Source organism: Giraffa tippelskirchi, chromosome 8 (genome assembly GCF_054371585.1).
Source record: "Giraffa tippelskirchi isolate mGirTip1 chromosome 8, T2T-mGirTip1v1.2.pri, whole genome shotgun sequence".
Lineage (NCBI taxonomy): Eukaryota > Metazoa > Chordata > Mammalia > Artiodactyla > Giraffidae > Giraffa > Giraffa tippelskirchi.
The window spans coordinates 43,322,829-43,394,917 of NC_137282.1; the positions used below are offsets into that span (position 1 = coordinate 43,322,829).

Consider the following 72,089-nt stretch of genomic DNA (forward strand, 5'->3'; position numbering starts at 1 on the left):
GTAGAAACATAAGTGCAACATTAGGGTAGTAGTTAAATATATTAAAGCATAATATTTATATAATGAATTATGTCACTTAGTTATTTATCATCAATTTATTTGCTCAGAAACTACCTATTGGTGTTTAGTGTAAGTAAAACCTGGTGATAGACATTAGAGATACATCATTGACCAAGAGAATCTCTGCTCACAGCCAACTGAGGGAGGCATTAGTAAACAAATACAAATGAATAAAATAATCAGATATTGATAAATGATAAGAATTAAAGCACTTAATCACTGCTAAAGAATTAGGAAGAATATAAATACACATATTCTACAAGAACAAGAGGAAGGTGGCCTCTTGGACCTGAGATTATTACAGGGAAATAATCTCAGTGGCTTTTAAACCTGCTAGAACATTTCTGTGACCATTTCTGTGACCTTGTTCACATATGAAATGAGAACTCCTCAAGAGATTTGGCAAATATCCAGAAGGTGAACTATTACTCTCTACATAGTCATTAAAATGATGATAAATCTTATGAAAGATTAATATATTTAAAATTTAGTTCAAACCATAACGTAATGTACAGCTCTGTTCTAGAATAGAAGCTTCTATTTAGCTTGCATGACATTTTCTAAAGTGAGGTACATAACTTCTAGGAAGGCTTGTGAAATATGTGACCCAAACTGTGTTTTTTTTTTTTAATCATTACCTAACAATCCAGCTTCAGTTTATGGTTGAGTTTGGAGGTGGCTTAAAGGGTAAAGAATCTGCCCACAATGCCAGAGACCTGGGTTCAATCCCAGGGTTGGGATGATCTCCTGGAAAAGGGCATGGCTACCCACTCCAGTATTCCTGCCTGGAGAATTCCATGGACAGAGGAGTCTGGCTGGCTACAGCCCATGGGTCACAAAAAGTCAGACACAACTGAGCGACTAACACTTTTTTCACTTTGGAGAGATCAACAAAAAATTGAGAAATTATAGGTTTCTCTCAGTGGGAATGTTAAGGAAAAAGATCTACAATTAAATTACAAAATGTATTTTTTTCCTGGAAATGAGGGGCATAGTGGACAGTGCCTCATTCACAAGGAGGGAATTCAAAGGTGTCACTAGTAGCATTGAGATCACACCATCAGAGAGGTGGTGGAACTGAAGGTGATGAGACTCATGGGAATTTTTGCATGAGAAATTGGGTAGAGACTCCCAGTGATCAAATGTGGCCCACAATCAGCAGAGAAATCTGGCTTTCAGTTGTTTCAGTTGCTATTCAAGAAACCCATCTGGATGGGAAAAATGAGGCAAATAGAAAAAAAACTGGGAGGTACATCAGATGATAAAGTTGGAAAAATAAGGTGTGCATACACTTAAGAAGAAATCGTGTCCACCTCTTTGCAACCCCATGGACTATACTATACAGTCCATGGAATTCTCCAGGCAGGAATACTGGAGTGGGTAGCAGTAGTCTTTCTTTCCAGGGAATCTCCCAACCCAGGGATCGAACCCAGGTCTCCAGCATTGCGGGTGGATTCTTTACCGGTTGAGCCACAGGGGAATCCCAAGAATAGCTGGGTGCATAGCCTATTCCTTCTCCAGCAGATCTTCTATCCAGGAATCAAACCAGGATCTCTTGCATTGCCGTTGGATTCTTTACCAACTGAGCTATCAGGGAACCCTAAGAAAAAATCATCCATCTCTAAAGAATTTCACTGAGATCTCCAACAAAGTGGGCGGCGTGCATGCTCAGTCCCTCATTCATGTCCGACTCTTTGGGACCCCATGGAGCCTGCCAGGCTCCTCTGTCCATGGGATTTTTCAGGCAAGAAGACGAGGGTGGGTTGCCGTTTCCTTCTCCAGGGGATCTTCTGGACTCAGGGATCCATCTGAAGTTCCTGGTGGATCCTACACTGGCAGGCAGATTCTTTACCACTGAGCCACCTGGGAAACCTCAAAGGGGCAGACTCTGGCAGGAAAAAAAAAGAAAGAAAGAAAATGCCTCATAAGTATGCCGGCCTCCTCCATCACAATGCTGCTCCAAAACTCCTGTGGGTCCATGTTGAGGGAGTAACTCTATTAGTTCTCAGAAATCCTTCTTTGAGGTAGAGGATATATACTCTCCTCTTAGGAAGAGAGAGGATCCAGTAATCCTTTCTGCGCTTGTGATCCTGTGTAAGTAAAGCTTTAGTACCTGTGTTTTTCTAGTCAACAAAATACTCATTTTTCTTTTCATGATCCCTAGGACAAGCAGTCACACACTCTCTCTCTCTCTCTCTCACACACACACACACACACACACACACACACACACATATAAAATATCATCTCAACTCTCCTGCTAGGTATTTAGTAATTATTATCTCAGCTAATTAATATGTTGGGCTTCCCAGGTGGCTCAGTGCATAAAGAATCTGCCTGCCATGCAGCAGACTCAGGAGACTCGGTTTGATCCACAGCTCAGGAAGATCCCCTGGAGGAGAGTGTGGAGAATCCTATGGACAAAGGAGCCTGGAAGGTGACAGTCCATGGGGTTTCAAAGAGTCAGACACAACTGAAGTGACTAAGCACACAGGTAAGCATATGTTAATTTTGAACAGGAAAGCTAATTCCATGTGTTGCCCCCTCCCTCTTTCATTAAAAATATAAAATATAAGCTGTAAAAGACAGGGAATTTTGGTCTGTTTTCCTTTATCACAACTGCCCAGCACATGGTATAACCAATCAATGTTTGTTGGATGAAATTAACCAAGGTTTGTCTTAAAATATCTTTAATTAAATTAAAGATAATATGAGACTACCTACATCTTTTATCACCATTATTACTAATATTGCTTTGAAATGACCGGAAATATAATTAAACAAGAGAAAGGCACAACACATCCCCATTCCCATGTTTCTATTTTCATTTTATAGGACAATAAGGAAACAAATATTAAATTTTGCCAATGGTAACCTTATATACTTAGAAAATTCAAGGAAGTCAACTAAAAGATGATGAGACTCAGTAAGAAAATGTACCAAGGCAATGAATAAAAATCACATAAGCTACTTTTTAAAATATGTTAGAAACTGTATTGACAGAAGAAAATAAACTAGTTAGCCTACCTACTAATAAATAATGCAAGTATAAAGGAACCACAGAAATAACACTAGGAATTTCCTAGAATCCTCTGATTCTCATCCACTTCACCTCATGCCAGTCTCATAATTTGCCTTAGGTTTCTGAAATTAATAAATTAATCCCCGGGATCTTTGTAGCTGTATTTCTTCCTGCTGCAAATGTGTTTTATTTTTCTTTCACCCTTTCTTCCACATTCCATCCAATTTGTGCATGCTCAGCTTTCACAATTCAAGAAGATCTTTTCTGATTCTCTTAGGCTAAATCTCCTTAAAATGTTAGATGTTTGGTTCTCAACACAGGGGTTCCTTTCATGGTAGAGGGGTCTTTATATTCACTGTAAGGTACAATTTTGCATTTGTGTGATTCTTTGACTAATGTTTATCTCCACTCCTGGAGGTATACCACAAGGAGGGGAACTATCTGTAAGCAAACAAATGAGATTCTAGGGTTTAGAATAGCACTTACTGCACCATAGGAATTTAATAAACATTTAGAGAAAGAATGAACAAATGAATCAATACAAATAAATGAATGAGTGAGTGAATTTCTGAAAGAATGAATGACAAACTGCAATAGGTAGAAGACCAGACTTCATGTCCATCCAGATCATTAGGAATATTCACTAGTGCACGTAGGGTATGTTGGTGTGCACACTGTAGGCTCATAAGTTTAAAATGCTCAAGAATACATGTGGTTTGGTCTCCAAGGGTCTGTGACTTTTAAAATGTGAAATATTTAAGCCAGTTTCCATGTGAAATCTTTTCGCTAATATAAAATGAAAATTATACAAGACTTACAGTGAAAAGGAAAACAAGTAAAATAGTTGAATATTTTTATTTCTGTACTGTAAAAGAACAGAGTATCTTTAGCTTCCCTAATTAGTTTGTAGTTCAATTATTCCATTGCATACTATTTTGCGGTTGGACTATTTGGGATGCAATTAAAAAACTCATGCTGTATGTCCAAATTACATGTCATTTGGAAGGTACTATATAATGCCATTTAATGATAACTAAATGTAACTTTCATGAGGTTTATAAGAATGATATAGTTTAGCAACTGCTGAAAGAAATACTATTTTAAAGTGATTTTTTGTAAGATCCATTTTTAAAAAAATCTTTCACAATTTTTTTCTAAGCAGTTTCAAAGTTGTTATATTTACTCTACAGGAAGCCTGCATTTGTCAGAGGGAAAGTTGACCAGTATTAATCATTAGGGATCATTCAATCACTTTAATAATTCTCATTGTGACTTACTAGAAATTTCTCGACTTAAAAATAATTTATTTTTCAGAAAGTTCCTGGTGTGCTGGCATTTCTTCCATTTTAATTCATTGGGGTGCATCACTTGTATTGATTGTCTTTTCATATGGATTACAGGTGAAACAGAAAATGGAATTATATATTACTCAATTTCAAATGAGCATTGTTTTGTGATTAGAAAATTGCTATTATTTTGTTAGAATTAACAGGAAAAATATCAGCTTGTCCTTTTTCATCTTCTTATAGAAAGTCGACTCAGATAAATTGACTCAAAGTACAAAAGAATGAATAATGGGCAGCTGGAAAAATCCTATATAAGATGAATGAAAGCTGACAACTTCAATTACAATTTGAACTGTCTCTTTGTGTATGAATGTGATTTAATGGAAATCTGATATTCAATAAACCTGACTTTCTTTATGATTTATAATAGCTAGCCTTAGGTTACCCAGATGTATTTTATAGTGTAAAATGGCACAATGCCCTCTTCCAGTGATACGCAAAATTTTCCATCAACCAAGAATCAAAGAATACATTTTCTGATCAAAAAGAAGCATATGTGTGATGCTAGTGAATGGGAATTTTACTGCACACTCTGATCCCCACTCCAAAACCCCTTCTTTAATTACTTGAAGCAACACAAAGAATCTGCTGATGATGTTATGTCTAATTACCATTTCACATTCATTTACTTTCTCCCACCTCAGTTATGCATAAGACAGAGTGGAAAAAAAAGTTTTTCCTGGAGACATTTTCCTGAGGACTGGTATCTGTATATATGACCCAACTTGAAGTCACAAATATTTTCTTCTTTTCAATCTTACTTTAGGAAGCTTATTACAGATCAAGTCCTCTTCAAAAACATAATTAAAATGTAATCCAGGTTAATGATTTATTTGAACTATAGCTCTAAATGTATTCATATGCATATTTTCCTTTGAAAAAAGCCTATTAGAAAGTATCACAACATGTTATGACTTTACCTAGCTCCACAATACCTACCATATTCTAATTCTATATAAATATGCATCCTCAAATTATTTTAGATAATAGAATAGCAGATAAGAGATGAGTGTTCCAGGAAGGATATTTAGTAATTAACGTGACTTGTCTCATTGACTTATAACAGCAATGACAATGAGATTTATTATCACCATTTTACAAATAAGGAGTTTTGAGATTTACAAAAGTAGCTTCCCTGTTCACACAATGTCCTGATAGAACCAAGACTCAAACTAACAGCTCCAAATTATAAGATGGTATATACACATTATGATTTGTGAACACTTATGTTCGTTAAGATTCTGATTAATTCAACCTGATTACTGTGTATCTGTTATTTGAGTATCCCAGATGTCTATCTACCTGGGATTATTGGCAGTTAGGTCCCTGGAAGCTGTCTCTGAGACTTAGACTAGCACAAGGAATATTTATTAGGTTGGGCTTTTAGGATCAAAAGACATGGAAAGAAAAGGAAGGAAAGAAGACTGGTCAGAAGGAGAAGTTTAGAGAGGAGTCAGTCTCAGTGAAGACCCAGCTGTGCCCGCAGAGGACACCGAGGCTTTAGTGGCCTTTATATGTTCCAGGTGGGGCCAAGAGAATTGGACATTTATTGTCCTTCAAAACTGATCATCAGACACAGCCTTCCCAGAGAACATATGTAACCTTTCTTTAACCAAGGAAACACAAGATCATGACAGCAAGGGCTCTCTGTTAGCAATACTCCCATCAGCTACTGAAATAGACCTTCCGCCTGAAGAAGGATCTGAGTTGTCCATCATAACGTTCACAACCATGTGCATAGAGATAATTCTACACATTTATGCACATATAGAGCAAAACGGACAAAACAGAATTTAAATTTTAGATGTACACGCATCAACAACCAGCTTGGATCACATATTATTATTAAACAAATAAGCTCAAAGCTTAGCTTCTTAATCAGACCTTTCAATATAGACAAACACACTTTGTTGAGAAAATGATAGTTCAGGAATATAAAACACAAATGCATCTTCTATCCTAAAAGGCAATGAAGTGTGACTTTATTAATACCTTTAAAGCAGTGTTGAGGAATTCAGACCCATCAATAAATCTGTCCACTAAATCCCAACCATTTCATTGAAACAGACCAGAACAGGAGGTTTAGTTTCAGAAGCTAAGTGGAGAAGTCCATTTGAGTTGGTAAAATGATGTGTTTAAATTTCACAAACACCCATAGATATGATTTTCTTACAAGTCTTTCACAAGTGAGGGAAATTTAGAAATAGGAGGTACAACGGGGTTATTCTCAAATTCCCAGAAAGTGGTAGTTCAAATGAACAGCTTATTTCAAAGATTAGAAAACTTATCTCAGCAAAAGGACCTAAGGAGTTAGCCTGCAAGGTGTAAGATGGTACCCTGATGTCTATGGAGTTAGCGAGTTGAGTCCCAGGTATGAATAAAGAGAAAAGAACTCAACAGTGGTGGTTGAGATACAGGAACTATGCCTGTGTCTAGTAACCATTAGTTTGAACTTGGTGGTGATGAGAAACCTATTTTCATATCACTCTTCAGACTGAACACACCTGATGGAAGAAATAGGACACATTTCTCAAAGTAAGAAATAGAAGAGAAATGGTTCTGATACTATAGAAGGAAGAAAAAAAAAGCTACACAAACAACTTATGCTGTAACTGCACTGAATAGGCAAGAATACTCAGAAACTAAAATGGCTTATAAATACAAACAAGCTGTTTAAGATGCACTTCTCGGTGGATAGCACTGCCTCCATGCTTGCTCTCACCCATCCAAAAGAAAAAAAAAAGCCATATAGAAAGAAATCCTGGGTAAGTCTAACCTTTCTTGCCCGTTATCCTCATTTGCCTTTATTCAAGTCATCACCATCACTTCTAGTTCAGTGGTGTAATTTTTTCTTCCATTAACTTTAATAGGCTTATACCAATGCTAAGCAATGGGATCATTTTACACTGACTGGGTTGATGAGAAATACCTCCACTCAATTAGTTTCTCAATACTGGAATATTTGGAAATGAAGAAAAAATAGGCAAGCTGAAAATGAGGTAAAAGTTTCTTTATTCTTTTATTCCATGGCATTTGAAAAACCTTATAGTATTTCTGTGGTAACAAGAAGAAAAATGTATTCAGTGAACCCCCAGAGAATAGTAGAGCATGTATGATCTTTCACAAATGGAATATTTGTAAAAATATACAAGCAATTTTTTAAATGTTTCACTTAGCCTGGGGTAAAGTTTCATATACTGGGGATTTTTGTATCTTGCCATAATGGTTTTCCTTATAATTTCAGGATAAATATTTTATCTAATATAAAATGAAGATCAGTTCAGTTCAGTTCAGTCACTCAGTCCTGTCCGACTCTTTGCGACCCCATGAATCGCAGCACGCCAGGCCTCCCTGTCCATCACCAGCTCCTGGAGTTTACCCAAGCTCATGTCCATTGAGTTGGTGATGCCATCCAGCCATCTCATCCTCTGTTGTCCCCTTCTCCTCCTGTCCCCAATCCTTCCCAGCATCACCCTCCTTATTTAACTTATATGCAGAGTACATCATGAGAAATGCTGGGCTGGAAGAAGCACAAGCTGGAATCAAGATTGCCGGGAGAAATATCAATAACCTCAGATATGCAGATGACATCACCCTTATGGCAGAAAGTGAAGAGGAACTAAAAAGCCTCTTGATGAAAGTGAAAGAGGAGAGTGAAAAAGTTGGCTTAAAGCTCAACATTCAGAAAACTAAGATCATGGCATCTGGTCCCATCACTTCATGGGAAATAGATAGGGAAACAGTGTCAGACTTATTTTTGGGGGCTCCAAAATCACTGCAGATGGTGATTGCAGCCATGAAATTAAAAGACGCTTATCCCTTGGAAGGAAGGTTATGACCAAACTAGACAGCATATTACAAAGCAGAGACATTATTTGCCAACAAAGGTCCATCTAGTCGAGGCTATTGTTTTTCCAGTCATCATGTATGATGTGAGAGTTGGACGGTGAAGAAAGCTGAGCGCTGAAGAATTGATGCTTTTGAACTGTGGTGTTGGAGAAGACTCTTGAGAGTCCCTTGGACTGCAAGGAGAGCCAGCCAGTCCATCCTAAAGGAGATCAGTCCTGGGTGTTCATTGGAAGGACTGATGTTGAAGCTAAAACTCCAATACTTTGGCCACCTCATGCAAAGAGTTTGACTCATTGGAAAAGAACCTGATGCTGGGAAATGAAGGTCAGGGTACTGTTTAGACGGATTGGTTTATAGGTATTGTGCTCATTCTTGTTAAAATTTATCTGAACCTCAAGTATTTCTTGCTGGTAATATGCTAAAATATTGTTTGTTTGAACATCAGATTGCACTTGAATATTTATGAGTATTGATTACACTGGAAAGAGTAGAATGGGAAAAAAAACCTATTCTCTAACTATATTAGAAAGCTATATATTAACACTCCAATTCTCAAGTAGGTTAGAAGGTTGTAAACTTGCAAGAAATAAGAATACATAATAAATTTTAACAAAGAGACAAAAGCACTCATTTTATGTAAAGCATATTAATTTCCATCTCATCAATTAAAAAGATAAATTTATGTTATCTCTATCTATGTACACTGCAGAGGAATATGAATGATGTTCACAAACACACATACACTCAGAAATCCAATTATAATTTTGGATGTAGTCAATAAATTTGCCCAAGCTTGAGTGAATAACTCTAACTGAATATCTGTATGCACCTCTGATAGAGCATTGAGCTACTGATTCAAGAAAATCAAAATGCCAAAGAATTTTTCTTGATTGCTTGGGGATAGGAAAGATTATTCCCTTTTATATTCACTTGCCTGTGAAGAGGGTTAAAGTATAGTCACCTACATTGATATTCTGTAGTTTACAAAAAGATTTTTTTTAATTTATATTTTCCAGACTTCTGTGTACAATAGGTAAATGGTAGAGAAACATGGTGGAAAATGTTAATATTTTATAGTTGTTCATAAATTACAAAATTTTTTTTTTTAATTTTTGTACATTACTTCACACAGTTCAAGAGAAATGATATTAAATGTGTAGGGTAATGGATATAACAGTTCAAGAAAAATTTCATACCAACTAAGTAAAAAAAAAAAAGAAATCCTGAAAATTTTAAAAAGAAAGGAATTAAGCAAAGTCATTTCAGAAGGGAAAGATGAGTTTCCAAATAGGGAAACAGCTAGATGCTATTGTCTTGAACTACAGATAGATCATATAAGCTCACAGCTCCTTGCTTTCTCATTCACCATAGAAGCTCTCCATGGTCATTTTAGGATCTGGTATCATAAGTCAGTCAAATCATTTGAATGTTTTGCATGTTTTCTGTATTTTTCTGCACTAGGTAAAGGGCACTTGTTGAATAAAAATTGCAACTCTTCCCTACCAGATAGTTACGGAAGTCAGAGAGATTTGACATATTTAATCCCCCCTAGATATTCCAGCCCTTTTCTGAGTATACAGAAAGCCGGGGACAGACCAGTCTGTGCTGAACATTTGTCATCATAAGATAGACCCACTGGGCCCTGAACCCTAAGTCCACAATGTCTGTAGGTACTGTAAAATTTTACAGATTACAGCTTACTTCTGAAGATACTTTCCCGAGGCTGCAACACATATACATATTTTTCAAATACATAGTAGATTCATGTACACTGACAGGAAATAAAGTAAGAAGCAGTAATAGATTGGAGACAGTATAGGACTCTTTATATACCATATCTGCTTTAAAGACCACGGGAGTAATTTCTCCCCAAGTGTACTGACTTCTCAACCGGTGCTTTGCTTAGTCGATCAGTTGTGTTCGACTCTTGGCGACCCCATGGACCGTAGCCTGCTAGGCTCCTCTGTCCATGGGGATTCTCCAGGCAAGATTACTGGAGTGGGTTGCCATGCCCTCTTCCAGGGGATCTTCCCAACCCAGGTATCAAACCCAGGTCTCCCTCACTGCAGGCAGATTCTTTATCGTTTAAGCCACCAGGGAAGCCCGTCTCTTCACCTAGAAGGATTTAAAACAAAATTAGAAATTTCTCTGAAATGGTAGAATCTCTTTAATAAATAAGTCCATGCTAAAAGGAAGGAAACTTCTGATGGGAAGAACTGATATCCACCCTGTACCAAAATGATAACCCAGGTACAAATTTTTCACAGTGCATCTGGCCAGGGCCATTGTCTAGAAATGAACAGCAGTTATTACTGGAAGGGCCTCCTTGGGGGTGCAGTGATAAAGAATTTGCCTGTCAATGCAGGAAACTCAGGAGACACCGGTTCAGTCCCTGGGTGGGAAGATCCCCAGAGGAGGAAATGACAACCCACTCCAGTGTTCTTGCCTGTATAATCCCATGGACAGAGGAGCCTGGCAGGCTACAGCCAGTAAGGTTGCAGAGTCAGACTTGACTGAACAACTGAGCATGCTCAATAAATATTTTAATGTATACTATGATTACCAAACTTATGACTCTCGTTTTATAGCCTGTTAGTAATAAAATCTGGCTGTTAGAATTAGGTATGTTATTAAAAACAAATGAGACAGAAGAGGCAAAAACTAGAGAAGGCATTGTTTAAACAGTACAAATATAATATCAATATGAAAAATGGTAGGAAAAAGTTTTTAAAATTATATTCCAACAGTACAAAAATATGCTATTTTGAGTTTTTTCAATTACATATTTAGTATCATCAAATGCTTTTTAATGACCATTAAATCACAAACAAATATAAAATTTCAGGATTATGTGTTTTCAGGTAATAATCACCTTTTGTTTGGTGGGGAGGGGAGAAGTTCCAGATTAAAATAATTTAATGCTGCAGAGAAGGAGGGGAGCTCTAATTCACTGCTAAAATGAATGCAATTTAGTGTAAACTTTCTGTGAAGCTAGTTGGAAAATACAATGTGGAAGTTCTAGAAAAAGTCTAAATCTAAAGATTCCAATTCTAAGATTTACTCTAAGGATAAGAAAGAAGCAACTCAATGTCATTTTATAAGCACTCTTTAACTTAGCATTTTCAGAAAAGTTGAGTTCATAAATGCTAAAACCCAAAAACATAAGAGCTAAAATGACAAAAGCCTCAAATATCTTATAAGATATAATCAAATCATTGCACCCACTCAATATTTGAATAATATTTAACATTATGAAAGAGTATTCGCAAAGTGGTAAGCTAAATGAAAATCATCAGAAAAGATATCCTAAGTTAAAATGATATTCACACATGTATGTATAAACACGTCATGAATAGATTTGTATGTACATGCAGGCCTATAAATCCATTCATAACATAATTGAAAGTGAATTAATATTAAACGTACAGATTAAAATGAAGCTACACGTCACTTGATCTCTAGCTCCTTCCCCTTACCAAGCTGCAGCAAGGATTCTTTGGTACATTCAGTCTACATCCTTGTGACTGTTTCTAGAGGAAAGAACATCAAATGTGTGGGATACTCATTGCCGCGCCCGCAACCCTCCCCAGGAGATATGCGCTATCATGAAACTCACATTCAACCTCCAACAGTTCATCGTATTTTTTAGCTTAATTTTCCCGCAGACTTTTGCAGTATTGACAGCTTCTGCCCAAGGTAAGCAAGTGCTTGTTTGTCCTTTAACCTCTGTTCTCTTATGGGTCCTTGAAATATCATTAATTTTTCTGCCTGAGCGATATTTTTCTTGTAAGAATTGTAGTTTTTTTTCCCCTTTATTCTTTAGATGTCGAAGATGAGTCCATAGTGGTTAATGGATTGTGGAGTAAGTAACCCATACAATTGTAAGTGGCTTGATCTTATTCTAGAGAAAGACATCTTTCATGTAATCAGATTAGTTTGAGAAAATTGAACATACTACTTTCCAAAGCTAAAAATGATAATGAACTATTCTTAAATAATAATTACTTACATCATTTAAATACGTGCACAGCTTCTAGTTAACTGACTTTATTTTATCTCTCTTATCCCTTTGACCCCACAGAATAATTAAAATAAGTTAATTAAGCACATTCAAAGGAAAATGTAATCTAAGGCCAAAATACATTGTTCCAAACAGGAGTGCTCTTTTTGAAATAAAAATTAGTAACAGGATCAACTGGAAATAGAGGTTATTTATTTTTCTCAAAGTGAATGACTTGGTGTTTTAGATAATTCTTTTCATAATTTATTGGTTAAATCTGACAAAAAAGTATAAAATTGGAAATGAAAATAATAATGTTGATAACGTAAAGATAATGATAATGATAATAATATAATGATAGTGATGATGATGACTTAGATTCCAGTTCTTTGAGAAGAAAGAATCCATGAGATTTACTTGCTATGGGTTATTTCACTTCATAAATTTGTCAGATAAAAATCATCATTACAGAGATTTATACCATTTTAATAGAGAATTTATATGCATTCACTTATTCAACACTTTCCAAACTCTACAAAATATTTATAATTATTACCAATTTGGGGTTATTGAACAAGAATTTGTAGATATTAGTTCCTTTCTCTCAAGTTATACTTCTGAGAAACAGGTGAAACTATGGCCTGAAAATTCCAAAATTTTATTATTTCACCGTTTGCCTCCCCAAAATGTTGCCACAATAGAAATAATAGTTTATACTTAATATGTGCCAGACATTATTTAAAGCCTTTAAGACATTTAGCCCACATAAAATAAATTTGTATTAGGTATTAACATAATCACCTCTATTATATAAATGATGAAACAAAAGAACAGAATACTTAGGAAACTGATCAAAGATGGTATATCTGGGAGAACTTGAATACATGGTATCTGGCTTTAGAGGATATGCTGCCTTAGTTGCCAATATCTGATGGGGGTTAAATCTAGATTTAGATCTAGACATATACCTAGATATCTATCTATGTATATATGTATTAATATGTATATATATATGTATCTATCTATCTAGATGCTTCCTGGTAACTCAGTGGTAAAGAACCTGCCTGCCAATGCAGGTGACACAACTTTGATCCCTGATCCTGGAAAATCCCCTGCAGAAGGAAATGGCAACCCACTTCAGTTTTTGGACACAACTGAGCAACTAAACAACAACAATTCTATTACCGATTTATCTATCATCCATTGAGAAGCCACAAATGCTCATGAGGGATGAGATGGAGTAAATATCTATTTCAGTATTCCAAAACCAAAACAGTTAATAATTTTATGTCATTTTCTTTTTTATCATATATCATATATATTGCTAACATTATACTCTGAGTTGTCTTATAATATATTTTATGTATATTATCTTTTAACTTATAAGGGTATAGATTGTGCTATCCAATTTTACTGCTTAGTTTTGTTTTGTTTCTAAAATAAAAAGGCTCATGAATAATTAAAAAGCAGTCGTAACAAAGGCTAGCATAAGTCCTTGCAACCTATAAGGTGTGGCTGAAACTAAATGGACATAGAGATACTGCTTCAAGGGAGGACTTGGAAGAATTGTGGTTAGCTGAAAGTTAAATCCTTCAGATCTGCCTCTTCTTTTGAGCCAAGATCATGCTCTTTGTGGGACGGTCCCACACAATGACCAAGTGTCCAAGAACCTAGTCACTTTTCCCCCATGGGACTCCTCTTATGAGAAAATTTTGCTCTGTAACTCCCTGTTGGCTAATAGAACCTTTGCAAACTTTTCCTCATGTTTTGACTGGTTCTGTGTTTAATATAGCTTTCTCCATTTTCATTTTCCAGGTTTTAATCCTCTCTATATTTTTCACTTATACCTTCTAACTTCAGTTCAGAGACTATTTCACAAAGCAGCAGATTGACATAATAGTAACAAGAGTGATGCGTGAATGAGCAGGTGGTAAGAAGTTTTGGAACCACTTCACTCACTGGCCAGCAGACTCTGAAAATGCCATTTCAGGGCATAAATAGTTCTCCGTTGTAAGGCGGGTGCTCGATAGCCAGTGTTTTCACTGATGTTGACGGGGGAAAATTTTCTGGAGGGGGAACACTGTAGCCAGTGTGATAATTCAGACATTTGAAAGGCACAAGAAACAAAGCATACAAGGAAATGGTATTGGTAGATTTTTGTAAAGCAGCAGTGCTACCATTTTGAGGGATAACTAAAACCTAGGAAACTAAGTGTGAAAGCCAGAGGGACTCTCTGGTATCTTATGTCCTATAGAGGGAAAGGAGAAAATTCAAAGGTGAATCTTCAACTGAGGAAAGCTTATTATTTCAAAGTGTGAACACTATTTGTGAAAACCTGGGATCTTGGCACATTGTGTGGGGACATTTTGTTACCATGAATCTTGATTATAGTTGTGTGTGGTCAGTGGGGCCAGAACATAAGACTGATGAAGGGTGAGTTTATCAACTTGAGAGCCATGGTGAAGAATTTCCTTTACCCAAAGAGAGATAGGATCCTAATTCTTGGCCACTGTTAGATCATCACTAAATCCCTGGATTCTCCTGTATCATGGTAGAGTGTCTTTGTTTTCCTGAGTCCTCTGGCATTAAAACAATCTAATGGTATAATTTGTGATGAGAATCTTTGAACAATGCCATATCATTGTAGACCTCCATAAGAAGTGTTGACTCATTTCTGGAGGAGGCAAAAGAGGAAGGTGGGGCTGGAGGCTAAAATTCAGCCACAGAGACAGTACATCATTGAGTCCCTAAAATGTCTCCATTTGATTCACCAGTCTGACCCCTGCAGGAACCAGATGAATTTTGTAGACTATACAAGACCTCAAGTAGTGGCTCCAATAGCATCCACTGCATCAGACATGGATTCATGCTTGTGCAGAATATCACACTGATCCAATATACTGATGTGATCATAATGAATGGACAGCAAGAACAAAAGGTGGCTAGCATCATGGAGACCTTTATAAATAAATAGGAATTCCAGATTGTGGGATCAATCCTGTAGATATCAAGAATCTGCCATTTCTTTAAAATCTTCAGGAGTTCAAAGGGTCAGGATATCCTCTCCCTCAAAAACTAAAAGATAAATTGTCACAGCTTGCATGTCCTACCACAAGGAAGCATGCTGTGCTGTGCTTAGTTGCTTAGTTGTGTCTGACTTTTTGCAACTCCCTGGAAGCCAGGCTCCTCTGCCCGTGGGGATTCTCCAGGCAATACTGGAGAGGGTTGCCATGCCTTCCTCCAGGGGATCTTCCCCACCCAGGGATTGAACCCAGGTTTCCCACATTGCAGGCAGATTCTTTGCTGTCTGAGCCACCAGGGGAGCCCAAGAATACTGGAGTGGGTAGCCTATCTCTTCTCCAGGGGATCTTCCTGACCCAGGAATTGAACTGGTGTCTCTTGCATTGTAGATGGATTCTTTACCAGCTGATCTCCCAGGGAAGCCCCAAGAAAGCATACATAACACCAGCAGGCATCTTGAGTTTCTGGAGCAACACATTCCACCGTTAAGAACACTTCCCTGGATCATATGCCAGGGGATACAGAAGGCTGCTTGCCCTGAGTGAGGCCTAGAAGGGCCCTGCAGCAGGTCAGTCAGCAACACACCTGCACTTCCAGAGTAGCTCAGGTGTTGGAAGGAGCAAGAGTAGTAAAGATGCACTTTTGAGTTTATGGAAAATTCTATTACAGAATCACAGCTTTAGCTCATGGGATTCTAAATCAAGGCCAGGCCCTTTGAAACAGACAGTTACATGTCTTTTACGAAACAGTTGTTGGCATGCATTTGTTCCTTGATGGATGAGAATGCTTTGTGATGAGATACAAATGAACTTGCATCTGGGACAACACATCAGGAGGTGAGTCCACTTAGATCTTCTAATTAAGGAAGTTCCAATAGCAAATGTATTAAAAGATACAATAATAAATGAAGACAGGACCAGAGGACCCAAGCAAATAAGAGGACATGAGCAAGTCACCAGGACTCTCATCATGTCGCATAGAACATTTTTATCCGCACTCTTCCTTCATATCACACCTAGGAAGTCCCTTAAGACAACCTAAAGCTGGATAAAAAAGCATCAGCTTGGTTTTACCTGTGGGTTAGCTAAACATTATGGTTCAAGTAGAAACTAGAGGATGGGTGTAGACTCTTTCACAGGTAGTCTTGACAGAGGAAAAACCTTTCCCACGAGTGAAACTATTTGGATGTTGAGCCCGGTTATCGATATTGTTTGAAGGAGAAGTGGCTGAAGTTAAGAGGAGTGTGACTAATAAGCTGGAAATCTGTTCAGGAGACCAGAGGAAAGAGGTTGGAAAGTCAGAGACAGGAAGTCAGTGGTAGAGGCTTGCTGATGGATGGAGGGGAATCTGAAACAAGTATAAACCTCTTTGTATAATATAATACAGTGCAACTGAAAATGTCAACCACAGAAGAAACACTAAACAACCAAATAGATGTTATTAATAACTCAACCAGTTGATGTTAAATAGATTTTATCAGCAGCCACCCAGTGCTGACAAAATGAGCATACAAATTATGTGTGCCCTGTAGCAGAGATGAAGGAAATGCATGCACTCCTTTTTATGGAGGTTGATCTAGCTACTGCTACCTCTAAATGTACACCAGAACATTGTAGAGTACTGATTGCCTGGTATGACAATATGCCTCAAGGCTATCAATTGGCTCTGACTGTCCAAGTATACCTATTGATTTGTTCTCATGAGAATATATATTTATTGCAGGTGTGGATTTGTTTTACCAACTTGCTGAGCCTCAGATAACATTGTGACTCAGGAGCTTATAAGGTATGTGCCCATAGGCATGAAATTCCATACAAATCAGCATCAGAATAGGGGACATCATTCGTGTGGAAGGAAATGCAGGAGTGGACCACACCATTCCGAAACAGGTCCACTGATAGAAAGTCGGGTGGGCCTGCTAATAGGGTATCTGACATGTCAGGTTGGAGGCTGTAACTTAAGGATAAAGAGTCCACCCTCACTGAATCAGAACTGTCTATATGATACTGCATCCCAACAGTAAATTGTATGTGTTCAGGAATCATAGGGAAAGGGATCACTTTCAATGTTCTATTTGATTAACTAATGTTTCTCATTTCCAGAACTCTGGGCTCTGCTGGAGTAAAGGCCATGATCCTTGAAGAATATGCCTTTTTTCAAGGGGATCAATAGGCAAAATGAGATGTCATCATTTGCAGGGGCAACTGACTGATAAGCAGGAAGAGAAAGGACTGTTTTCATAGCATTAGAGAAGTGAGGAACACATACAAGAGGCAGTCTATGCACTTGGCTGTCAATAGTTCTTCCTGTGCCAACTGTGAGTGTGAGTGGACAAGGGTAGCAACACTTGCTTGAGAAGGACATTATTATTTAGGGATCTAACCTCTAAAATTGGAGAAGACAATGGCACCCCACTCTAGTACTCTTGCCTCGAAAATCCTATGGACGGAGGGGCTTGGTAGGCCGCAGTCCATGGGGTTGCTAAGAGTCGAACACGACTAAGCGACTTCACTTTCACTTTTCACTTTCATGCATTGGAGAAGGAAATGGCAACCCTCTCCAGTGTTCTTGCCTGGAGAATCCCAGGGATGGGGGAGCCTGGTGGGCTGCCATCTATGGAGTCACACAGACTCGGACACGACTGAAGCGACTTAGTAGCAACAGCAGCAGCAGCAGTCTCTAAAATGAAGGTTTGTGGTATAGCTCTAGGTTAGTCAAAAGACCAGCAGAGGTGATAGGTGAGTATAAATGGAATTTGGAATATATAATAGAAGAGGATTAAAACTCAGCATTCAAAATACTAAGATCATGGTATCCAGCCCCATCACTCCATGGCAAATTGATGAGGAAAAGTGGAAACAGTGGCAGATTTTATTTTCTTGGGCTCTCAAATCTCAGTGGATAGTAACTGGAGCCACAAAATTAAGACACTTGCTCTTTGGAAGAAAAGCTATGACAAACCTAGACAACCTATTAAAAAGCAGAGATATCACTTTGCAGACAAAGCTATGCATAGCCAAAGCTATGGTTTTTCCCTGGTGGCTCAGATGGTAAAGAATCCACCTACATTGCAGGAGACCTGGGCTCAATCCCTGGGTCAGGAAGATCCCCTGGAGAAGGGAATGGCTACCCATTCCAGTATTGTTGCCTGAAGAACTCCATGGACAGAGGAGCCTGGTGGGCTACAGTTCACGGAGTTGCAAAGAGGCAGACAGGACTGAGAGACTAATGCCTCTTCACTTCACACCATGGTTCTTCCAGTAGTCATGTATGGATGTGAGATTTGTACCACAAAGAAGGCTGAGGGCCAAAGAATTGATGCTTTCAAACTGTGGTATTGGAGAAGACTCCTAAGAGTCCCATGGACAGCAAGGAGATCAAACCAGTCCATCCTAAAGAAAATCAACTCTGAATATTCACTGGAAGGACTGAAGCTGAAATTGAAGCTCTAATACTTTGGTCACCTGATGCGAAAAGTTGACTCACTGGAAAAGACCCAAATGCTAGGAAAGATTGAGGGCAGGGGGATAAGGGGGTGACAGAGGATGAGATGTTTGGATGGCATCATCGACTCAGTGGACATGAGTTTGAGCAAGCTCTGGGAGATAGTGAAGGGCAGAGGAGCCTGGCGTGCTGCAGTCCATGAGGTCACAAAGAGTCAGACATGACTTAGTGACTGAGAAGCAACAATGATGAGCTGTCGTCTCCAAACCAACTGCAGGAATGAGAGCTGTCTCATTAACCTTCCTCCTTTAAACTCATATGTAGGAAGAGACAACCACTGGAAGGCTGGAGGAGCTGCAGCCTGAACATGAGTAGAGAAGTGGAACTGTGTGGAGCAAACAGTGGACTCCATGGCACCACATCCTCCTTCAAGAGGGAGCACACTGCAGGTGTGGTTAGCTGACTGCCCATGGCTTTAACTCCTCAGCATTTGAGCTGAGGCCATAGTTCTCAAGATGGCTCCAAATAATAGCTAGGTGAAATAATGCTAAAAAGAGTCTTACTATTTCTACCCAGCTAGGGACTCCTCTAGTGGGTAGTCTTTTTAAATATTTATTTATTTATTTGGCTGCATCAGATCTTAGTTGTGGCACACAGGCTTCTCTAATTGCTTCTCTCTAGTGGATCCTGGAGGAGAAGGCAATGGCAACCCACTCCATTATTCTTGCCTGAAGAATCCCAGGGACAGGGGAGCCTGGTGGGCTGCCATCTATAGGGTTGCACAGAGCTGGACACGACTGAAGCAACTTGGCAGTAGCAACAGCGGTGGGTCCTGGCCTCAGTAGGTGGGTTGTGTGGTACATGGGATCTTAGTTTCCTAATCAGGTATCAAACCTGTGTCCCCTATATTGCAAGGTGAACTTTTAATTACTGGACCACCAGGGAAGTCCCTAGTGGACAGTCTTGCTCTAGAAGTCTTGGGTTTAGCTGGCAGAGACCTTTTTCAGATCTGCATATGTCTGTGGCCTCCCCCTGAACATGCTAAATAACTCCCTCTTCCTCTCGCAGGTGCTGGTCTCCAGTAAATATGTGCTCCTAACTTAGTTTCTGGGTCTGTTTTCTGGAAGACCTAACAGATGCCTGTATATTAATGTTCTCTATGATGGTAGCTCAAACGGGGCATAGTGTATGTGACTAGGGGTTTCTTTCATGGGATGGAAGATTTTTCAACTCTTAAGCAAAGGACTGGAGCTATCAGACAGTCTCCAACTGCCAACATGTTGGAATCCTCCAGTGTTCGTACTGAAGCCACACCATACTGAGGCTGTACCTTGCCATTGCCTGAGCAAGACAGCTGTCCTAGAGCCCTACCTTGTCCTGCCCAAGCACCGCTTCCTCTAATGGCTCTTCTAACAGACTCCTGTGGGGCTCTCCCTTTTGTATGCATGCTCTATCGCTCAGTGATGGCGATTCTCTGTGATTCCATGCACTGTAGCCCGCCAGGCTCCTCTGTCTATGGACTTTTCCAAGCAAGGATATTGGAGTGAGTTGCCATTTCCTACCCCAGGGGATCTTCCCGATCCAGGGATTAAACCCATATTTCCTGCAGGTGTCAAGTGGATTCTTTACCACTGTGCCACCAAGATTCTCTACAACCTACACTGCAATAGGAGGCTTCTCCTACTCAGTTCTCTTTCTTTACACCTCTCTTTTCATTGGAGTCAGGCCTGCATTATGATTTGATGAGTCTTCTTATCTATTCATAGTTTTCCCTCCCCATGATCTTTCATAGGCAGTTTTCCCATTAAATCTCTTACATTCTAATTACAACTTTGTGTCTGCTTTGTGAAATCCCAAACTAACAGAGCCATTCCATTATCATATTAAATATTCAAAATTTTCTATATTTATGTGGAACCTCTACCTATATTTTCTATTTATGTACCTATTTTTTCCTCTGGAATTGTGTAATGCTTATCTAATATTTTCATTCTAGAGCAAGGTGTTTAAATACTTGTAAAAGTTTCCTTTTCCTTTTTAATTATTTATTTATTATAGTAAAGTATTATCTTGAACCATCCATTTCTAAAAATTTATCCTATTTTAACTATTTCTTTCAAAATCTGGTATGCAAATTTTTTAAACCTAAATGCACGTTTTAGTGTGAGATTACAGTGGGACCATCAAATTACTCACTTTCTGTTCTGTATTTATGTTTAGAGCCTAAGATCAAATTTGCAGTTTTCACATCATGCAGTAGAAGCATATAAATGCCACAGTAACCTAGAATTCATATGTCTTTTTCACATATGCTGGTGTGAAGACTTATTTTTCTTTATTCTATGTTCCTATAATTGTTTCTTTGGAACCAAGCTTAATCCTTTACATTTATTCTCTTTACCTTTCCTTTAATTTGCTTTGGTCCATCTAACGCATCAATATTCCTTCACATCCTGATTCTGTCAGCTAATGCGTTTTCTAATATATCTCAATTTAGCTTCACCTTCAGATCCACTCGCTGTGCCAGTTTCTGTTCCAGGAACTGATACAAGTGTTGAACAGGGTAGGCTCTGTTGGTGTGTATCTAAACATCTTCCTGCAGATTAATTTCAATCTATTTATTGACATGAATTCAGTGAATTCATTCAATGAACTATGTGAGTTCACGCTTAGTTGCCCAGTCATTTCTGGGCTCTTACAGACCCCAGGGACTGTAGCCCGCAAGGCCCCTCTGTCCATGGGATTCCCCAGACAAGAAGACTGGAGTGGGGTGCCTCATACTTCTCCAGGGGATCTTCCCAACCCAGGGATCCCACCTGAGTCTCCTGCATTGGCAGGTGGATTCTTCACCACTGAGCCACTCGAGAAGCCTTTAATCAAGTACAGATCCACATAAACTTACATTGTTATCATTAAATCCCTAGATCCTTCTGTTTTCTAAAAGATTTTCAGTATATATTTTATCAAATGTAACTATTTCCTCATTTATTAAATATGTGTTCAGTCAACATGCATAATAATGATCTCTTTATCCTCTAGCTGCTGAGAAAAGGAATAAATATTATGATAAGAGATGTAAAATAATGCTACCTATATTTAAATTTGATTATTAACTAGTTTCCTTTCACCTCAAAAGTCCCTGAGGAAAATAAAGGCACAATGAAGATAGAATATACAACTAACAATGGCTTAAGTTCAGGTAAAATTGTGCCTTTTGAACAAAATCTAATAAATTTGTCAACTAGATCAAGAAATCCCTTTTCCTAGACTAGAAGTAAGTCTAGAGGTAGAACAAAAACAGTATAGTTTAATTCATCTGTCCCCTTTATTGCTCAGTTTCATACCCAATCCCCAAATTTCCACAATATTTTCTATTTAGAAAAACACATGTTCTTATTAAGTAAGTACAAAAATTTTCTCCCAGTGGCTAGCCCTGTTTTAATTCTCAAATCCAGACCTCCCTGAAATGAGAAAAAATAGATAGCTTGGCATTTCTTAACTCTTAATCTCATAGCAAGACATACAACCGAAGAGCTTGACTAAAAATGTTTTTCTCTTCATGTAGATTTTCTTGTCTTCTACTTGGTCTATGTTACAATATATTGTCCTTTGCATTGATTCTGATGCACCGAAAGAGCAGGTGAAGTGAAAACGTGGTAGAAAGGGGAGACGTATAAAATGAGTCCATTCATTCTCCCAGAGGCCCACATTGCTCTTTAATAAATATTGACATTGTGCTTTAGCTCATACAATCACTAAGATACTTTTTTCTTTTGCATCTTCTGTGTATAGTTGATTATGATTTTATCACATTTTTCAGATCCAATATTTATTCTAGTAATTAGAGTCCTTTTTGAGTATAAATGATAGAATAGCCAAGTCACAATTTCTTTTAAAAAATGACAATACAATGCAATCATTCAGTTTTGCATTATTTTTCTTGAGAAAACCTTATGAATTCTGGTTTTAATTAATTCAGGCAACTGCCATTTATCTAAACATGATTTTATGTGAGATCAGTGATTATTGATCAACACTGATCTTAAAATTTCTGTTCACATACTTTGCATAATAAAATAGCAATTTAGGCTATGTGGGCACTTTTATAGGATTAATGGGCAGGACATTATTGTAATTTATTTTTTCCCAAAGGTCCTCAAATTAAAATATGGAAATTAACCAGAGTCTGCTTAAAGATTTATATAAACAGAATATATTACTAGATACTTACCAACAATTAGCTGTATCTAGGAACAAATGTATGCTTTCTAGAATTGACAGTGCTTTATAGTCTTCTGCTTCGTAAAAATAAGTGGGAGTATGTTTGTTACTTATATATTTCTCTGTTTTAAAGAAAGGAAAAATTACTACTATCTCCTAAGAAAGAGTTCATCACAATAATGTCTAAAATGAATTTACTGATAGATATAGTGTCAGATGAAGTGCATTAATATGATCTGTAAATATGCATTAATATAATTTGTAAATATGACCTTTGTTCTATGGGAAAGAACAAAGAAGAAATCAGTTCAGGAGAAATAAACTGATTAAAAATATAAAGAATTAGTCAAGTTGAAATATAACATTCTGGAACTTAAAAGGAAAGCAATTTTCACAAACTCAGTTGCAATTTTCCTTGTTACTTTCAAACTAAAGCAATATCTCTATTTTCATGTGTTTTACAACCTTACCAACATTCTACCTTACTTATGAGCCCTAGGTAATACTCAATAAACTTCTGCATATTCCAATATGCCTACTATCTTAATGGGGATGATTTATTGTTTTATTTTGTTTTTAATTTTAGTACTTGGTTTACTTGACTGTATATAAATTAGTCTGAATGTCCCATTTATCACACAAACTAAGCATTAATAATGCTTTTCAATATTACTTCAAGAATAGAAGCAATACAGTAGAAAACAACATTTGCATTTTAAAGTGATAGAAATAAAAAAAGAAAATGTAAATTAAAAGATGCAATAAAATATTTATTCTAGTGTATTTTTTAATTAATGAGAAATTTGAGCTTTACAAAATAATGACGGGTGTACATGCTAAATTGCTTCCGCCATGTCCAACTCTTTGTGATCCTATGGACTGTAGCCCACCAGGCTCCTCTGTTCATGGAATTCTCCAGGCAAGAATACTGGAGTGAATTGCCACACCCTCCTCCAAGGGATCTTCCTGACCCAGGGATCAAACCCATGTTTCTTAAGTCTCCTGCACTGGCAGGTGGGTTCTTTACCAGTAACACCACCTGGGAAGTCTAAAATAATGACGTGTAATTTCAAACATCTTGTATGTTATATAAATGATATTTCTTAATATCATCATCAGAATAAACTCAGAATACTGTGAAAGTAATAGGCTTAAAAGATAAATAAACAAAAGTGTAAACCAAAAGAAAACTTCAAAATACTTTATCAATAGCAGGGCTATTATTAAGATTCATTTGCTAATTCCATTAAAGTTGGCATTTTCAATTAAACTTTCATCTTTTTAATAATAGGAGAATATTTGAAACAAATGCTATCAACTTCAGCACAGTTGCTGTTTTGGACTGGAATATTCTTGGTTGGGGCTTCCCTCATGGTTCAGATGGTAATGAATCTGTCTGCAATGCTGGAGACCAGGGTTTGATCCCTGGGTTGGGAAGATCCCCTGGAGAAGAGAAATGGCTACCCACTCCCATATACTTGCCTGGAGAATTACATGGACAGCAGAGCCTGATGTGCTACAGTCCATGGGGTCACAAAGAAGGGCTTCCCAGGCGGTGCTAGTGGTAAAGAATCCATATGCCAGTGTAGGAGATGCAAGAGACTCAGGTTCAATTTCTGGGTTGGGAAGATCCCCTGGAGGAGGAAATGATACCCCACTCCAATTTTCTTGCTTGGGAAATGCCATGGACAGAGGAACCTGGCGAGCCACAGTCCATGGGTCACAAAGAGTTGGACACATCTGAGCACATCAGTCACATCATCATATTCTTGGTTGAGAGGGGCTCCCCTGTTGAGAGGAGGCTTGTAACATACCTGCCATATACCTGTAGGCTCTAGCAGTACTCACTGCAGTCATGACAATTTAAAATTTCTCCAGATGTCTTTTGTCATGTGTGTTTTCACTTGTGTGCATGGTAGTTGCACTGGATTGAGAACATTGTTGTTGTTCAATCATTCAGTTGAGTCTGACTCTTTGTGACCCCATGAACTGCAGCATGCCCAGGCTTCCCTGCACGCCACTGTCTCCCTGAGTTTGCTCAAACTCATGTCTATGGATTGAGAACTACTTATTTGCAATTATTAAATATCCTCTGAAGTAGGTTTTATGGTGATTATAGATCGTATATGGAAATATTCAGAAAATTTTTATAGTATATACTCAATGCTTGTGAAGAAATCTGCATTTGTAATTGAATTGATTTTACTATATATTATCAGGGGAATAGTAGCTTCTAGTCCCTGTGTGCTACTGATTCAGTTTTAGAACAGGGAAGTAGCAGGAATAATTAAAATTTGGGTGTAAGAAAATGGCAAGATTCTCTAACGCAGTAGAAAAAAAAAAAAAAACATAATGGATGGCATCTCTAAAACATTTTTTTTCCTTTTTTTTTGTAAGGCAATTTTTCATAGATGCTTTCCATAATATATTACTGTGGAGAGCTGACAAAGCTCAAAGCAAATACAAATAGAAAAGTTATTGTTTTTATAGCAGCATGATTACAGAAGCAACATTATATGTTGCAAACAGTAGATATCAATCCCCCCTACCAAAAAAATTTCCAAGGCAGATGTACAGGTTCTTCTAAAGGGATAAAAGATCATAGAAAAGTGAAGAAATGACAACTATCCCTTACAACATGGCTAAGCAGGTACAGTTATACTTCATGGCTTTAAATTAAAAATTCAAAACTTTTGTGCAGTTTGATTTTCTCTATTCAGTCACCAGCTTGCATATTAAAGACATATGGCTGAATCTTAAGGGAAAAAAAGGTCAACAGGGTGGGTGGAGAATACAGTTTTCCATAACAACAGAGATGTATAATTTCTGATACCACCTGGTAGCACTGAAAATTTCATTTTTAAAATTATATTTCTCTCCAAAAAGAAAAAACGCAGGAAGGATTTTACTTATCCATATAACTTATATATAGATTACTCATTGTTCTTCATTTTTGACCTCCCTTCCTCACTGTCTGCACACGGGAAAGTGTCAATAATCATTCGTTAATTCACATCCTTTCCCTTCGGTTTTACCCAACAAATAGTTATTAACACCTCTGTAATTTATTTGTATCTCCACTTAGTGACTTAGGACTCCAAATAGAAGCAGGTACTTCAATATAACTGCTGCCCTGTCACTTCAGACTCCTCATTCCAAGAGGTCATCAGGCAAATAAAAAACTGTCTTACTGATGGGGGTAATTTGTTCTGGACACAAAGAAGAAGTAACATTGCTATCATAGAATAGGAGCAAAGAAAAATAGTTCTGGAGGTCAAATTAGCTACCGATGAATTTCTTGATTGCCCTATATCTTTTTTTTTTTTTTTTAAGAGAATGAATATTGTAGTAGGCACTGTTTAAAAAACACATAAGACCGAGAAATTTAGAACGCTTAGGGAAGAATTTCTGGGTGATTTCCACCTAACAAAGTGCCTAGACAAGGAACATGAGAGCAGAATTTGAGAGACTTTGATGAAAAGGAGTGAGGAGGAGTTGACAAATCTCAGTTATGCTCTTGAGTTAGTCTGCCTCAATAGAGGTTATCCTCGCAACAACTAAGCTGTCTTTTGTTGGTGCTCCAGGGAATAAGACTAACCAGAATTCTGGGGATGTTCTCCATACATGGGCCACAAGTGAGAGAAAAGGCATGTGGATCTGAGTATCCCAGGTATTCATATTATTGGATACAATGACTTTCCATCTGTGTCCTCTGAATTTGACATACTTCACACACATGGAGGTATCAGCTTCAAACGGTTCAAAGCCTCCTTACTGGGAATTGCCCTTTGCCACAGGGAATTGCCTTGTGCTAATTTAAGCTCTCTTCGGTGGTGTTTTGGTGGTCCTCAGGACCACCCCCCAGGTTTGATGGTTCACTAAGAAGACACATGGACTTCCCCAGTGGCTCAGTAGTAAAGAACCCGCCTGTGATGCAGGAGCCACCAAAAGACACGGGTTTGATCCCTGCGTAGGGAAGATCCCCTGGAGGAGGGCATGGCAACCCACTCCAGTATTCTCGCCTGGAGAATCCCATGGACAGAAGAGCCTGGTGGGCTACACTCCCTAGGGTTGCAAAGAGTCAGACAGGACTGAAGTGACTTAGCATGAACATAGGCAAGAAGACTCATAAGACTCAGCCTGTAGTCATACTCATAGTTATGATCTATTACAACAAAAGGATACAAAGCAAAATCACCAAAGGAAAAAGGCACAGAAAGCAAAATCCAGAGGAAACTAGGTACAAACTTCTAAGAGTCTTCTCCCAGGGGTCACAAAGGAAGTGCTCCTTTTCCCAGGGATGAGTTGCAGCAACACATGTGCAACATTGTCTACCAGGAAGTTAATTAGAGGCTAATGGCCCAGGACTTTTACTGAGGACTGATCATGTAGGCACCCTCTGCTTGGCAGGAACCAAAATTCCATGCTCTCAGAAGAAAATCGGGGTTCACAAATCATATTGTGTGTATGAATAGCATAGGCACAGTGGACGGCTTTTATCAGATGGGGAGGGGGCTTGTTGTTTACTCGCTAAGTCGTGTCCGACTCTGTTGCAGTTGCATGGATTGTAGCCTGCCAGGCTCCTCTGTCCATGGGATTTCCCAGGCAAGAATATTGAAGTGGGTTCCCATTTCCTTCTCCAGGGGATATTCCTGACCTGAACATCAAACCCAGGTCTCCTGCATTGCAGGAAGATTCTTCCCAGATGTGAGACAAAGGCCACCCTTGTAAACAGGCTTTTAATCGGACAGCAGTCAGATCTGCTGTGCTAATAATCTTGAGTGCATGCAGGCAGCCTCTGCCAATGATTAGCTGAGGCAGGTCTATGAAAGGCTGGCCTCCTTGCCTCAGTCTGTTATCTTGGAAAGGTTATCTCAACATCAGATTTCCCCGGTGGCCTTTGCAAGTGACCTTCTTGATCTGCTGTCCTCCCTACATTCCTTCCCCTACTTCTTTATAGAGCTACTCAGAGCTCTTCCCAGTAGATCTTTGCACACAAGCTCCCCATCTACTCAACTTAATCTGTGGTAACAGGTAAGAAGGATTACCTGAGATAGACTGAAAGTAGATGTGGTCTAGTGGATCCTGAACATCAAGGTCATTTAAAATATACTGAGTTATTAAAACTTTTAAAGTGCCTGGAGTTCTAGTGAAAACTACAAGATTTTGTTTATCATGCAAATTCTGATATTAAAATTATGGCTTCTTCTAGTGAAAAGATTGATCTGGGAGGTCCAACTTGTAGCACAAATCTTATGCTTAACATGTGAAAGGGAAATAGCTACAACCTTAATAGAGTATTGAAAGTAAGAAAGAAGAAAGTTAATGTGTTCTAGACTTAGGAGTCAATATAGGAGTAGAGGGAGCACTTGGCAGACTGTGGGTAATACAAGCACACACACACACACACACTTTGGCATACTAACATTCCAACATACACATAAATTTTTTGTTCTATATATAGAGACCTTGATGTCAAATGAATTAAATGGATATTCATGCAATGTTTTTGGCACTCTGGAGCATCATAACTGATGTATAGATGCTAGTTGAACCCGATTCCAAGTGATTATCTTACTCTAAGCAGAGTACTAGCAGTCTGCGTGTAAATAAGGAAAATTTCATCTGTCTTACTAGTGGTAAGCCTGTGTGTGTGCTCAGTCACTGTCGTGTCTGACTCTTTGCAACCTTGTGGACAGTAGCCGGCCAGGTACCTCTGTCCATGGAATTTTCTAGGCAAGAATCCTGGAGTGGATTGCCATTTCCTCCTCCAGGAGATCTTCCTGACCCAGGGATTGAACCCATGTCTCTTGTGTCTCCTGTATTGACAGGCAGATTCTTTACCACTGTGCCACCTGGGAACCCATCTTACTAGATAGGGTCAGTGAATGATTTGAAACCTTAAACTTTTTGATAAAATCAAAGTAATCTGTTAAAATTTTCCTAATTTTCTAACCCTGAAAATTTTCATTATTGAATGCAAATTGAACCCGTGCTTAAGCTCACAAGTCCTGCAGGTACATATCAGACAGTTTGTTATCGAGCAGAATATACTGAAATTAAGTTTTATTTGGCAAAATCAGCCTCATTATCTGAATACTATTTGAAGTCTTACTCATTTGGTGGTAATTACATGTGACTACTTGCTCGCTCTCCTGGCACTCTCTACGCACATTTACCTTGTCATTCATAAGGCTGTTTTGTAACATTTGTTTTACTTCTCCATCTCTACCGCCTATCTAGAACCTCTGAAGTCATTGTATTCCTGACGCTTGTGATATGTTCTGCCAATTACTAAAAGTTTTCCTCTGAATTCATGACACTTATATTGGAAATAAATTTGAGTGACAAGCATTGTTAACCAGTTACTCAAATGTTAATTAAATAAGCAATTCAAATAACCCTAGGAAAATCTAAGGTTGCTTTTCTTTGCTTTGGGAGGCTTAGAAAAGATGTCTTTTTACATCTTAAATCTACAAACATAGGCTTTTTTACATCTTCAGTCTACAAACATAGAAGTTTCTTCTCATAGAAGGGTGCTAAATGGCCTTTGCATTTTTCTGCATTCATTTCTGTATATTCGAGTTCCAGTTTAGATTCTCCTAATGAGAGATACTCATGCAAGATTTGGAAGTTGGAAGGTAATCCAAAGTAATTATTCACCAGTGGAAACTGTGAACAGGCCCACGGATGCAGTCAGCAGCCAACTTTCAGCTTTACTAAAATGTCCCTTCTGTCCTCAGCAGAGTCACTCATTTCAATGGGTCGAGCAGCTGAAGTCTTCAGGGACAACTTGCCTGCATCTCTCGTACTTCTCTACTTTCTCAGCGTCTCCTGGACATTTGCTACTTCAGGTTCTCCAGTGGTTGTATAAGCCACGAATTACCCGCATTCAGTCCCTTAATGTCTGGAATAACGATTTGTGCTTTTCTGACTAAATCTGACCAATATAGGAGATGATGGGAGAAAGTGTGTGCATTCACCATGAGCGCTTTGCATTTTGGAGACTAACTTTTGAATCTCAATTTAAAAAATGCAATCATTTTACTAACGTGTGCCTCCTTGCGGCTCAGACTGTACAGAATCAGCCTACAATGCAGGAAACCCCGGGTTCAATCCCTCGGTCGAGAAGTGAATGACTATCCAGGCAGTGTTCTTGCCTGGAGAATTCCACAGACAGAGGAACCTGATGGGCTACAGTCCACAGTGTCACAAAGAGTCAGACAAGACTGAGTCACTAACGCTTTCAGTTTTTCACTTAACATAGTATTTTAGACAAAATAGGAAGAAGTTTGTAAACGAGCAAAGCATTCTGGGGAAATGGTTTTTAATATTCTGAATTATTTCTAACTAGTCAGGCCTTGACATCTCTTTCCTGAGGCTTTCCAGATAACATTCATACTTTGCATTTTAAAAATATATGATTTTTGTATGATTCTGAAAAATGAGAAGGGAGCTACTCATGATTTATGAAAACAAGAATATGTTATGTAGAAATACATTTCCTTTTAGAGAAATACAGTATATTAGAGAACAAGCTTACGATTACCAGGGGGAAGGGTGGGAGTAGGGATAGATTGGGAGTTTGGGATAGATATGTGCACACTACTATATTTAAAATAAATAACCAGTAAGGACCTACTGTAGAGCACAGGGTACTCTGCTAAATATTTTATAATAACATAAATGGAAAAAGAATTTGAAAAAGAATAGATACATGTATATGTATAACTGACTCACTTTGCTATACATCTGAAACTAACACAATATTGTAACTATATTCCAATATAAAGTAAAAATTAAAAAATGCTTCTAAACTGAAATTCAGATATATGTGTTATATGTTATAGGTTGAAAATATAAAATTTATACTGTAGAAGAAAGTCAAACTAGAAGGATTAAGAGAATTTATTTTTAAAATCTGGGATTTTAGACCAGACATAAAAATTTATCAAGTTATGATATATTGAACATACACACATATATATAGCAATTTGTCTATAAAAACTGGAAATTTGTAATTCTCATTTCATCAATAACAACCAAAGATTCAGAAAACTTTGAAATTACATATACTGATTTTTTATTTTAAATTGTTATATATGTCTTGGCAGTAATTCACTTTGAATTGGAAACCATCTGCAGAATGAATGAATCATTTTGTACATTTTGTTTTAAATTTTTGAATTGCTTTTTTCTATAATTAATATTTATGTATGAATCTAAAATTGTAAGGTGTTGCGTTATTTCTGTTTATATCTGTATAATCACTACTTTGCCAGGGGTGAAATAATCTTTCCATAAAAAGACATATCTCTTTTTGGTTGTTTTATCATTACAGTCGTAGAACTAGTGATGGTTGCTTGTTAAAAATGTTAAAACTTAAATTGTGAGTGGTTATGATTAAAATGTTTAAATGTTTTAAAAATTAAATTTGTTTCCCTTCTCTCCCTGCATCACAGAAAGGTCAAATAGGTCAATACAATTTTGTATTCATTTGTATTTCAAAATAGAAGAAGGGGACGACAGAGGATGAGATGATTGGATGGCATCATGGACTCGATGGACACGAGTTTGAGCAATCTCTGGGAGTTGGTGAAGGACAAGGAAGCCTGGTTGCTGAAGTCCATGGGGTTGCAAAGAGTCTGACATGACTCAGCGACTGAACTGAACTTAGCCAAGTTTTAGAGATGGATAGCAGTGATGGTTGCACAACAAAGTGAATATACTTCCATGGAAACATATACTTAAAATGACTAAAGTGTCAAAGGTCACTTTACATATATTTTCTCACAATAAAAGTACTGGAAAATTATTCTATCATTTACTGTTAATCAGGATGCAGCTTCATATTTTTTTCCCTCCCTTTGGCAATGATCAAATTATAATTTATTTCATGTAGCAGGGTTGAATACAACAATAAATGTTTTAGTAGGTAAAACTTTAAAAATTGTAGAGAGAAATTACTAAAATATTTTATGTAGAATAAACATCAACTGATTCACGATATGCCACTTTAAATTTATATAATATAAATATGTTAAATTATATTTAATGAATGAGTTGACTATAGACATAGTGTATAAGAAAAATGGATTGGCTTAAAAATTAAATAGGAAGAAAAGATATTATAAGAATTTAAGCCTAATTAAGATAGGATCAGTCTTGTCCAGGAGAGTGGAAGAGGAAAAGAGAAGACCAGCTTAACTCAGTAGTGAATGTCAGGGGAGTGTGTAATTTCCTCAGTTCTGTCTCACCGAAGCAACAGATGAATCAGTGCTACAGCTCAGTTTTATTAGGGAAAACAAAGGCTAGTACACCCTCAAGGAGTTAGGGCAGGCCAACCCAAAAGACAAAGAGAAGAGAGGCCTCGATCCTTCTAGGCTTCCTCCTTTTATACATTTGTCTCCTCCACCCTGAGCCTGCCCTATGTAAACTGGACAAGTCAGAAGGGCTGCTTGTTTTACCTGAGGTCCATACTCTGGTCCTCTGACCTTCCTTTGTTCCATTTTCAGCTTTTCCCTTCTTTCCATATTGTTCATGGAGTTCTCAAGGCAAGAATACTGAAAGGTTTGCCATTCCCTTCTCCAGTGGACCGCATTTTGTCAGAACTGTCTACCATGACCCATCTGTCTTGGGTGGCTCTACATGGCATGGCTCATAGTTTCATTGAGTTAGAGAAGGCTGTGGTCCATGAGAACAGATGGCTAGTTTTCTGTGATTGTTGTTTTCATTCTGTCTGCCCTCTGATGGAGAAGGATGAGAGGCTTATGGAAGCTTCCTGATGGGAGAGACTGAGAGGGAAACTGGGTCTTCTTCTGATGGGCAGGGTCATGCTCAGTAAACCTTTAATCCTTCTAGAACTAACACCCAAAAAAGATGTCCTTTTCCTTATAGGGGACTGGAATGCGAAAGTAGGAAGTCAAGAAACACCTGGAGTAACAGGCAAATGTGGCCTTGGAGTACAGAATGAAGCAGGGCAAAGGCTAATAGAGTTTTGCCAAGAGAATGCACTGGTCATAGCAAACACCCTCTTCCAACAACACAAGAGAAGACTCTACACATGGGCATCACCAGATGGTCAATACTGGAATCAGATTGATTATATTCTTTGCAACCAAAGTTGGAGAAGCTCTATACAGTCAGCAAAAACAAGACTGAGGGCAGACTGTGGCTCAGATTGAACTCCTTATTTCCAAATTCAGGCTTAAATTGAAGAAAGTAGGGGAAACAACTAGACCATTCAGGTATGACCTAAATCAAATCCCTTATAATTATACAGTAGAAGTGACAAATAGATTCAAGGGATTAGATATGATAGACAGAGTGCCTGAAAATCTATGGACAGAGGTTCATGACATTGTATAGGAAGCAGTAAGCAAAGTTTGTCTGAGCAGTAAGCAAGAACATCAGTAAGCAGGAAACATCACTATGAACATAGCTAGTGGAGGTGATGCAATTCCAGTTGAGCTGTTTCAAATTTTCAAAGATGATGCTGTGAAAGTGCTGCACTCAATATGCCAGCAAATTTGGAAAATTCAGTAATGGCCACACATCTGGAAAATGTCAGTTTTCATACCAATCCCAAAGAAAGGCAATGACAAAGAAAGCTCGAATTACCCCAAAACTGCACTCATCTCACACGCTAGTAAAGTAATGCTGAAAATTCTCCAAACCAGGCTTCAACAGTACATGAACGATGAACTTACAGATATTCAAGCAGGATTTAGAAAAGGCAGAGGAACCAAAGATCAAAATGCCTATATCTTTTACATCATCGAAAAAGCAAGAGCATTCCAGGAAGACATCTGCTTCTGTTTTATTGACTATGCCAAAGCCTTCGACTGTGTGGATCACAACAAACTGTGGAAAATTCTTCAAGAGATGGAAATACGAGACCACTTTACCTGCCTCCTAAGAAATCTGTACACAGATCAAGAAGCAACAGTTAGAACTGGATATGGAACAACAGACTAGCTCCAAATCAGGAAAGGAGAATGTTAAGGCTGTATATTGTCATCCTGCTTATTTAACTTATATGCAGAGTACATCATGAGAAACGCTGGGCTGGATGAAACACAAGCTGGAATCAAGATTGCTGGGAGAAATATCAATAACCTCAGATATGCAGATGACACCAACCTTATGGCAGAAATCAAAGAAGAACTAAAGATCCTCTTGATAAACGTGAAAAGGGAGAGTGAAAAAGTTGACTTAAAACTCAACATTCAGAAAACTAAGCTCATGGCATCCAGTCCCATCACTTCATGGCAGATAGATGGGGAAACAATAGAAAGTGAGAGGCTTTATTTTTTTGGGCTCCAAAATCACTGCAGATAGTGACTGCAGCCATGAAATTAAAAGATGCTTGCTCCTTGGGAGAAAAGCAATGACCAACTTAGACAGTATATTAAAAAGTGGTGACATCACTTTGCCAACAAAGGTCCATTTAGTCAAAGCTCTGGTTTTTCCAGTAGTCATGTATGGATGTGAGAGTTGGACTATAAAGTAAACTGACTCTGAAGAATTGATACTTTTGAACTGTGGTGTTGGAGAAGACTCTTGAGAGTCCCTTGGACAGCAATGAGATCCAACCAGTCTGTCCTAAAGGAAATTAGTCATGAATATTCATTTGAAGAACTGATGCTGAAGCTGAAACTCCAATACTTTGGTCACCTAATGCGAAGAGCTGACTCATTTGAAAAGACCCTGATACTGAGAAAGATTGAAGGCGGGAGGAGAAGGGGACGACAGAGGATGAGATAGCTGGATGGCATCACCGATTCAATAGACATGAGTTTGAGTATGCTCCAGGAGTTGGTAATGGACAGGGAAGCCTGGCACGCTGCAGTCCTTTGGGTCACAAAGAGTGACTGAACTGAACTTCCCTTCTTTGTCTTTTAGCCATTTTGGACTCCCTTTTCCTATTCTAACTACCTAACATGGAAATCCTAGGTGGTTCTAGTGTCAGAGAAAATCATTTCTTTGTTTAATAGTTGTGAGATGTCCAAAACTGAATTGCCTCTTGCCAGCATATACTCTCTCATAGAGAAAAGAAGGGAATTCCAAGAGAAACTTCTATTTCTGCTTCAGTGACTATACTAAAGCCTTTGACTATATGGATCACAACAAACTGGAAAATATTAAAGCGATGGGAATACCAGACCACCTTAAGTGTCTCTTTAGAAACCTGTATGCAGATCAAGAAGCAACAGTTAGAACATTGCAAAAAACAACAGACTGTTTTAAAATTGGGAAAAGAATTTTATATCGTCAAGGTTGTATGTATCAAGTTATATATATTAAGGTTGTATATTATCACCCTGCTTAATTAACTTCTATGCAGAGTACATTATGCAAAATCAAGGCTGTATGACTCACAAGCTGGAATCAAGATTGCTGGAAGAACCATCAACAATCTCAGATATGTAGATGATATCACTAATGGCAGAAAGTGAAGATGAACTAAACAGACTCTTGATGAGGACAAAAGAGGAGAGTGACAACTCAACATTCAAAAACCGAAGATCATGGCATCTGGTCCCATAACCTCATGGCAAATAGATGGGGAAAATGTAGAAACAGTGACAGCTTTTATTTTCCTGGGCTCCAAAATCACTGTGGTTGGTGACTACGGTCTTGAAATTAAAAGACACTTGCTCCTTGGAGGAAGACTATGACAAACCTAGAAAGCATATTACAAAGCAAAGACATAACTTTTCAGACGAAGGTTCATATAGTCAAACTATGGTTTTTTCAGTAGTCATGTATGGATGTGAGAGTTGGGCCATAATGAAGGATGAGTGCTGAAGAATTGATGTTTACAAACTGTGGTGCTGGAGACTTTTGAGAGTCTATTGGACAGCAAGGTGGTCAAACCAGTCAATCCTAAAGGAAATTAATCCTGAATATTCACTGGAGGCACTGATGCTGAAGCTTCAGCTTCAGCTTCAGCACTTTGGCTACCAGATGTGAAGAGCCGACTCATTAGAAAAGATCCCAATGTTGAGGAAGATTGAGGGGAAGAGGAGAAGGGGGCAATAGAGGATAAGATTATTGGATGACATCATTGATTCAATGGATATGAGTTTGAGCAGACTCAGGGAGATAGTGAAAGACAGGGAAGCCTGGTGTGCTGCAGTTCATGGAGTTGGGGAGAGTTTGGACATGACTTGGTGACTGAACATCATAACAACCAACTCAGTGGACATGAACCTGAGCAAAATTTTGGAAATGGTGAGGGACAGGGGAGCTTGGAGTGTTGCAGTCCATGGGGTTTCAGAGAGTCAGACAAGACTCAGTGACTGAACAGCAACAATGAAGCCTCTATGCTCTGAGGGAACCCATTCTTACACATTCAAAGCTCAATTTTCACAGAGGTTATAGCCAGTCTTCTAAAAGAGTTGAGAAGTCAGGTAAAGCAATCCTATATGGATGGAGAAATCCAATGGCCACTACCCATAATCCATCCAGCCCTTACTGAAATCAGTAACCTGTTGAAGAGGGCCAAGAACACACATTCAAATAATAGGTTAGCTTGTTTAAAAGAGAGTTTGATAGAAAAGAAAGAGGGAGCTTTTCTTCTAGTCTCTGTTTGGAAACATTCAAATGACACTAGAAATATTTATATCTTGAAGGTTTGATAGAACCACTTGAGAAAAATCAGTCTTGTTTTATTTTGGAAAGGAACTGTTTGACAGCTTTCTCAAATTTTACCATGATAATTGGTTTGTTTATATTTTATGTTCTCCTTATAATTTATATTTCCTGAGAATTTGAAGTCAATTTTCAAATTTATTTGAATAGAGTTGAATAAAATATTGTACTATAATTAGTTTCCTCAATATGTTTGTGAAATTATTCCCTTGTTTGATTATATTAGCTAGTGGTTTATCTATTTAATTGATTTCTTTCAAAGTACCAACTATTGAATTTATTTATTGATGCTAGTAATTGTATATTCTAACATTTAATCATGTTTATATTTATTAATTGTGTATTTTTTCCTCACAGGCTTATTTTGCTCTTTTCACAAATTATTTCTTCTTTAACTTACCTGAGTACTTGAGAATGAAAACTGTGAATTTTCAGTTTTAACTATATCTCTGAGGTTTTTACAATTTTGTTAACCAACTGCATTGTGGAACAGTTTATGCACAATAAGCTACATATATTTAAAATGTGCTACTGAGTGAATGATATCAAAATATGAGCTGTGAAACTAACAGTACAAAGAAATGCAGACCACTTTGTTAACCCAAAAAACATTTCATGTATATCTTTTCAATGTATCTTTCCTTTGTCCCAAACCATAGATATTCAATAATCTGACATTATAATTTATGTTCCTTCAAATTTTATATAAATGAAATCATGGAATCTGTGTAATTTTTTCCACTGATACCTGTCACTTGGTTAATGATTTGTCTATGTTGCTTCATTTTCTTTAATGCTGAATATTATTCCATTTCATTTTTATCCATTCACTTGCTTATGAATACTAGGGCTATTTGTAACTTGGGCTTCTACAAACAATGACTTACATGCACATGTCTTTTTTTTTTAAACCACTTTATTGAGATATGATTGACATACAAAAGGCTGTACATATTTAATGTATACAAACTCGATAAGTTTGGAAAGAAACATACACCTGTGACACTATAATTAAAGCCATAAACTTATCCATCACCTATAAAAATTTCCTTTTGTGTCTCCTGCCCCACTTCTTTTTTAATTAAAAATGTTTTTGTGGCAAGAGCATGTAACTACGATCTACCCTCTTAGCAAAATTTAAAGTATATAATACACTACTGTTAACTATAGTCTTCTGAGAACTTAAAATCTAATTCCCCAACACGACCCCTCCAGAAAAATCCAATAAATGTCCCTCTAGCCACATAAGAACTATACAGCAAACTCAGGTAGTTGTGACTCAGAGAGTTGGAAACAATCAAAGGATTTGGTTGGCCAAAAGTGGATGACAAAAGAATATAAAAAGTTTAAAAAGTTGATGATCTATACAAAAAGAAAAAAAGAGATAAATGTGCACATAGTTCCTCTTGTCTTTACTTTACTTCCTGTACTGCTACACTTCCCCACATATTAAAAATGAAAGCATACACATAGATGTGTCTAGCACATGCCCAACAGAGTTGAAATTTAATAAATGTCAGCTGCCCCAGCCCTGCCTCACCTCCTTCTCCTTTACTCAGTGGATGATGAGTAGCTGCAAGTAATATTTAGGGTAGTTGCATAGCTTTGTAATCTCATCATAATGTCACAGGATCAATAAATTTCTTCCACCTTCACAAGTTCCAGTTAGAATAGAAAGGTATGAATCTAATATATGTTATTTCTCATTTTGAACAGTAGAGATTAAAATGCACATAAATTACAATTCGTTGCTATAAGATCTCCACACTACCCGGAATAAAACAGTTATGTGTGCTGTGTATTCAGTCACTCGGTTTTGTCTGAATCTTTGCGACCCCTTGGACTGTAGCCTGCCAGGCTCCTCTGTTTATGGAATTTTCCAGTCAAGAATACTGGAGTGGGTTGCCATTTTCTCCTCCAGCACATGTCTTTTTATGAATACATGTTTTGATTTGTCTTAGGTGAATACTGCGGAGAAGGCAATGGCACCCCACTCCAGTACTCTTGCCTGGAAAATCCCATGGATGGAGGAGCCTGGTAGGCTACAGTCCATGGGGTCGCACAGAGTCAGACATGACTGAAGCGACTTAGCAGCAGCAGCAGCAGCAGCAGGTGAATACTGAGAAGTGAAATGGCTGGGTTTTATGGTAGCTCTGTTTAACTTTCTAAAAAAGTGCCAATTGCTTTTCAGAGTGGTTGTATCTTTTACATTCCCACCAACAGTTTGTGTGATATCCAGTTTAGCAAGACATTCACAACATATTTGGTATTCTAAGATATGTACTACTGTCTCATTTATTTTTTGTAACATATTTTTCTAACAAACTACTTCAAATATGTTTCCATGTATATCTTTTGTGATGAAAGTATCTTCTCAAATTTTGTGTCCTTTTTGTAACATGAATTAACCATTATCTTGTTGACCTATAAGGGTTCTTTCAGTTCAGTTCAGCTAGTCAGTTGTGTCCAACTTTGCAACCCCATGGACTGCAGCATGCCAGGATTCCCTGTCCATCACCAACCCGCAGAGTTTACTCAAACTCATGTCCATTGAGTCAGTGATGCCATCTAACCATCTCATCCTCTGATGTCCTCTTCTGGTCCTGCCTTGAATCTTTCCCAGCATCAGGGTCTTTTCCAATGAGTCAGCTCTTCGCACGAGGTGGCCAAAGTATTGGAGTTTCAGCTTCAACATCAGTCCTTCCAATGAACACCCAGGACTGATCTCCTTTAGGATAGACTGGTTGGATCTCATTGCTGTCCAAGGGACTCTCAAGAGTCTTCTCCAACACCACAGTTCAAAAGCATCGATTCTTTGGTGCTCAGCTTTCTTAATAGTCCAACTCTCACATCCATACATGACTACTGGAAAAGCCAGAGCTTGGACAAGACTGACCTTTGTAGGCATAGTAATGTCTCTGCTTTTTAATATGCTGTATAGGTTGGTCATAACTTTTCTTCCAAGGAACAAGCATCTTTTAATTTCATGGCTGCAGTCACCATCTGCAGTGATTTTGGAGCCCCAAAAAATAAAATCTCTCACTGTTTCCATTGTTTCTCCATCTATTTGCCATGAAGTGATGGGACTGGATGCCATGATCTTAGTTTTCTGAATGTTGAGCTTTAAGCCAACTTTTTCACTCTCCTCTTTCATGTTCATCAAGAGACTCTTTAGTTCTTTGCTTTCTGCCCTAAGGGTGGTGTCATCTGTATATCTGAGGTTATTGATATTTCTCCCAGCAATCTTGATTCCAGCTTGTGCTTCATCCATCTCAGCATTGTTCATGATGTACTCTGCATATAAGTTAAATAAGCAGTGTGAAAATATACAGCCTTGACATTTCTCCTTTTCTGATTTGGAACTAGTCTATAGTTCCATGTCCAGTTCTAACTGTTGCTTCCTGACCTGCATACAGGTTTCTCAAGAGGCAGGTAAAGTGGTCTCGTATTCCCATCTCTTGAAGAATTTTCCACAGTTTGTTGTGATCCACAGAGTCAAAGGCATTGGCATAGTCAGTAAAGCAGAAGTAGATGTCTTTCTGGAACTCTTTGGCTTTTTCTATGATCCAACAGATGTTGGCAATTTGATCTCTGGTTCCTCTGCCTTTTCTAAATCCAGCTTGAACATCTGGAATTTCATAGTTCACCCAATGTTGAAGCCTTGCTTGGAGAATTTTGAGCATCACTTTGCTAGATTTTGAGCATCATTGTGCGGTAGTTTGAGCATTCTTTGGGATTGCCTTTCTTTGGGGTTGGAATTAATACTAACCTTTTCCAGTCCTGTGACCACTGGTGAGTTTTGCAAATTTGCTGGCATATTGAATGCAGAACTTTCACAGCATCATCTTTTAGGATTTGAAATAATTCAATTGGAATTCCATCACCTCCACTGGCTTTGTTCATAGTGATGCTTCCTAAGGTCCATGTGCCTTTGCATTCCAGGATGTTCTTTATACATTATAAAGGTCCTTTGTCAAGATTAAACACATTGTAATTATTTCCCCCATTTTGGTATCATATTTTAATCTTAGTCATAATCTCCCTTGAAGAATAATAGTGTTAATTTGGTAAAATTTGCTTTACCATTTTTTATGATCCAAGGTTTTTGCATCCTATCTATGAAATAGTCCCTTGTATCAGGACCCAAATATTCTTTCATATATTTTCTATTAGTAATCTTACATTTTTAGCATTTATATTTAAGTCTATGATTCAATTAGTATATTTTTTGTATGGAGTGAGGTACGGGACATTTTTTCCCCATACCTTTACTCAGTTGATTCTGCAAAATTTCTTCGAATCACTTCTCTTTCTCACTGAACTGCCTTGGCATTTTTGTTTTAAATCTGCTTTTTATGAAATTAAGAGCTTATTTTTGTACTCTCAGTTCTGTTCCATTAATCCCTATTTTTCTCCTTGTGATAGTTTCACCTTTATTCTTATTTTTATTCGTCTAATATATCTTCACTTACATTTCATGCTTGAATATTTTTGCTCTATGTAGAATTCTGAATTTATTAATTTTTCTTTCAGGTATTGAATTTTTTTATTCTTTTTCTTCTTTTGTCTCTAAGTTCTGATGAAAAGACTAGTCATTCAAATTGTTCATCTTTATATTTTTCTGAGGTGCTCTTTAATAATTTCTCTTTATCTTTGTTTTTAATTACTTTACTATGATGTTCTCATACACTTCACTTAAGTTGAGATTTAAGCCATTATATTTTTATATTTATTTTCTCCTTCTCTTTTTCTCCTTCTGATATTTTAATTTTCTGTAATCAGACTTAAGACATTGTCCCATATGTATCTGATGTTCTGTCTTTTTTCCTCCTATATTTTTCTCTTTTTTCTTCAGATTACATACTCTTCAACTTCTTTGACTCAATATTTGTCTACCTCATCATTTTGCACTGCTCAGTAATTTTTGATAATTAATATGGTGTTTTTTAAAGAATTGTTAACAACTATTGTTTATGTCTCACATAAACAGGGAAGGAGAGAAGTCCAAGAGTAAGGTGTGGGCGGATTTCCAGTCTTGTAGACAGCCTCCTTGTCACTGTGTGCTCCTGTGACCTTTGGTCCACGCATGTGCATGGGAAATGAGAGAAGTGTCCTGTATCTTCTTTCTTTTATAAGGGCACTAATCCAAAAGGAAGACCCCATCCTCATGACCTCCTTCAACTTGAATTGCCTTCCAAAGGCCCATCTCCTAATGCCATTACACTGAAGCTTAGGTTTCAATATATGAATTTTGGGGGAGACACAATAGTTTGCAATGGTTTGTTATCATTTTTAATATGACATTATCCACTTTCCTAAAGTTTATGCTTTTATTTATGGATGATAGCGAATTAGAAATCCTGGATCTCACTTATCTTAGCATTTCTAGATTTGCTAGAAGGCTTTGGGACATGTTTTTGTTTTTCTATGAGGCATTTTGTTTTTGGTTCTTTCAGAAAAATGTCAACATTTGTCTGAAGAGATAAAAAAAATAAATAAAACTTCACAGTGAACACTAAATATGAGGTTTTGTTTATTTCATATAGTCAGAATAAATAGTGGTAACATAAGGATCTAAAATTCAGATAAAGTCCACATCAGTTTTCTTTCTACAGATAATCTAATAACTTTCTTGAACATAAAAAAAAAAGTAAAATTACAATCATTTCATATGCCTTTGTGTCAAAACTTTTCAATTATAGAATTGAAAACTAAAACTGAGGGAGGTTAAGTTCTAGCCTAAAATCACATAACTAATGTGAATTTGCAGGGTAACAAATATAACCAAATTTCTCAGTAGTTTAACACAGCAAATTTAATCCCACTTATGCAAAGTGTACTAGAGATCTGGAGGGCATCTTTGACAATTCTTCTCCATCTAGTATTTGTTCATCTTATCCTTACTCTTCCTCCACCATTTTGGTAACAGGGAAAGAGAGATAGGAGACTCCAGGAGCTAAGTGGTTTATTCTGGACGTGACATACCTTCTTTTTCCAGTTCATTCTCACACGATCCTCTCAACATCAAGGGAACTGGGAATTTGAACTCACCATGTACTTGGAAAAAGAGGTAGCAATAAGGATGTGAGCAAGCTCTGGTTTTAAATATACGATTAACATGACATAAAAACTCAATTCAAGCCCAAGCCTGCTAACTCCAGAGCTTACTAAATCAAAATGCCATGCCTAAGAATATAAAAGAAGTAGTAGAAGGCAGAATTCTCACTCATACTCAACTAGTTTCATCAAGTAGAGGAAAGACTCATCTCTAAAACACAAGCATGTTTATATTGGGGACTACGCTTGCAACTCAGTTATCTAGAAGGTGCTTCTAATTAATTCTGACAAAGAAGTCAGATGTATGTAAAACTGAATTATTGTCATCTGTCTCTGCTGTTCTCTTCTTTCCTACACAGGATGTTAGTCTCACTATGTTATTGACATTTAATGCACATCTTCCAAAAGAATGTTCCATATTTTGTTTTCTTAGAAGAATTTAAGTTTAGTTGAGAATATGTTGGTTGCATATTCATGTTATAATGTTGCATTTAATTTTCTCCTAAGACTGTTATAGCAAATTGAAATAGTATCATCTCATGACATATTATTTGAAAAGAAAAATATTCACCGTCATAGGAGATGTGTTTATTATTACCCTCATGAAAACAACAATAATGATGCCAAATCACTACATAATCTGTGTACTTAGGAAGCAAACAGTTCCTGTGTTATGTGTAAGAGTTGAAATGATAACTAGATTGATAAAATGAAAGTTATGCCATGTCTCATTATTCAGATTTTCCTACAAAAATAGAAACTCAAGTAGTAACTTGGAAGGCAATTTTTTTAAAAAATCATTGCATTATTACATTTATTTTATTATCACAAATTTATTCTTCCATATGTCAAGTCACTCTCAATGAATTGAGAGCGATTTTAAACCTATTTAAAATGGTTTTAAATAGGAATAAAAAGCATAACCAATTCAATGACTACATTTAAAAAAATAATACATTTCCCTTTTCATATTCTGTCAAAATCAAACATCTGATTCATTTATTTTTCAAGTGAAGAATAAAATATTCTGTCTCCTTGTAAATCGACACTATTCACTTTTTGCCTTACATCTGAAACTGATAGTCTTAAATGACTATACAGTTAGACTTTAACTTGCATTTCCAAAAGCCAGCCATAATGCGGTGCTTAAGTGCATTCTACTCGACTCTCTTTCATTGTCTGTATTCCGCCACTGTCACTCTCCAGAACCAGATCTTTTCGTTCATGGATTGATGAGTCTTTTGCTATCACTGTTGGAATATTTATTTGAAAGGACATCTTAGAAACTCAGTGAAAATGAGAATGAAATTCCTTTGTCAGCATCCAGTTCTATTCCAGGGGCTTCAGAATCAAACTGGCAGCTGCCTTATCATTTGGTGGACATGGTATTTCATAGACCCAAGGCAGAGAGGCTGGGCTAAAATAAATTATATTGTGGTTCTTATTTTCCAAAACATAAAGATTTAATTGTTATGATATAATTTATACATTTGTTTTATTAAGTTTTTGATTATTTAACTCTATTTGTCTGTACAGCTATCATGTATCTATCGTATACCAATCATATCCTTTTAATATCTGTTTTTTAACATTTTCCTTTATTCGAAAATCCATTTTATTGGATTTAAAATTCTCCATATATCTGGTCAAATTGAAGAAATGCAACCTCAGAAATCAAGTATACATTCTGGCAAAGACTGAGAAGACTCTCTTATTTAACTTATCTTTATTTATTCTTTGCCACCAGAAGAGACCTCAATCCACTGATGTTGTGGCATCTTTACTGTGCCTCACTCCCTCCACATTATCACTTCTCTCTGTTCCAAACTTAATTTCCAAGCGCAACAGTCATAATCTTCCCCTTTCTCTTAATTTTTTGCCCTTATCTTGCTTCATTGTTTGTTGTTGTTTTGCTAAATCTTAACCCTGACTAAATGGAATTCTCTACCTACTGAGAGCCTGCCCTTCACAGATAAATCTGGCCTGCACTTGACCTCTGTATCATACTGACTTCTTTTTGTTATCACTCATCACAAGAGAACTTTTATGTTGGCCAAAAATTATATTATACTGCTCAATTTATTCTTCCAGTGTCTTAAGTCAGCATCTCATACATTACCTCATGTCTCCACTCTCCTCATTTTCAGCTTTCATCTTGCCCCTTTACTTCATTAAAAAATGGAAAACTGATTAGGTTTTTTTTTACAAACATTATTCACTATGTGAAACTTATTACTAGGTTTCCTGCACCTTTGTTTATATATGTTTCCTTTTCTCTGATGATTTTGAGTGAATCAGTCCTATTTATATAAAATTATATGAAAGAAAAAAAACAGGCCCTTGAGATCCACATTACTATAATAATTAATGGAACAACAGACTAGTTCAAAATTGGGAAAGGAGTACAGCAAGGCTTTATATTGTCACCCTGCTTATTTAACTTTTATGTAGAGTACCTTATGAAAAATGACTACAATGGATGAATCCCAAGGTGGAATTAAGATTGCCAGGAGAAATGTTAACAACTTCAAACATGCAGATAATACCACTTAAAGGGCAGAAAGCAAAGAGAAACTAAAGAGTCCATATAGTCAAAGCTGTGGTTTTTCCAGTCATCATGTGTGGATGTGAGAGTTGGATCATAAAGAAGGTGGAGCACCTAAGAAGTGATGCTTTCAAATTGTGGTGCTGCAAAATTCTCTTGAGAGTTCCTTGGTGGAGATCAAACCAGTCAATCCTAAAGGAAATCAACCCTGAATATTCATCGGAGGGACTGGTGCTGAAGCTGAAAATTCAATATTTTGGCCACCTGATGTGAAGAGCCAACTTACTGGAAAATACCCTGATGCTGGGAAAGACTGAGGGCAGAAGGAGAAGAGGGCAACAGAGGGTGAGATGGTTGGATGACATCGCTGACTCAATGGACATGAGTTTGAGCAAACTCTGGGATATAGTCAAGGACAGGAAAGCCTGGTGTGCCACATTTCATGGGGTTACAAAGAGTTGGATATGAATTAATGACTGAACAGCAACAATAAATAACATAATAAAATTTACATTCTTCAAATATTTGTAATTTTCAGTCGTTTTATTTATATATATACATATGGAATGTGTCCACTTGGTATTTTTATAAAATAAGAACATCAAAGCTATGGTTTTTCCAGTAATCATGTATGGACGGGAGAGTTGCACTATAAAGAAAGCTGAGTGCTGAAGAATTGATGCTTTTGAACTGTGGTGTTGGAGAAGACTCTTGAGAATCCCTTGACCTACAAGGAGATCAAATCAGTCAATCCTAAAGGAAATCAGTCCTGAATATTCATTGGAAGGACTATTGCTGAAGCTGAAACTCCAATACTTTGGCCACCTGATGCAAAGAACTGACTCATTGGAAAAGACCCTGATGCTGTGAAAGATTGAAGGCAGGAGGAGAAGAGGATGACAGAGGATGAGATGGTTGGATGGCATCACTGACTCAATGGACATGAGCCTGAGTAAACTCTGGGAGTTGGTGATGGACAGGGAGGCCTGGCATGCTGCAGTTCATGGGGTCATGAAGAGTTGGACACAACTGAGCGACTGAACTGAACTGAACTGAAGAAAATTAAACCTTTTAATGCTTTCAAATTGGGTAATACAACACTTTTAAAATACCTTACCTGATTTTATTTAGAATTACTGGTTAAACATATTTATTAAATATAATTTACCTAAAATTATTTTATTTGAAATAATGACTATGTTTGCTTTAGAGCTGTAAAAGAAACCAATTAACTGGAATCCAATTAAGTCCTGTGCACCATGCAGTAGTTTTTCTACCCTTCACAAATATGTCTGTGGTATATTTGAACAGATTGCTATTGTTCAGTCACTAAGTTGTGTCTGATGATTGGAGACTGCATAAACTGTAGCATGCCAGGTTTCTCTGTCCATGGAATTTTCAAGGCAAGAATACTGGAATGAGTTGCCATTTCCTTCTCCAGGGGATATTCCCCACCCAAGGATAGAACCATTGTCTCCTGCATTAGCAGTAGCTGTGGTTATGAATTGTTCTTAGATTCTTGAAATCTGGGTCCATATTCAGTATGTTTTTTCCTTGCAGATTGAAGAACACAGATATACAGTAGGTGGCCATAAAGTTCTCAACAGGAAATATTGAAATACAAGTTCCATTCAAATTCTACATTTAAAAAACTCATGAAAAATATCCCAACAGAAAGCCAGTGAAAAAACAGAATTTTTACCTTGGTGGCCTTGATTTTTGCTTTGATTCTAAAGATTTGAATAGATTTTTTTAAAAGTTTAGATGGTTAAAATAGTCTGTCAAAACATAAAATACTAAGTATTTTTGAGTAATTATTTTCCTACTGTTTTAGTTGGGTCTTTCCTGGTGGCTCAGACTGTAAAGAATCTGCCTGCAATGCAGGAGACCCAAGATCAATCCCAAGGTCAGGAAAATCCCCTGGAGTAGGAAATGGCTACCCAGCCTAGTATTCTTGTCTGGAGAATTCTGTGAACAGAGGAGCCTGGCAGTCTCTGGCATCACAAAGAGTCAGACATGAATGAGCAACTAATACTTTCACTATTTTAATTAATAATGTACGGCCACATACCAAGTTAAAAATATAATATTCTTTGAGACACATGAGACATATAGCATTTATCAGAAATATTGTTTGATTTTTTTTAAAATTAAAGAGGCTTACACTAATATATCGTATGAACTAACAAAGAGAACTGTCAAAAGACACATCCTTTTGAGAAGTTATTCCTTTAGCATTTACCAAAAACATTCTGAAAGAATAGCAAATTCCTAAATATCTATAGAATCATTTGCAAACTACATATTTTTCTCTATCTTTACCTTACAAATGAGATGGTTAGAGAGTATCACTGACTCAATGGATGAACATGAACAAACTCCAGAAATTGGTGAAGGACTTGGAGTCTGGAATGCTGCAGTCCCTGGGGTTGCAAAGAGCTGTCAGACCTGATTTACTGACTGAACAAGAATCTTACAAAATTGTATAGAAAGTGATTTGTCTTGTGGTTTAAGACTTCATTTTATCAGTCAAGTTAAATGCATCCATGTCCAAAGTTAGAGTATACTTACATTAAAAAAAAAAAAAAGTCATCCAAAGCAGAGATCTTTCTTAAGCTTCATGATTTAAGAAAATATTTATGCTAAGTCAAATCATGAACTTCCAAGATATATGATAGAAACGTTTACTACTCAAAGATATTGGATTCTCAACCAGGATTGATGAATGCTAAACCCATATTTGATACCCATTAGATCTGTAGCATTTAGCAAATTTTAGAAGTTCTATTGTGAATTGTGGAATAAAATCTTAAATCCTTTTAAATTTCAGTTTCTTCATCTATTAAATAAATATATCAGACAACATCAGATCCTGATACTCTGAAAGATTGAGGGCAGGAGGAGAAAGTGGGGGGATAGAGGATATGATGCTTGGATAACATCACCAGCTCAATGGACATGAGTTTGAGGAAACTCCAGGAGATAATGAAGGACAGGGAAGCCTGGCATACTGCACTCCATGGGGCCATAGAGAATTGGACATGACTTAGTGATTAGACAACAAAGATCAGAGCTTTATAAACAATAGCTCATATGGAAAATCCAGTCACCACTTGATTTATGGAAAAAAAACTGTATTGGAAAAATCCTCATTCATTCATTACATATTGTTTATGGCTGTGCTCACGTTAGAACTACGAGTTGGGTGTTTGTGATAGAACTCATAGGGCCCATAAAGACTTAAATATTTAGTATCTTGATCTTTAAAAAAAAAAAAAGTTTGGTGATTCCCTGATCAACTGATCTTCTAGGTCCCTTGCAGCTATAAATGCTACATAATGATAAATGCCATATAACCTGATCAGATAACACAAGTTGGAAAAGAAAACATGCTACATTTCCTGAAGAATTCATTGATTAATTCTGCTAATCACATAGATCATAGTAGCATATTTTTTCAAACACTTAAAACTGCTACTTAAAATGTTTTAATTGTGTGTGTGAATGCACATAATATTTTCCAACTTTATCTAATAACAAAAGAATGATTAAGTTACCAAATAAACTTGAAATAATTTGAGAGATTGATTCATAACAAGGCTGCTTTAATTAAAGATTCAGAGGGAATAAAGTACATTTTCTAAGAGAGCATCAATGTACTTTAATAAGACTGTGCATGGAAATTTTCTTTGCATCCTTTTTTTTTGGATCTAAATCAAGATTAGGCATTCACATGTTAAACTATATATAAGCAGCAGAACTTTTCCATAATAATATTGCATATTAGCCAATGAAAATTATTTTTTCCAGTATGGATAGTGCATTCTTGGGCAGTTATAAAAGTAAGATGTGCTCTACAAATAACTTGCCATAGAAAAATATTAATTGCAATAAAATTTTATGTTACAGACAACAGTAAGTCTATAATTAGAATTTTAGTTTTTAAAAATAAGATAGTATTTTAAAAACTAATAAGATAGTAATACCATAAGGCCTAAAAGAAGAATAGCATAATCTTGTATACATATATATAGATGATATTATTGAAATATATATATCTTATATATATATATGCCACTATATATTTATGTCTTATATATATATATGACACTACATATACATTATATATATACATATACATGGTCAGTTGCTCAGTCACATCTGACTCTTTGCCACCTTACGGACTATGTAGCCTGCCAGGCTCCTCTGTCCATGGAATCTTCCAGCAAGAATACTTGAGTAGGTTGCATTTCCTCCTCCAGGGCATCTTCCTGACCCAGGGATGGAACTCACAGCTCCTGCAGTGGCAGGTGGATTCCTTACCGGCTCTAGCACCTGGAAAGTGTATATCTTATATGACAGTAAAACTACTTCTCTATGTCTTTAGCTAACTTAGGAAATATTAAGAAACTATTTAGTATGTGTCAGGTGTCTTTACATTTAAGTGAGTCCATTCAAGACAGTTCTAACTGACTTTGATTGAATTATTTTTCAGCAAGTAATCACTCTGCCCACCACACACCCGCCCCACTGATGTTGGGTTTGATCAAGTCTTGGGCTTGCTTTGGCTAATAGAATATGACAAGATGTGACATATCTTCTATTTGAACAGAAGCTTTAAATGTATGAATGTCTAACCCACCTTTCTCTCCTCAACAAGAGAGGAATGGTGATGTTCTACACCCTTATTTACCTGTGTTCCAGAAAAGAAACACATTTGGAGCACAACTGAGTTTAACCCTCAGGCTTGAGTGAAGCCACTATAGCCAGCTCTGAGACTTATAGTCAAAAATAAACATGGCTCTATTTCACTGAGATTTAGGAGCTGCTTTTTACACTGTATATTAATTCAAAAATTCACTAATACAGCAGCCATAGGAAAACTCTGACACTATTCCGCTATTTCTACAGGAAAAGTCCCAGTATTACTTAAGATATCAGAAGGTGTCACAGTATGTAGAGATGGTAAAGTGATCACCATAATATAAAGCAAGTTTATACTGGAAGTTTAAACTGTTTCATTGATTCACACAGTGAGTAATAATTCAAGGTGTATAAGATGCATTATTCAGTTTTTATACTACAAGCTATATTTTTAGCTGCCATTCTAAGACAGCCATTCTTTTCCAAAATAAATATGTAGGTACAAACTTCAGTTCTAGTTCAAACTATGAGTTCTAAAACTCTGCTCTAATCCAGAATTTTTTATGTCTTTTTCTATGTTTCTCATATCTTCAAAGGCAACATCCTAAAAGCAAAATAATATATTTCCTCAATTTGATATGCCTTGAATATTCATAAAATTATTGCTTCCACAGTAATAATTTTAAACATATATTATTAAGGTATTTTATCATATAATATTCTATGCAACTTCCTTGATTATAACATATTTTTTTATTATTTTGTTATTCTGTATACCCACTAATACTGATATAGTCCAACATCACTGAATGAATAATTAAACAGACCCAACTACAAGATACCTGCATTAGGATTAAGGGCACACATAGGCTCAAAGTGAATGGATGGAAAAAAATATTCTACACAAACAGAAATTAAAAGGGAGCAGGGGTAACAACTTATATCAAACAAAATATAATTTAGAATTAAAAATGTAACAAGACACAAAGAAGGCCATTACATACTGATAAGTATATCAAAGCATCAAGAGGAAATAACACCTTTAAACATGTATCCATGCAACTTTGGAAACCCAAACCATATTGAGCCAATATTAAAAGATTTTCCCGGAGGCTCATATGGTAAAAAGTCGGCCTGCGATGTGGGAGACCTGGGTTCGATCCCAGGGTTGGGAAGTTCCCCTGGAGAAGGTAATAGCTACCCACTCCAGTATCCTAGCCAGGAGAATCCCATGTAAAGAGAAGCCTGGTGGGTTACAGTCTGTGGGATGGCAAAGAGTCAGAAATGACTGAGCGACTGACATTTTATTTTATTTCAACAGATTTGAAGAGAGAAATAGACAGTAGTGAGGTAACAGTAGAGCATTAAAATACTTCAATTTTAATGAGATAGATTAACTGAAGGAAATTAATTTAAAAAAATGAACTTGAACTGTACTTTAGACCAACTATATCTAACAGATATATGCAGCAAATTCCTATGAAGAACAGCAAAATACACATTCTTATCAAAGACACGGGGAATGTTCTGTAAGATAGAACGTATGTTAGATCATAAAACAAGTCTTAGCAAATTTTAAAAATAAATCAATCAATAAAGCAAAGCATCTTTTTAACTACGAGATATGAAAATAGAAATCAATGACACACAGAAAATAAGAAAAGTAAACATATGGAAATTAAACAATACACTCCTGAGTCAAAGAAAACCAATGAGTCACAGAAAAAAAGAAGAGAAATTTAAAAAAAGATCTTGAACCAAATGAAAATGGAAACAGAACATCAGAAAACTGATGGGATTCACCAAAAGCAAATGTAAGAGGAAAGTTTATAGCAATAAATGCCAATAATAAGAAGTTAGAAAAATTACAAATAAACAACCTAACCTACATCAAGGCACTAGAAAAAATGAACAAGTAAAGTCCGGGTGCAAAATTCAAGTCAGCAGAAGAAAGGCAATAACAAAGAGCAGTGTGGAAATAAATAAATTAGAGGCTTAAAAGACAATAGGAAAAAAGAAATCAATGACACAAGACCTGATTTTTCTAACTATAACTTCAAACCAAAATATAGTCTATAGGCTATGAGTTAAAAAAAAATGTTTCATTTACTAATCCTTAATCTTCAAGATCACTCAGTTAAAGCTGTTTTCTAAGCTGCCATGGTACCTACGTATTCAAATTGATCATGATGACTAAGTAGATAGCTGTGAATATGAGCTACGGTACTGACTTCTGGCTTTAAAGCTGTGAAGACTGAAAGCATATAGCTTCATATTTTACTAATAAAGATATATCAGGAAATATAAATTCAGGGAGATGGTGATAATTTTAAATTAATTTACTAGCTTTTTCTAGCAAATATAGGCTATGCCAAATGAGTAAGGAAATATCTCTCTCACACAGACACAGACATAGACACACACATTTTTCACAATTTTAACTTAAGTCCTAGGAACAAATCCTTGTAAAGAAGTTACTGTATTTCATAGTTTCACATTTATTTTTCTCCTTTTCATTTATATTGGCTAATAATAGATTGGATAAATACATGACAGAAGTTCTATGTAAGCTCAATTCCAAATTTTTCATAATTTAGTGTCCAAAGCATCTCAATAATAATAATTGTGCTCAAAGTTGGGATGACATGTGGGAATGTCATGTAAACAAATACTAGGTATATTGGAAATACATAGATTATGGTTTCCTCAACCTACCTTATTTGTACAACTTTATCATATTAAGGGGCTTCCCTGGTAGCTCAGCAGGTAAAGAATCTGCCTGCAATGCAGAAGACCTGGGTTTTATACCTGGTTTGGGAAGATCCCCTGGAGAAGGGAACACTATTAAAAACTAAGACTGAAAATACATAGGTGAACTATTTATCAGAGTACTTAGAGAAATATTTAAAACAGTGAATTAGGGACATACAACTGATGTATATCTGATATTCTTAGAAATATAAAAACAAAAGCAGCTGATTATATTTTATTATATGGCAGAGTGTTAAAGCTAAGTCTATTTTTATTATTGATGATAACAGTTTATCATTACCTTTGAGGCCCTACATATATGAATGTCATTGTATTTATAAATGTGAAAAGAAATATTGCTAAAGGTATATATTTTTATCAAAACTTTTTTCATATTCCTACCTGTGCATGTTTAGAATTGTGTATCTGTTATTTTGCAAAGATTAAAAATTAAAACACCATTCCATGTTCGATGCATGAGACAAGGGCTCAGGGCCGGGGCAATGGGATGACCCAGAGGGATGGGATGGGGAGGGAGGTGGGTGGGGGGTCCAGGAAGGGGAACACATGTAAACCCATGGCTGATTCATGTCAATGTATGGCAAAAACTATTACAATATTGTAAAGTAATTAGCCCCCAACTAAAATAAATAAATTTATAAAAAAAAAATAAAAATAAAGGGGAAGAAACATCTAAAAAAAAATAAAAATAAAAATAAAAATTAAAAATATATGTTATTTTGAACTGATAAATTCTTATACAGTGCCTGATAAGCAGTTGGCATCATATAATGTGCTGTGCTTAGTCATTCAGTTGTGTCCGACTCTTTGCGACCCCATGGACTGTAGCCCACCAGGCTCCTCTGTCCTTGGGATTCTCCAGGCAAGAATACCGGAGTGGGTTGCCATTTTCTTCTCCTGGGTATCTTTCCAACCCAGGGATTAAACCAGCATCTCTTAAGTATATCTGCATTGGCAGGTGGGTTCTTTACCCCTAGTGCCACCTGGGAGCTCAGCTAGTAAAGAATCCGCCTGCAATGCTGGAGACCTCAGGTGAATTCTTGGGTCAGGAAGATCCCCTGGAGAAGGGAGAGGCTACACACTCCAGTATTCCTGGGCTTCCCTGGTGGCTCAGATGCTAAGAATCTGCCTGCAATGCGGGAGACCTGGGTTCAATCCCTGGGTCAGAAAGATCCCCTGGAAGAGGGCATGACAACCCACTCCAGTATTCTTGCCTGGAGGATCCCCAGAGACAGAGGAGCCTGGTGGGCTACATACATGTGGTCCATGGTGTCTCAAAGAGTCGGACACAACTGAGCGACTTTGACTTTTCAGGTAAGCAGAAAAGGATTTGTTAATAGGTACAGATAATACACAGAGTCTGATTTTTTAGAAACAAACAAACAAAAAAACTCCGAAAATGTTGAGGTGGAAATAGGCGGCTGAAGGCAATGAATGCCCTCTACTCTAGCTGTTACATGTGTGCATTGGTTCTAAAAGAAAAGACCTTGAATGCTACTGATTGAAGCTACCCAAATCATATCTGTAAAGTACTGGAATCATGCTTGGTACCTAGGAAGCCCACAATAAATGCTAGTTATTGTCAATTTAAAAAATACTGACAAGTTAAAAAGTGAGTTCAGTTCAGTTCCGTTCGAGTTGTGTTTTATTCAGTGGGAATTTTTAGGGTTTCAAGCCTGGAAAACAGCATCTCAAGTGACCCTGAGAGAACTGTTTTGAGGAGCTAAGAGGAGAAGCCAGATTATATAGAAGTTTTGCAACAAAGGGCAAGTAGTCTGAATATCAAAATGTAATTGCTAATTAAAGAAAACTAGATACGTCAAGTTAAGGAATTTAGTGCTTTTCTGTATATGGGAAGATGCAAGAGTCTGGGCTCACTGAAATCACTCTTTTCATATGCATCTCAGCTATCTGGGGCCGGTATCCTGTTTTTTCACATCCTGAGCTCCCTTAGGGCTCACCATAGGGAATGGCTGCAAACTGATGGCTGGTATTCATCTCTTTCCTAAGTGCCCTTAGGGCTCACCAGCTCACATTGGAGGGCTGCAATTGTTGATGACTGTAACATCATTATTTACTGATATGGCAGGAAATATTTCATTTCTCAGTTTAAGGTGAAAATGGGCTGCTGAGAACAATGAATGCTTTGTATCCTAGCTGTTGTGTGTGTGCATCGGTTCTAAAAGAAAAGACTTTGGATGCTACTCATTGAGATTACCCAAGTCATGTCCATAAAGGACTGAAATTGTGCTTGGGACAGAGCAAGTCCACAATAAAGCCTAGTTGTTTATACTTTATGATCAAATAATTATATCCTTATGTGCTCTGCTTATAAATTTTTGCAACTTACCTATTTCAAAACTGGACTCTAAACTCTTTTTTCTCCACATTCCCTTTACCCATCCTGAGATGACAAGTTCTGTGTTTTTCTCTTTTATAATATACACACAGATTGGTATTTCAAAATTTTATTGATGTATAATTGAAGTAAGATAAACTGTAAATATTTCAACTTTACAATTTTGTCAGTTTTGACATATTTGTGCACCTCTGAATCTGTCACTATAAACAAGATAAAGAACATTTCTATCAAAAAAAAGAGAAAAAATAAAAACATTTCTTTCACATAAAAAACAGCGTCCTCCTTCCTCTTAGCAATCCTCCTCTCCTACTTCTCCTTCCTAAGCAAACACTGACTTGAATTCGGTCATTGCGATTCATTTGCATGATCTAGATTTCTATATAAGAGACATTATATAGAGTCTACGATTTGCCTGACTTCTTTCACTCAAGATAATGATTTTTCAATTGATCGATGTTTTGTGTCTATTAATAGTTCATTCTTTTCATTGATGTGAAATATAAGTCTTTGCGACCCTATGGATTATAGCCTGTCAGGCTCCACTGTCCATGGAGTTCTCCAGGCAAGAATACTGGAGTGGGTAGCCATTCCCTTCTCCAGGGGATCTTAACCCAGAGATCAAACGTGAGTCTCCTGTACTGAAGGCAAAATCGTCACCATTTTAGCAGCCAGGGAAGCCCATTCTATTTTAGGAATACATCACAATTTGTTTATTCATTCATTTTTTGATAAATATTTGGGTTCTTTATTATTTTTTGATTACTATAGATAATGCTGATCTAAACATTCATGTACAAATCTTTTTGTGAACATTTATTTTTATTTCTTTTGGGTAAATAATTGAGTGAACTGACTAGATTTTGTGATAAATTTACGTTTTCTATGAGACTGACAAACTGTTTTCCAAACTATTTGTTCCTTTTTACATTTTAAACAGGAGTAAATGTAAATTCTAATTTTTCCAAGTTCTTGATAAACTTGTATGGTTAAATTTTTCAATTTTAGCTAATCTAATGGGTATATAAGAGTAGATATAATGGTATTTATTTTCATTTCCTTGATACATAATGAGGTTTAGCAATTTTTTATTGTGCTTTTTGCCTATTTACATATGACTTTTTTGGGGTGATGCCTTTCAAATTTTCTTTGTCTTACTATTGAGTTCTAACAGGGTTTTATATATGTTGGACACAGGTGATTGGCCCAAAATATATCTTGAACACAACTATCTTTCCCCAGACTATCATTTGCATTTTGGATTTCTGAATGATGTCTTTGGAATGGAAAAGTTTTGATGAATTCTAATTTATAATTTTCTATGCTGCATGATTTTTGGGGTCTATAAAACAGAACCTCTTTTTATCCTCAGATGGCAAATATTTTCACACATATTTTACTGCATTCTATTTCTTTCCATTTAACCCTACATCCATCATACACTTTGAGTTAATTTTTGATATAGTGTGAATATTTCCTTTTACTTATTAGTATTTGTTTTCTCTAGGTAAATTAATCCATTGATTGTACTTTTCCCTTTGTGAAGTTAATGGCATTCAAGAGTTTCCTATTTACATATAATAGAATAAATAGAACAGGTAAGTAATTAGTAAGGCTTTTCTCTGTAATTTTAAAATTCTTTTTTTTTTTTTGAGTTTAAATGCGTTTTATTTTTAGACAACCTACATGACACGTTTTCTCAAAAACAATGCCTCCGCTCCAAATAAATCAACGTTCAAAACAAATGAAGAGCTCAAGATGACATCAGTCCCATCTGTCTAAGTCCTGGTGTTGTGTGGATGAAAAGCAGTGGCCAGCCAGTTATGACGACAGGTGATTGATCCAAAGTAACTGCCAACTTTGTTAACATTTTTCCATCTCTAAACCATCCTTAAAGAAAATCATATATGGGGTTACACCATCCTCACGGTAGTCCAGCAGAGCAACCATGCCATCTGGATTCATGTTTTCACCAATAAAGAACTGATAGTTTTTGAAATTAGCAAGGATGTGCTTGATTTGTTCTGCAGCCCCTGTCATAAAAGGTTTTACCCTTTCTGGTTTCTGTTCTTCAAGTTTCCCTTTGATTGACTTCATGTAGTCTTTGATGTACTTCTTGTAGGCTTCTTTTGTGAAGCTGGTTTTCTGCAAGTGATGGTTCATGACAATATCGACACCAGTGATTACTGTGCTTTCCGTACCTCCGCCCTCGGGGCCTTCAGTGGAGGCATTTCCACAAATGAGCGAGTCATCGATGTTACCCTCTGTCCTACTGATCATCTTCTCCTCCACCTCCAGACACAGCCCGTCCGCGACCTCTCGGATCTTGTAGATGTCGGAGAACATCTCCTCATGGCTAATGAGGTCGCGGTAGATGATCGTGATGGCGACTGGAGGGAGGCGATAGCGGCGCTAGCTTAGCAGGAGCCCGGAGCTCAGAGCTAGCGCAGTGCGGCCGGAGCGGCGCTCGTGGGGAGGGGAGAGCAGGCGGAAAAGCAATTTTAAAATTCTTATACCCAGAAACCTCTTCTCCCAAATGTGAAGCTTTACAGAAGACAATTGGTTAACTGTGAGCATCATTTAGACTGAAAGGATTTCCTTTTGTCTTAGTTGGTGTAGTGTAAGGCAGGCAGTTGGACTCAAACCAGATGTTGATATAAGGTATTTTCATTGTGTGCGGAGCACTTGCTTTCTAGAAATATTTCTATTTTCCTTTTCTATTTTAGGGGCTTCCCTGGTAGCTCAGCTGGTAAAGAATCCTGTTGCAATTCAGGAGACCCTGGTTTGATTCTTGGGTCAGGAAGATCCACTGGAGAAGGGATAGGTACCCACTCCAGTATTCTTGGGCTTCCCTGGTGGCTAGCTGGTAAAGAATCCGCCTGCAGTGCAGGAGACCTGGGTTCAATCCCTGAGATGGGACAATCCCCTGGAGAAGGGAAAGGCTGCCCACTCCTGCATTCTGGCCTGGAGAATTCCACAGACTTTATAGTCCATGAGGTCGCAAAGAGTCAGACAGGACTGAGACTTTCACAGATAGAATTCTAGATCAGCATAAACATTTAGAATCTTTTCCCTCTAGACTTTCCTCTCTTAGACTCACACAGATCAGAAATTTCATTCCTTCTCATATTGTGCAAACTATTTTTTACAGAGAAGATTAATCATTTTGTTCTCACATACATATTCCTGTAGGGAAAATGGTTCTGAACAAGTGTGAGTCTGATGGAAAGAAAAAGATGAAGTATTGCAGGTACGATATACTGATTTGGTCAAAAAGTTTGTTCAGATTTTTCCTGTATGAGTTTGCTGAAAAACATGAATGGATTTTTTGGTCAACCCAGTATATTATGTGAACCACACTCTCTCTGTGTCCCTGACTGCCACCACTGCTGCTTATCTGGGCAATAGTACAGAAGACGCTTTGTGTAAGGTGACTAGACTGACCCAACAGGAACAGAGCAGACTCACCCATCCGTGCCTCTTTACTGACCCTCAGTTTCCTATTGGACTTGCAACTGCATATTTTAGTCCACACATCTATGGTCCTACAGGATTTGAGAGGGAAGACATTCTTGATAATTCAAGAACTATTCTCTATTCGTGAGGTTTCTATTTCTGTGTACCAATAATCTTTGTGTTTTTAAACAGGAATAACATTTATACCATGGAAATTGCAGGTCCTTGAAGCAAAATCAGCTTGCTAAAGCTACATGATCTCCAGCTTTAAATCACTTTCTGGAATGTTCTCTACCTTTCAGTATTCAGAGGTGAAAGAGAAAGTGTTAGTGGCTCAGTTGTGTCTGACACTTTATGTCTTTGTAACCCCATGGACTATACCCCAGCAGGCTCCTCTGTTCGTGGAATTCTCCAGACAAGATTACTAGAGTGGCTTGCCAGTTCCTTCTCCATATTATCTTCCCAACCCAGGGCTCCAACCTAGCTCTTCTGCGTTGCAGGTGGAATTTTTTTTTTACCATCTGTGCCACCAGGGAAGCCCACACAGAAGTCAAGTGTTGTCTATATTGTTTCTCTGACTGCAGTTTTGTATCATTCCTAATAGCGGTTTTCCTCCAGAGGGGCATCAAATTTGTATATTAAGATCATTAAATGACATTTAAATGACTGAAATTAATGATTATTTGGGAAAGAAGAACTTGAACCAATGGAAAAGAGCCAGATTTAGCATCAATCTGTCACATAAACCAAGTCACATACTGAAGATATCTGTGCAGTTAAGCCATCATTTTTATTTGTGCTAATGTCGGTTTATGTAGGTGTACAGAGTTACTGTAAATGGTTTGCTTCTATATTTTCTTTTATAATTAAAAACAAACATGAAAGAAATTACATCTATGTTTTAAATATTTACTTGAACATCTTGTCATGTTTGCAATACACATCCAACTTCTTAATTTACTTCTGCATTAAATTCATTTGTTCTCTCATTGAGTGGAAAGTCTACCATCAAAGATTTATGCAACTGACATGTATAAAGATCATTTTAAAATTCTTATCTTCTATTTTTTCCCCAAGCATCTATATTTGTTGTCAGTTCCTGAATTATATATTGCTATTCATGAAAAACACTCTCATTAAAGTACATCAAATTTTCAATTGTATTAAAAGATGGAAAATGCTGTGGCTTTCGTATACTAACCTTACTTCTCTTAATATCAAGTAGCTGCAACTGTGGGACAATCTTCGATTAATAGAGAGAATATTTATCAACAAATACTTGGGGCTTCCCAGGTGACTCAGTGGTAAATAATCCACTTGCAATGCAGGAGATGCCAGAGAGGCGGGTTCTATCCCTGGGTCAGGAAGATCCCCTGGAGGAGGAAATGTCAACCCACTCCAGTATTCTTGCCTGGAGAATTGCATGGACAGAGGAGCCTGGCCAGCTCAGTCCATAGGGTGGCAAAGAGTTGGACATGACTGAGCATGCACACACTTGAGAAAACAAAAAAATAAATAAATAAAACTTCACAACTCTGGCTAGCATGTTTGTAATTTTCTGGGGTGACATTAATTTTTCCTCACACAGGATATATGTATTTCTATGCACATGAATAAACAGACAGCAAATGATTCCATGAAATGTGCCTGTAGTTGAGCAATGAGGACACAGTGTACCTCCTGTCGACACAGTTAGTCAATTTGCTTTTCATGTGGCACCTGGATCTTCATCTGTTTTATTCCATTTTTATTTTAGGGAACAAACATAACCAAGAGTGCATTTTCAGTACTGGTTGCCACAGAGTTGTAGAATTTGAAAGCTGGAAGAAACCTCAGAGATTAGTGCATTTAGCACATTAGGAATTTCTAGCTGAGATTTTGGCAGGCGTAAAGTCAAGTAGCTCCGCAGAAGAATAATATGTAAAATGCAAAGACTTGTGCTCTTTTTTTCCTGAAAACGTGTTAGAACAGAACTTATAACCCTAAAATGTGTACTCCTAACAAGAACATTGATGGGTCCCAGTGACACCTCTCTTGTTCCAGAGGTTCAAGCTCTCGCTCCTCATAGATTCACATCCATTACCATCACTGCTATTCCTGAGCTTTCCCATGACTCTGCTAATAACAATTCACAGAAACTTAATGTGGGGCCCTTTCTGCCCATGCATGAATTTAAAGCTGATGCTGTGTTGCCCCAGAGATGCTGTATTTAGTAGCAATGCTCAGAAAGTGGCACCTCAGATATTCCAGTTAGGTGAATATTTACAGAGAAGTCATTTGGAATAATATATTTTTCAATGCTTTCATCCTCAGAAATGATATCCATCAAATCATTGCAGTTATGCCTGCACCTTGCTGAGCAGACATTCAGATTTAAAAGTTAGTTATAAGAAGAGTTAATGGGCTAGATCAGATAAGCAGTTTTATAAGGGGTCTGAAAAGTGTAGAGTCATTTTCCTTTTCACTTATCTAATTTGCACTCAACAGCTGAGGGCAGTTTCTTAGCATTGAACCAACTGAATTTCATAGCATTTTTTTTTTTCCTCCAAAGCATATAATTTTCTCTCATTCAAAAATCAAACCTAGGTGACATTTTTTGTTGAGTCTCAGTCATTTCTAGTATTGAATGACATATTTTCCCAATATTTAAGGGTATTAATGAAGGACAAAAATTAAACATTGGCAAGTGATTATAAAATTGAAGTGGAATAAGGAGGGAAGTGAGAGCAGGAAGAGTTACTATGCAGCACAAGGTAAATGGATTGTAGGTGCAGATGGGGTTCTGTGGTTTTTAAATATAGGGTAAGAGCAAGGAGATCTAACCAGTCAATCTTAAGGGAGATAAATCCTAAATATTCACTGGAATAACTAATGCTGAAGCTGAAGCTCCAGTATTTTGGTCATCTGATGTGAACAGCCAACTTATTGGAAAAGTCTGTGATGCTAGGAAAGACTGAGGGCAGGAGAAGAGGTCATCAGAGGATGAGATGGCTGGATGTCATCTCTGATTCAATGAACATGAACTTGGGCAAACTCCAGGAGAAGGTGAGGGACAGGGAGGCCTGGCATGCTGCAGTCCATGGGGTTGCAAAGAGTCGGACACAACTGGGCAACTGAACAACAAGAGGGAATAGGTGAGAAAGGAGGAACTGAAACGGGCATGGGGCTGAGAGTGTTATGTTTGAAGAGGCTTATAGGTGGAGCATCAACTTAGGAGGTTCAAGTTTAGCACGTAAGAATAAATAACTGATGCTGTATAGAAAACGGCACTGAAGGAGAGAAAATGAAGAAATGGAGAAAATGAGGTGGGGGAGCTTATTGTTATGGTTGATAAAATCAATCAGAACTGAGATAGGAGTAGGATAGTATCGACTACAAATTGGCACTTCCCATGGCCACTTGCCATCTACCTCTACAAGGATTAAGTCAGGTGCTGCTGCTGTTGCTGACCTTCAACATTCCCTGAAAGGAGTTCAGGGTGGAGAGCAGAAATGAGGCACTCTGTGCTCGGGAATTGATGCTTTTGAACTGTGGTGTTGCAGAAGACTCTCTTGGACTCCAAGAAGATCAAACCAGTCAACTCTAAAGGAAATCAGTCCTGAATATTCATTGGAAGTACTCATGCTGAAGCTGAAACGCCAATACTTTGGCCACGTGATGCGAAGAACTGACTCACTGGAAAAGATCCTGATGCTGGGAAAGATTGAAGGCAGGAGAAGGGGATGACAGAGGTTGGATGGCATCACCAACTCGATGGACAGGAGTTTGAGCAAGCTCCGGGAGTTGGTGATGGACAGGGAGGTCTGGTGTGCTATACAGTCCATGGGTCACAAAGAGTCGGACACCACTGAGCAACTGAACTGACTATGCTTAGGAAAAAACTGGCAGGACAGGTCTTCAGATAGAAATTTTCAGGAGCCAATTTTATGAACTCAATTCTTGTCTCTCCTCATAGCTCAAAAAGCACTCAAGTCCTTCATGGTGATGACTGTTCCTCCTGACTAGCAAAAGCTTCATGAGACTAGTAGAAACCTTCTGGAAAAACATGTGTTTGATTGCATGTATCCCCCTTCATCAAAAATCACATATATACTGATCTCCTCCTCCACTTTGCCTCTTTGGAGCAGTTTCTCGGAGCTTAGGGTTTCTCAGAGCTGTCTGAGATGCTGTCTCCCAGGCTGCAATCCTCATTGTGCCCCATATAAAACTTAGCTTGCAACTCTCACTTGATGCATTTTCTTTAAAGTCAACAATGGAGAGAATGGTGATGAACCAAGGATGCCTGCCCCATGGAGAAATAGGAAACAGTACAGATGGATGAGAGCAGACTCAGAAATGGGAGCTTTTTAAGTGGGAGGGAGACACTGCATTGAAGTAGAGAAAGGCACCTGTATTGTAACTATAAATATGTGTTCATGCGTGTGAAATGCACAGGACACTATTTTTAAATCATAGGAAGCAAAGGCTGTCAAGCAGAATGTAAGAGTGCTTGCTCTCCCTATCTTTCGTTTTCTAATCTTTTCATCTAAACTGCTTTCGTCTCTCAGACCTCATTCCCCCTCTAGTGGGAAAACGCTGGGGACTAGTATAAGCTCTGTCATTGCACACTTGAGAGCTTGACCTTGGTCTCAGGCTACTCTCTCATCTGCCCTTGTTTCTCCATGAGCTGTCTACCCCCTGTGCAGAAGTTAAAGGCACATTTGATGGATCTCAATATGTATGTCTTTTGTGCAGTTTCATGGTGGGAAAGTCCATTGTTCTTAATAGTTTTACTTCCCAGGGTAGTTCTACTTTTTCTCCTTCAAATACATTGCTCTCCTAATCTTTTGAGTGTAGAGAGCAAAAGATAATATACTGGCTATAAATATATTCAGACAAACCAGGCTGCTTATCTTCAGACTGAACATGCTGTTCTATTCCTATTACCTTCTATTAGGAAAAAAATCATGTGATGTGGGTCAGTCTTCATTCACAGCTAAATGGGAAGGATTTAGAAAGAAATGTTTCAAAGTAAACCTTAGGGGGTTGTTGTAAAAATCCAAACTAAAGAGCATTCTAATGAATTTGGGGTCTTTGCAATGTTCAAGCTTGCTTATTAAATAAACTAAGTGATAAAAAATAATCTCAGCTTAGATTCACTGAAGAATATACTTAAGTTGTTTAAGATGAATATATTTTAATAGCAATGGTTGGTATTGTTTAGAATGGGAGAAGATAAAACATTAAATTCCAACGAATAACCTTAAACTGTGGCTAACGATTCAGTGTTTCATTTTCAGGGGACTCTGTGATAGAGTTATCCACTGAATCACTTCGGAAACTCTCAGCCTCACCTGTCCCAGCTTTAGAAGGACTATGCTTGCATGTGCTCTGCCTGACTCCTCCATGGTGACCAATTTTACTCTAGCAAGAATCAATGGCCCCTAATCTCAAGCTCACTCTACAATAGGGTTTCTGCACTTCTCAGGTGGTGTTAGTGGTAAAGAACCTACCTGCTAATGTACAAGACATAAGAGACTCGGGTTTGATCCCTAGGTCAGAAAGATCCCCTTGAGGAGGAGATGGCAACCCACTCCAGTATTCCTGCCTAGAGAATCCCATGAACAGAGGAGCCTGGTGGGCTACAGTCCATAGGATCACAGAGTCAGACATGACTGAAGGGACTTACCATGCATGCAGCACACTGCTGCTCAAGTAAGACACAAAGGAACACGTGGGTCCCTATGCACATCCAACCCCAAAGTGAAGGGAGTTAACAGCCACAGAGAGAATCTGAAGACTGACGTTTGCAACTTATTTTCTCCTCTTCTTTCTACTGGACAGCCCTGTCCTGAGATGCAGTATTTTAACGGCTCTCAAAAGATGGGCCATGGAAATCTGCTCCTCAAGCCTCCTGCTGTAGGAAGCATGATTGACAGGGACTCAGCTGCTACGCTGGGATTCCACCACCACATTCATGTCCCAGCCACATCTTCCACAGAGTGCATTCAGCCCTAGGCAGAGCCCAACACGGAAAGCAAGGCAGGTCCATTCCTGTAAGATGCATGAGGGGGGACTCCTCCGGTGTGTGAGGTGGGCCCCAGGGCCACTCATCTGCCTGGACAAATCGTCCTTTGAAATACATGCAACCTGAGATGCTGCCTATCTTCCTCAGGTTCCTTCGAAATGGTCAAGCTTGCATCCAGCTTTGATGGCCTTGCACCTCATTTGTGTCCTTCCTCTTTTTCCCCCACAGCCCTTTCCCCCAGAAAATCTCCTGTAACTCTAGTGACATCTCAGTGACTGCCTGGCAGAGCACCTCAACTAAGCCAAGTAGTACTAGGGATCAATGGTCCAAGAACACAGGCAGAAAGAAGAGGATGTAGGACCAGTTTAGTTTTCATCCAGCAGGCTGAAATGATCCTGGCCTGAAGAGAAAGGGGACACAGATAATCCCAGGCACAAAGTGGTGACCTGATTGCTGAAGATTTCACCATCAATGACCCAGTAAAATGACTACCTAGAGAGAAATATCTCAGGTGTCATGATCCAGGTATCTGAAGTACATAGAGGGAATGATGCCTTCAGAGGCAGAGGTGTTAACTGGTGACTAAAGAATGGTTTTGACAACTTGCAAGGAGATAATAAGAGAATAAAAGTGGTTAAGAACCTGCTAATGGCTAAAAGTGAGAGCCAGAGGCCTCTGGTAGCTTACAGAGAGGCCCTCATCTCCTAGAGTAGAAACATCTTTTCACAGCTAAAAAGAGGCGGAAAATTGATATTTAGTGGCAGAGAGCTCAGAGATGTCAGAATGAGTCACCAAGGTTGATCAGTTACATTAAGGTCAGAGTTCTGGTTGGGAGAACCCCATATCCTGAAACACGGGATGAAAATAGCTGGAGAAGTGCTCTTGATGTTAGTTCTTCAGGTACCCGTGAAATTCAGAGCCTGTAGAGTTTGTCCACTTTCCCATACTAAGAGGTACACTCCTGCTATATTGAAAGACACTGCAGAGGCCTGTCTTCCACAAGGCAAGAATAGAGCCTTCAGAGGCTGCTCTCACCTCCTCTGCTGTCCCTGAAAATGTATTCAAATTGCTATTCTTGGCAATCGAAGAAAGCACACACATTGGGTCCCTGAGCTCTTGGGGCTGGCACCGTGGAGAAGGCCAAATGCAACCCCATAATGAGAATTAGGTCACAGCATATGCCACCTGTTGATGTGTTGGGTCGGGTAAGTTTGGAAACAAGCCTTATTCAGAAGGAGTTACATGAAGTAGCTTATAGGTACTGGTAAAATTCAGAGGATTAGCTATGAACTTGGATTTCAAGGATGGTTGGTCCAGCAGGCTGCTGGTATATAAGACTAGAAAAATGAGAATTTTCTTAAGACATGAGATTAAGTACTCTTGTCAGGTCCCCAGAAGAATGGGCTAACTCAGTGCTAGATTGGCACTTAAAAGGCTAGAAAAAGTGATACCCAAGCTTCAGAGAAGTGGAAATGCCTGAATTTGCTGTGGCAGTTGGTAAAGAATGGGATGCAGCAGCTAGAGGAATTAGTTAGGATTGACAAGATTTATTATGTGAGGACAGAGGACCTGCCAGATAGGATAGCCCACAGGACACACCATTAGGAATGTACTGATGAGCGGGGATCCTGCATCTTGAAGAAGCTGAGTGATGACTATCCTCAGTAGGACATGGTTCATGGTAGAAGGGGCAATAACAGGATCACAGATTGGGGCTCACCCACACCCTTGAGAATGATGAACCCTCAAAGAACTAGAGACTAGATGGCAGCGCTTCACAGGAAGAAGCCAGGGTTCCTTAACTAGAATAATGACTAGCAAGATGAAAAGGCAACTAAGAAGGTTTTACCCAACCCATGGAGTTGGATGACAGGTAAAACAGCATGATAACCCTAAGGATAAAATAGGCAACTGACAAGGGTGCTGTTTGGTATTGTTTTTTTGTTGTTACTGTTTAGCGGCTAAGTTGTGTCTGACTTTGTGACCCCATGGACTGTAGCCCACTAGACTCCTCTGTCCATGGGATTTCCCAGGCAAGAATACTGGAGTGGGTTGGCATTTCCTTCTCTAAGGGATCTTCCAAACCCAGGTATCAAAGTCACATCTCCTGCATTGGCAAGAGGATTCTTTACTATCTGAACCACCAGGGAAGCCCATATAAACCCAAAAGACACACACAAAATATGAACAGAGGCAGATGTGGTCATCTCAATAATTATATTCCCTTGCACATTTTTCAAACCTGGGCCAGTCTCCTAGTCCAGAATCCTTTTCTTAAAGAACACTTTCTAAATAGGTCCCTAAAAAGAAGGATCCTTCAACATTGTAGCAAATATATATATTGCAATGATTACCCCAATTTTTCCCCAAAGAGATCTATAAACCATTTACTCAGATGATTTTATACAGGTTCTATATTGGTATAGATATCCGGAGACCCAAAACATCAGTGTAGCCCCCTTTTCAGAGGAGTTTCCGTGGATCAGATAATAAATAGAGTCCTGACTAAACTCCTAATCACAGTGGGCCCAAAGGATGAGAATGAGAACCCAGAGGTCATGTCCCATGTCCCTGAAAATATACTTGATTTGCTATTCTTAGCAGTTGGAGAAAACACCCACATTGGGTCCTTGTTCTATTGGTGCAGGCATAGTGAAGAATATCAAACACAAGTCTTTAAAACTGCCCCCATTCTGGCTAAGATAATAAATCAAAGACAATATTGTGTCCCAGAGAAATGGTAAAGATTAATACTGCCTTCAAAGACCTGCATTGAGTCTGAGTGGTAGCTCCTATCACATTTCCTTTTAATTCATGAGATTGGCCTGCACAGAAACAACCAACTGTAGACGGATGCAGACTTAAGTAGTATTCCTGATTGCAGCTGCTGTGCCTAAGGTGGTACTAATGCCAAAGGATATTAATACGTTCTCACTTACATAGCGAGCAGCATTCATGTAGTGAAAGCGTCATTTTCTATTCCCATCAGAAAATTGGATAGAAAACAGATCACATTCACATGTGATGACAAAAATATTCATTTACAGTTCTGTCTTAAGGATATGTAATATCTCCTGCCATCTGTCACAATACGATCCAAAGATGTCTCTACTGCCTGTTTGTCTCCCAGAACATCGGACTGTTCCGCTACGTCAGAGACACCATGATTAGTTGAAGAAAGGTTGGCCGTGAACTAGTTCACTGGTATGGACTAAAGGCTGCAAGCATGTTGGAGGGCTTGGCAATACAGCTGGGCTGAAGACAGGAGATAAGACACCTGAAAATTCAGAAGACTACTTTTTTAGTGAAATTTCTAAGCCTCAAGTGCTTGCTGAAATATCTGTTGAAAAACTTCTTTCTATGGACCTCACATTTCTACATTTCTTACAAGCAGAGGAAATGATGGTCCTTCTTCCAGATTGGTTTTACAAGAATGTTTGTAAAGAAAAAAGGCTTGGAATACAAAGAAAGGACATCCCTCCACAGAAAAGAGCAGTTTTATTGTTCCATATAATCAAGAGTGGGCTTCTCAGGTGGCACTAGTGGTAAAAAACCCGCCTGCCAATGCAGGAGATATAAGAGACTCAGGTTCATCCCTGGATCAGAAAGATCCCCTGCAGGAGGGCAAGACAACCCACTCCAGTATTCTTTTCTAGAGAATCTCATGGACAGCAGAGCCTTATGGGCTACAGTCCATAGGGTCGCAAAGATTCAAACATGACTGAAGTTATTTAGCATCCATGCAGGCGTAAGAAAAAGCATGCCTTCACCTTTTTACAAAATGCAATTGTTTTGTAAAGCATATTGGTCCTTAAGCTCATGATTCCTCATTTGTGGTGAAAAGGCTACATGCACGGCATCTACCTGGTTCTTTCTGAATTTTCCCTGTGGCGCTTGGGCTATTTCCTGTGCCACAGAAACAGCATCTTCTATATATGACCCAGGAATCTCATGTCTCCTGCCAACATTCAAGCAGTTAACTGCAGGCTAGCTTTTATCTTGCATGTAGGGTAAAATCTCAGGTCCTTCACAGATTCTGAAAGTTGTTGGTGAGAAGAATTGGAAACTGTCAGAAACTAATCTCTGGAAGAGAAACGATGAGGACTTTGTAGATCAAGATATGAAATATGATATCGTGGAATATGGGTTAGATTCCTGGAATCTGATCACAGAAGCTTTCATCCAAGTTTTAAGTAAGGGAGGGAAGTTAGTGTATCCTATTATTCTGACAGGTAATGAATGTCTACAAGCTGAGTGGCTAGAAGAAGAACTAAAATTGTTCTCCTGGTGAATTGGCTGTTGCTCTTTCTCCTCTGGATGAGAAGGAGTGTTGTCATGGCAATGGGACAGCAAATTCTGCAGCCCCAGCTAGGATTCATGGGGCTGGAGCTGATGAGATCAAAGCTTTCAGTAATAAGAATATAGAGCCACCTCCTTTGTTTCTATTCCCATGCAGCTTCTGGAAATTTGTTTTTTCAGGACTGCCCTCCTTAACTGGCTACTCTGATTAACCTGGCAGATGGACTAGGAACAAAAGCATTCAATTTGTCTCATAACACATTTCCTATCACCTGAGTTTCAAATAAAAGTATGTCACTCTTCTGTATTGACTTCTGCAAACCTCTCAGTGGTTACTAGACCCAACCAGCTAAGCAAACCCTATAAACCACAAAGATCTACCTTTGAATGTCAGAGGACTTCCCACTCAAGTATCTGTGTTGATTTTCTACTCGTCTCAAGGTGTTAAGCCATGTATGAATGCATGCCTGAGTGCTCAGTAGTGTCCAATTCTGTGTGACCCCATGGACTCTAGCCCACCAGCCTCTTCTGTCCATGGGATTTTACAGACAAGGATACTGGAAGGAGTTCCTGTTTCCTACTCCAGGGGATCTTCCCGACCCAGAGATTGAACCTGTGTCTCCTATATCTCCTGCATTGGCAGGCAGATTCTTTACCACTGAGCCACCTGGGAAACCACTAATCCAGGTACACCAGGATATATTAACGATGAAAGATATGTCACTGATCTGCTGAAAGCATGTGTTGGTCAATTTTATCACTCATAATAACCCTGATCAGTGAGTTGAGGCTGGACTAAAAGCCTTCCTTCAACAAGACTGTATCTTCAATAACTTTAGTTTAAATAAGGGACAGCATTCCTACCACTTTTTCTAATGGCCTGACTCATGGTGTAAAGAAAGAGGTTCAAGAGGTGTGTATAAACTGTAAGTCATTTATTCCTTCAGAAACCTTCACCTAGTCGCCAAGCTTGTCATCATTTTTAGAAAGATCTCCAAAATCCACTACATAAATGTGTAAGCTTCATGAGAAGAGGAACTTATGGTAGTTTCTCCACTGAAGTATCCAAACATCCAGAATATTATGTCATAAATATGAATCTTCAATATATAATTCTTGAGTGGATTTATGTAACTATGGTGAAAAGTACGAGGAAGATGTTGTACTAATTGGGACTGATAAGAAAAAATGGGATTGGCCCCTAAATTTTACCCAGCTGTATGGAAAGAATTAGATCCACAGGACCTGTTTGAATGAATCCTAAAGAAAACAAAGCCCATTGCTGACTATGCTCTAAGAGTCTGGGGCTTCCCAGATGACACTAATGGTAAAGAACCTGCCTGCCAATGCAGGAGACATAAAAGATGTGGGTTTGATGTGGGTTTGATGTGGGGAAGATCCTCAGGAAAAGAAAATGGCAACCCTCTCCAGTATTCTTGCCTGGAAAATCCAATGGACAAAGGAGCATGGCAGACTACAGTCAATTGGGTTGCAAAGAGTTGGACGCAACTGAAGCGACTTAGCACAAGCACACAAAGATTATGATCCATGAGTTTGGGTCACTAATGGACAAGTTATGATGGTTATTCTAAGCCACAAATGTTTACTGAGTAGCTAGAATATTCCATCACTTGACTGAGTACCTGAGTGCATGCGTACTGTCGTGTCCAACTCTTTGTGACCTCATAGACTGTAGCCGCCAGCCTCCTTGTCCACTGGATCCTCTAGGTAAGAACACTGGAGTGGGTTGCCATTTCCTCCTCCAGAGTGGTTGCTGGGAAACAAGTAAATTTCATAGCTAATAATGACCAAAAGTTTCAGTGAAGGAGATAGTATCAAGGGTTGAGAACAGTAACAGTTAAACAAAAGTATAATGGGAACTGAATGGAGCATAACAGAAATAAAAAAGAAAATCTCAAAAGATATAGGGTTAATGAGAAAATCATTTCAAGGATGACAACGAGACTGTGAAATTACTATATGAAACTGAAAAAACAAAACAAAACAAAACCCCCAAAACCTCAAAGTGACCAAATTCAAATTTGAAAAAAGCTAAGAAACTGAATTTTCCCAATGCGGTTCCACTGCAATGCCTAAACCTCATGAACCTGAACCTGGCTAGTGCTCAGGGGTGGCATTCAATGTAGTGCTCAGGGGTGGCATTCAATGTATTATTTTCCCACTGTTCATAAGTGGGTAGAACATGTTAGTCACTCAGTTGTGTCTGCCTCTATGTGACCCCATGGACTGTAGGTCACCTGGCTCCTCTGTCCATGGAATTCTCCAGGCAAGAATACTGCAGTGATTCGCTATTCCCTTCTCCAGGGCATCTTCCCAAATCAGGGGTCAAATCTGGACCTCCTCCATTGTGTGCAGATTCTTTACCATCTGAGCCACCGGGTAACCCCAGGGTAAATTTTAAGTAGGGTGAACACTGTATTAGTTTTCTATGGCTGTTGTTTCACAAATAGGGTAACTAGTACAACAGAAATTTATCCTTTAACGTATCCGGAGGCTAGAGTCTGAAGTCAAGGAGTTGGCCGGCAAAGTTGGATCCCTCTGTGGGCTGTAAGAAAAGAACCTGTTCCCAGCTTCTAGCCTGGGGTGGTAGATAACCATCTTCTGCCTGTGTTTTTTCCATTATTTCCCCTTTATGCATGCCTCTATCTGCATCCAATTTTTCTCTTTGTATAAAGACTCCAGTTATAGGGATTAAGGGCCTACCTTCTTAACTAATATATGTACAATGCCCTTATTCCAAATAAAGTCACATGATGAGATACCAGGGGCTTTAAATTGTGAATTTTTGAGAGACACAATTCAACTCAGACTGGATACTCTGGAGTTGAAAATCAAAAATCTAAATGGATATTCTATAAGGTAATAACTAGGAATAGAAATAGCTAATAAATATAAAACTAATAATATAACATGGTTTTGAGCTAAGTTGGTGAGATCCTTATAGGATGGTGGTGGTTTAGACACTAGGTTGTGTTTGACTCTTTGCAACACCATGGACTGTAGCCCATCAGGCTCCTCTGACCATGGAATTTCCTAGACAAGAATACTAGAGTGGGTTGCCATTTCTCTCCAGGGGATCTTCCTGACTCAGGGATCAAACTCAAGTCTCCTCAATTGCAGGCAGATTCTTTACCACTGAGCCACCGGGGAAGTCCTAGTAGACAAATAACACAGTCACTACACTGTAATAGTGAAGACAAGGGTTTTCAGTTAGATGGAAATGATTTCAGATTTTTATTCTGCTAATCAAGTGCTATGTGACCTTAGAAAAATACTTTTACCTTGAAATGTGTTCCTTCATCTATTTTTG

At 37.9% G+C, this 72,089-nt stretch overlaps 1 protein-coding gene and 2 long non-coding RNA genes across 3 annotated transcripts; 1 reads left to right on the plus strand and 2 right to left on the minus strand.

Moving 5' to 3' along the window:
* Positions 1 to 10,086: 10,086 nt before the first annotated feature.
* LOC145516223 (uncharacterized) lies at positions 10,087 to 18,590 on the minus strand. Its single transcript, XR_014061230.1, has 4 exons — positions 15,884 to 18,590; positions 11,894 to 12,192; positions 11,704 to 11,807; positions 10,087 to 10,392 (listed from the first exon to the last, which is right to left on the minus strand). It is a non-coding gene; the product is annotated as an uncharacterized LOC145516223 (long non-coding RNA).
* Positions 18,591 to 19,071: 481 nt separating this feature from the next.
* On the plus strand, positions 19,072 to 31,764 carry LOC145516466 (uncharacterized). The gene is made up of 2 exons (XR_014061413.1): positions 19,072 to 19,191; positions 31,477 to 31,764. It is a non-coding gene; the product is annotated as an uncharacterized LOC145516466 (long non-coding RNA).
* A 24,871-nt stretch (positions 31,765 to 56,635) lies between these two features.
* Positions 56,636 to 57,395, minus strand: LOC145516464 (translationally-controlled tumor protein-like). The gene has a single exon (XM_081517709.1). The coding sequence runs from the start codon at positions 57,340 to 57,342 to the stop codon at positions 56,860 to 56,862; it is 483 nt and encodes a 160-aa protein (XP_081373835.1). The 5' UTR covers positions 57,343 to 57,395; the 3' UTR covers positions 56,636 to 56,859.
* Between the last annotated feature and the right edge of the window lie 14,694 nt (positions 57,396 to 72,089).

Coding starts and splice junctions, on each gene's coding strand:
- LOC145516464 (XM_081517709.1), bottom strand. CDS start 57,342: ATGTTCTCCGACATCTACAAGATCCGAGAGGTCGCGGACGGGCTGTGT.